At 41.3% G+C, this 72,089-nt stretch overlaps 1 protein-coding gene across 1 annotated transcript; it reads left to right on the top strand.

The window, feature by feature from the left end:
• Positions 1 to 26,570: 26,570 nt before the first annotated feature.
• ZNF286A (zinc finger protein 286A) lies at positions 26,571 to 50,450 on the top strand. Its single transcript, XM_036268865.1, has 6 exons — positions 26,571 to 26,606; positions 26,979 to 27,192; positions 28,092 to 28,180; positions 32,905 to 33,019; positions 35,581 to 35,673; positions 48,868 to 50,450. The coding sequence occupies exons 2-6, from the start codon at positions 27,156 to 27,158 to the stop codon at positions 50,097 to 50,099; spliced, it is 1,566 nt and encodes a 521-aa protein (XP_036124758.1). The 5' UTR covers positions 26,571 to 26,606; positions 26,979 to 27,155; the 3' UTR covers positions 50,100 to 50,450.
• Positions 50,451 to 72,089: the final 21,639 nt, after the last annotated feature.

Genomic DNA, 72,089 nt, shown 5'->3' with positions numbered 1-72,089 from the left:
CTGTGCCCTGTGTGACGACCGGCAGCTCACTCTTCCCTGCACCTGGGTCTGGCTGGGGCGTGTGCTCGAGAGACAGCTAGCGAGCTCTCTCCGGGGGTGGTCTGTGGCCCAGGCCCAGGGGAATGCCCGATACTATGGCCTGGGCTCACCCTACAGGGGCGCCTTCCCTAGTGGTCAGAATACACTGGTTGGTGAGTCCAATAAGACGTCCCCAGAGGAACTGCAGCATGTCCGCATGGTTATGGAGGAGGCCTGGGTGCAGAGCAGGGCCTGCCTCCCCTTGGTGACCCTTGGTGACCCTCGGTGACGCTCACATCAAGCAACAGTCACTGAGCCCCGCCCTGACTAGGCCGAGGCCAGGCCCCAGGGAAGCACGTGGACCCAGCCCATCGTGGCTCCTCTCCACAGGCTCCCAGCCACACGTCCACATCTCCCAGGCCAGGCAGAGCTACGGGGACAGACAAGGGGCTGCTCCCAGGAGTGTCCCACAGAGGCCTGCGAACAGGAAGCCATGGTGGTTTCTCCTACCGGCCTGGTGGGTGCGCCCCTGCCACGGGTCACTTTGGGACCCATCTCCAGCGGTGTTGAAGGCGGAGATGCTGACCAGGTAGCAAGTGTGGCTGGTCATGTTCTTCAGCTTCACCGTGGTCTCTGGCAGGAACAGCACCTTCATCTTCGTTTTGTTCTGGTTGGCTGCCCCCAGTAGTAAATCTGTGGGGAAGAGTGAGGGATTGGGAAGGAGTGCCACCCACTTCCAGCTGTGGGGAGAGATGAGCCCATGGGCGGGGGCTGAGCAGGCTCCAGGGTGCAGCGATGCTGAGGGCGAGGGCGGGGGGGCCGTCTGCTGCAGAATCGGGGGCACTGAGGTCAGTGCCAGGGTGGACGGATATCCTTGGCTGCCCATGTCGTCTGAGGAGCTGGTGACCAGCGTTTCTGAGTAGTCCATCTAGAGTCCCAGCACTGCCTCGGTGACCCCAGTGCTGTCTGGGTCGGAGTCTGAGGACGGAAGGGGCATTGTTCTTTGGACCAGGAGTGGCCCTTTCTTCTTGCAGAGCCAAGGCTGCTGGTGCCCTTGTTCATGTTGGCCCTGCCCCAGGGCTCCTGCAGAGAAGGGACACCCACCCTTTCCCTGCTGCAGCCTGTAGACAGACCCCCAGCGTCCACCCCGAGCTCCCAGGTCTCATTCACGGCTGACCTAAGCCTTCGATCAGTGTGGCCCCACACTGGATATTAAATGAAGAAATGACATGGCCAAGAACCGGGTTGGGCTCAGCATTTCTCCTGGACCTCATTCCCTGTCATTGAGTTTTATGTGCCTGTGGGTGAACCGATGTCCAGGACGGAGGTTTGCGGAGCCTGCCAGCCCGGCTCCCCTAGACGGCTGGCCAGGAACCACCCCTCGGGCAGCGCTGGCCTGTGCATTGCTCACGCCTGTGCCGCTCAGTTCAGTTCTGCGCTCTGACCTGCCCAGAGGAGGTCCTCTGCCGGGACAGGCCGTCCTCATGAGATCAATATTCCGGTCCAATGTCTTCATCATTAAGGACATTATAGAAAACATGTTTTGGACACACACAAATGGCATCTTGACTCCAAGCTCACGGGACTCACCATCATCTCATTAATCATAAGAACAGCCCTGCCATGAAGGAGGGTATTTATTTTCATGAAACACCTACAAAAATATTTTTAAATGAACATTCAATTGGTTCAGTGGGCATCAGGGCAGGTGAGCCCATAGAATCGGATGACGGAGCAGCTCGGGCTCCAACAGCCCAGACCGGGCCATGCACCCGGAGGAGGGTGGGACGGTCACGGACCCGCACCAGCTGTCTGCGCCGGGAGCTTCAGGGCTCTCGCGGGCTCTGGGCTCCACACAGAGATGGACCGAGGCAAGGAGCTCCTGCCCCCGGATAGCCCAGCTCTGCAATTATTCATCCCCGAGCTCGTCTCCATCTGGCCTGTTGCCTTTCTTCTACCCCATCTCTGGACTCTTTTAGCTAATGTGGAATTCTAACAGTTTAGCATGGTGGTTCTCAAAGTGGGGTTCCTAGAAACCACACCCCCTGGAGGACTTGTTAGGATTGGAAATTCTCGGGTCCCACCCTGGACTTATTGAATCAAGAGGTTCATGCACTGTCCTTTAGAGACCCAGGATCAGAGCTGGGATGGGGTGGCTGTTCTCTTCAGAGCTCTGTCTCATTGTTGCAAAGGCACCAGACTCCTGAGTGGGTGTGGGAGGGAGAGGCCTGGGAGCAGAAGCCAGCCAAGAGGCAAGGTTGGCCTGGCCCGCCCCTGGCAGTCAGTGGCCACAGCTCTGCGGGCTGACGGCTGGCTGTGGGTCTGCCCCAGCAGCCAGGGAGCAAAGCTGAGCAGGACAGCATGGGGTGGGGTCACGATCCCATCCAGGGGTCTAAGCTGCTCACCCTGGCCCACAGTGACCTGGAGGAAGGAGCCAAACCAAGTGAGAGAGCCTTGCCTTGGAGCCCTGGACGTTCCCGTTCTGGCTCTCGGATGGCAACTGCTCCCAGGTGACCTCCAGCTGGCTGTCCGTAAGCGGGTTCACCTGGACGTTCTGCGGGGCCATGGCTGGGGCTGGAGAGAAATTAGGACAGGAGGGCAGCTAAGATGCTGTACCCAGATCTTTGGCTTTGATGCCAGGAACACCACACACCATGCCTGGTCACATCTTCAAGGGATTAAATAACACTGAGAGAACCACAGAGAAAAGCGATAACACTGAGACCCGGTGAGCCAAGTGTTACGACAGAATCCACGTGCTCTGGGACTGAGACACAGAGGTGGGTGGAGGACCGGGTCCAGTGACTGCTGCCATATGAGGTGGGGACCAGAAGAAAGCATCCTGGGAGATGGGAAGTTTCAGGTGGAACGTGGGGAGACAAAGGTGTCTGTACCCATCAGGAGCCCAGGGGTCCGGGTTCTGGGTGGAGTTTGTCTGCAGACACAGGTCTACCGCTCCAGGAGGGACAGGGACACAGTTCATCTCAACATGCTCCTCTGGGAGGCTTCTGCTCCTTCCCCCGAACCAGGGCGGCCCCACAGGTGAAAGATGACAGACTAGGACATGATCGTTACCCCCAGGTGGCCCTTGGGAAGCTGGGAATAACACAGAGGACACAGGTGTGTGGGTCAGGACATTTCTCACTGGGCATGCCGGTGGGCCTCTGCCCTGTTCTCCCTCCCTGGCACCCCCTGTGAAACCCATGCTAAAACCAGCGTGTCCTAGGTGCAGGGGATGCCAGCAGACCCTCACCTCCTGCAGCGTGGCCTGGGGCCCAGGAGAGCAGCCTCTGGACTCGAGTTTGTTTATAGGCCATTCACAGAGACCATAACACAGTCACTAAGGAGGGAGACAGCCCAGGGCACCAGCTCCCTGGGAGGCCTTCTCAGGAGAGAATGACCTTCATGAGTCACCCCTCCCCCTCGGCTCTCCTGCCCCAACATGGAATAAAACAGTAATTAACACCCACCCAGCCTGACACCAACATCCAGTTTGTTCTAACGTGGGCTCCCACTCCCGGCTGCCCACCCTGCACTGATGGAAATGTTAATAGCCCACCAAGTTGTCGTGGTAGATGTTCAGCCTCATTATCAGGGTTCTTATTTACTGCTCCATTAAACAACAGAATCACACACACAAAAAAACAATCCAATCAAAACTAACCGGGAGATTTTAACAGCCACATTAATAATCCAAAACATAAATAAAGTTAATGTCTTCTGCGTGTTTGTTATCGGCAACTCTATTGCAAAATTATATTTGTACAATTAAAACCTGAGGCAGAACCAAGCGCCTCTACTACCCTGCTCATTGGGGAGAGGGTAATTACCCATGGGTAGCTTCCTGCCCACCCCCAAGTTTCCTTTTCAAGGGCACCGCTGAGGCCAGCCTGAGAGGGCGCAGGGGTAGGGCACACGCTTGATGTAAAATCCACGGGGAGCTGCATCAGGTGCCCAGAAGTCGGGGGCCTCAGTCCCTGGACTGTGGTCGTCATGTGCTGGACAGAGGCCCTGGGTCACCTGGCAGCGGAGCCCCCCCACTGCTGCTCCCACACTGAGGCCCCTGATGTACCCACATCCACCCGGTGGCACAGGCTTCTGCACCTAAAACACGCCGGGAACAAGAACCTCATTGACGATGACACAAGCAGGGAAGAGAGAAACCTGTGTAAGCACAGAGCAGAGCATGCTGGGGGTGAGACCTGGTGTCCACCTCCTGAAAGGGGCGGTCCCCGCCCTGGCAGGTGATGGACTGCCAGGGAGGTGCTGCTGGGTGGGACATGGCACGAATCCTCACCAGCGCCCACCTCTGTGTGCAGATGGACTGGCAGGGATGGTCACCTGTGTCCCAGCCTGGCGTCTGGTGTCAGGAGGACATTGGGATCGAGTCAGAGTGCTTTCTGAGCACGCATGAGGCTGTCTTCCCAAAGCATTGAGCCCCGCAGTCCCTGGCGCCTGCTGACACAGACGGCCTCCGTCAGCACGGGTTCAGGTGCAGGGCTTTCTCCAGCCATCTCCCCTCCTAGTGCCTCACTGCTGCGCCAGAACGAAAACAGCTTCCAGGAAGCTTAACAAGAAAAATCAGGAAACTGGTCACAAAAAACATTTCCAAAAAAAAAAAAATCAATGCTTTGTGCTGCGGGCTATAGAAACCGTAAATGGGAGGTCTCGGGAGAGGCCCTGGAGGGCGCGTTTTAAGATCTGGGTTCAGCTGGTGGGAATTGGGACTCAGGACTCAGTTTAATCTGTCTGGGCCTGTTTTATCATTTGTAAAAGAGGAGGAAATACCAATCTGGGGGGTTTGTGAGATGAAGTGAGTCATGGCACAGAGCAGGCGTTTGACACGGCGAGTCCAGCAGCCAGGCCGCACCATCCTATCGGGCTCCCTCAGTCCCAGGAGAGACTGTAAGGAGCTGTGTCCCTGCGCCCTGGCAGGTTTTTTGTTTGTTTTTTTTTTTTTTTGGTACGTGCCCCAAGCTGGAACCAAACCCTGGACTCTCCGGTCTGCAGGCCAACGCTCCAACCACTGAGCCAAACCGGCCAGGGCATGCTGGCAGGTTTACATGCCTGTCTCCCTGTGGTGTCCCCATGAGCTAAGAGCAGCAGAGGTGGGCTTGGGTTCTGCCTCCATAGCCTTGGACATGGGCATCAGGGGTCATGGAGGCGGCTCCAGCATCCTGCCTTCTGGGGCTCATGGCCTTGTGCTAGCCCCTCCTTCAAGTGGGGCTTCTGACCTGTGGAGTGTGCTGGTGAGAGCACTGTGTCCAGGTCACAGGAGACAGAGCCATCTCTCCAGTGCCTGTCCTGCTGGCACCTGCTCGCCCTCTCACTAACACGGAGGAGGCTGGCCGCCTGTGTGATGATCTCTATGGAGAGGCTCCCAGGGCAAGGAACTCGGGGAGGCTCCATCCAACAGCCAGGAAACCCATCCCGCCCACAAGCATGCTGGTGAGGTTAGGAATGACCTTTCCTGGCCCCTCTTCCAGGGTACACAGCAATGCTCGCTGAGCCCTGGGGGCAGACCCAAGGCAGAGGCCTGACTGAGCTTTGCCAGGTCCTGGTTTCTATGGAAACCATGAGGTCACAGTGTGCTGTTTTGGACAGCTATGCTGGGCTGGCTGGTTGTGCAGCCTTAGGCACCTCATGTACCCAGGCATGAGCTCCCCTGGGGGAGGTACCAGCCTGGACCCAAACCCTGAGCTCTCAGAGAAAGGCTTGAATTAAGGTCACCCCTGACAAAAGTGCTGAATCTCATGGTGCTCACGCACCAGGCCACTGATAACTCGACTCGTGTTCACCACTGGCCAGGCCGTGTGCCGAGGGATCTAGGGTGCACTGCTGCCCTTCTTCCTGGGATGACCAGCAGCAAAGACTTTGGAGGCAGCATGGGGTTCGAGTGGTTCTGATGAAAGGAGCCAGCCGAGCATGAACAAGGCAGAGCCAGTGAGGACTGAGTCCCTCGGAGTGTGTGTACTGTGTGGAGAACAGGGGTGCTCAGGTGCAGGACGCTCAGATGCAGGGCACTCAGTGAGGGGATGCTCAGGTGAGGGATGCTCAGGTGAGAGACACTCCCACACAGGTCACACAGATGCAAGGACCAGGAGCAGTGTGGGTGCAGCGGCATTCTATGTACACTGTATACATGAAGTACTTTTAGAGACACACACTGAAGACATTCCTGGAGGTGATGTGACATTTACAGAAAGGACACGGGGTCTGAGAAGCACTAAGGGAGGAGGTGGGCAGTGGGCCGCCAGCCTTGTGCTGGAGCTGGGGCAGAGGCACAAGCCTGGACCTGTACCCACACCTCCCTCAGAGGGGTAAACACAGACACAAACACCAGGAGAGGGTCCCTGGGGGAGAGCGAGCTGGGAAAGAGGCACAGGCAGGCCTAGGGGCAGGGAACCAACGCAGGGGCCTGGGTGCCTGCGGCTTCGCCAACTCACGGGGGACCACCCAGGCCAGCGGCCTCCTTGGGGAGGGTGGGAAGGGGGCACCTGGAGCCCCACGCAGCCCGCAGACCCTGGCCTCGCCCGCCCGCGGGGCTCAACTGGCAGTGTGCCTCGGAAGACCACAGGGAAGGCCCATGTACCAGAAGGTCCCTCCTGCTGTGCTTGCAGTCGCCCACCACCTCATGGCCGCACCCCCAGGGCGTCCTGCGGGGCCAGCGGGCAGTGCAGCTCGGAGCTGGGATTAGCATCACGGGCTGCCAGGCTGGGGCAGCCGAGCCCCAAGAGGCCCGAGTGAAAACGCCCGAGTGAAAATGGGAGAGGCCTCCGCACGAGGCCGGGGTCAGCGAGGTCAGGCCCGGACCAGGCTCCTCATGGACCGGCTGCCGAGGGCGGGCTCCCTGGCTAATGGTCTTGCCGCAGCCCAGCCAGAGGCGCAGCCACCATCCCTGGGCGCCCCGGAGCCGGAGCCGCACGCATCTGGAAGAGGTGCGAGGTCCCTTCCTCCCCCCTCCCCACGCCCGCTCCTCTGGCCTCTGCTCGCCTCTCCGCCAGGGCAGTGCTCCTGCCTCTGCTCCAGCCCTAGGACCAAGCCAGCCGCGTCCCCTCAGGCCTCCTGGCCTCATGGCGGAGCCCCACGCTCGTGCCTGTTGCTCTGGAACGGACTGCCCGCCCTCACCCTCCGTGAAGTCTGCAATCCTCCACCTCAAAGGTGCCCAGTCCTGGCCGCCCAGAGAGGGATCAAAATCAAAGGTCTGTCCACACTGCGCTCTAAGCTGTGCAGGGGACCCTGCAGTCCTTCAGAATTCTGTCAAGTGCAGGTGAAAAGCTTCTCCAGGCCTCCAAAGGGGAGCGTCCCTCTGAGCCCTCCTTACCAGGCACTGGGGCCAGGAATGGAAACTGAGGCCCGGCAGCTTAGTGGTAGGTGGAGCGCAGCCTACACCTTCAGCCCCAAACAATCCTCCCTGACCAAAACCAATAACACCACACCCACACCGACAGCCTGCACAATGGCAGCACTGTCACTGGCAGGCGAGGGGCGGAGAACCAATGCAGGGGCCTGGAGGCCCTGGGCTTCGCCAACTTGCAGGACCACCAAGGCCAGTGGCAGCCATGCAGATGGGAGAAAGGACGCGCCTGGAGCCCCACGTGGACCGCAGACCCTGGCCTCGCCTGCCCGCGGGGCTCACCTGGCGGTGTCGCCCCCGGAAGACCACAGCGAAGGCCCCTGTCCCAGGAGGTCCCTCCTGCTGTGCTCGCAGTTGCCCACCAACTCCATGGCCGCACCCCGGGGCTCCTGCGGGGCCAGGGGGCGGTGCAGGGCTGCAGCAGGATTAGCACATTGGGCTGCTGGGCTGGGGCAGCGGCACCCACGTCCTGGCGGATGCTCATGCCCAGAGGCCCAAGCAAAAACGGGAGAGGCCAGGGCACGGGGCCTGGGTCAGCGAGGCCAGGCCCAGACCTGCCGGCCCTCATGGCCCGGCTGCCAGAGCTGCGGGCTCCCTGGCAAATGGCCTCACAGCAACCCAGCCAGAGGCGCCGCCCCCTTGGGCGCCCTGGAGCCTCATGGGCATCCGGAAAAGGTGCGGGGTCCTGTCCTCCCCATCCCAGCTCCTTTGGCCCCTGCGCCCCTCTATGCTCAGGGCGGTGCTCCAGCCCCAGCCACCTCCTTAGGACCAACACAGCCCCAACCCCTCACGCCTCCAGGCCTCAAGACGGCGCCCCACGCACGCGTGCCCCTGGCTCCCTCACCTACTGCCCTCCCTCCCCTCCATCCATCCATCCAAGGCCCCCAAGACTTGGCCAGTGCCCAGTGAGGCATGCTCCCTCCAGCAGGAGAATTGAGTGCGTGCAGCCTTGGGGGCTGCACCCTGGGTCAGGGTGGTTCCTGGTCCATCTCTGAGTCAGGGAAGGTGGGAACTCGCCCCCATGGCCACTCTACTTACCCCCTGCAGCCCGCCTGGGCCTGGGAACAGAGTGGAGACTGCCAGGCCGGGTTGCATCCGATAGGAGGCCCATTCAAAGCAGTGGGTCTTGGACTCCAGCTGTCAGGAGGAGCAGAAAATAGCTTGTGCCCTGCAGAGCCCAGAGGTCACCTCCTAGCCTTGATCACTGTACCCTGTAAATCTTTTAGGAGTTGGTGGGTCATAAGACAGTTCCATTTTTATTTTGGGGGGGTAATTCCACACTGCTTTCCACAGTTGTGTAGGGGTGGTGGTGGAGGGATTGAGCATAAAGGAAAAAAGCAGAAAAACTCATGGACACGGAAAGCTATGGGGGTTGAGGGGAGGCAGGGGAGTATAGGAGGGAAAATGATGATGGAGGAAGACTTGACTTGGAGTGGTAAAACACAATACAGAGTACAGTGTGTTGTAGGATTGTGCACTTGAAAACTGTATAATTTTGTTAACCAGTGTCACACCAAGAAATTCAATAAAAAGAAAAAAATAAAGGAAATAGAACACACACACAAAATAAAGCTGTTAGAACAAGAGTCTCATGGTCTGGGTCTTTCTTACTAAATGCTATCCTTGCTTAGTGTAAAATGTAGCATTTTGCAGACTAGCTATAAACAGGATAAGCTTGACAGGAACCCAACCTGATAAATGTAGCCAATTGCAAAGAAGAAATCTACATGTAATTGACCAAATAGTCTATAGAAGCAATGGCTAAGCCTCCCTTTAGAGAGGCAGGGCTATGAATCTGACTCCTGTCTCCTTTACTTGCTCCAAGTAAATAAAAGTAAATAAAACTACATTGTGACAACTACACCCCCTTTTTAAAATTTTTTTTTCTTTTATTGATTTTAGATGGAGGAAAGAGAGGGCAAAAGAGATAGAAATGTGGATGAGAGAGAACATTGATCGGTCACCTTCTGCATGCCCCTCATTGGGGATCAGGCCCACAGCCTGGGCATGTGCCCTGACTGGAAATCATGGGTCGAGGCTCAACCACGGAGCCACACCGGCTGGGCCACATCTCATTTTTTTACATAGAAGCATTCCCAAGTGGCACACCTCTCGAGTTCAGTAACAAAACCAGAAGTCATGCTGCCAAACTGCTGGTTTTCTCCCACCCTCCTGTGTTTACTGCTCAGGGTCCTGCAGAGGTGGTAGAGAGCAGGGATCATGTACCTTTTAGGTGCTTTGGCTTCTGTGAGAAGCTGATGCCAGCTCAGAACGCTCTTCCCAGAGAAATGCTTGTGCACACAGATGGTATTGTTTACCTTTACAAGAGCGCTAACGAGAATCTCTGTTTCCCAGCCTCCTGGTGTCTTTTTAGTTTGACCTCAGGCTTACCTTGAATGGGTTAAGGGAGTTTCTTTTCTACCTTATTAAGTTTCAAATGACAAGAAACTCACTTGTCAACTACCCTCAAGGAAATGTCTTATGAAACCATTTAATAAAGAATAGCTTCAAAATGTCATAGAAAACTCAGGCTCCATACCATACTGAATGTTCAGTTTAGCACATTTGCTCTCAGGCTATCCCTTACCTCCAGAATTACTCTTCCCACCCTAGAGCCATCCTGGAAAACTGACATCTGAAGGCAGGTGAAGGGCCCTATCCACCCTTGAAGCAGTCAGCCCTAAAATTCTAAAAGGAAACCCCTCCTTTTTTCAAATCTTTGAAATGTAGGGTGTTGGATTTTGCTCCCATTACTGTGCAAACCCACACAATTAAAAATCTGGCCCGAGTAAGTGTTAGACACTGGACAATCTGAAGGCTTTGAAACTAAAAGCAAGTGAATCAAGTTTGCACACACACAGAGAAGGTTATTTGGAGATAATTTGTTAACCTCTTTTCTATAGTATATCTTAAAATAGGATAAATAGGATATAGGATTTAATGTACCAAAATTTACTAAAAATAGCTCTTTAGGAATATGTATCTTATGAATGTAGGACTCTGAACAAGTTGCTTCAACTCCCGTACCTCAGTTTCCTCATCTGTAAAATGAAGATAACAGCCACTACCTCATGCAGTTGTTAGAAAGATTAGATGAGTTAATTGTGAAAAGAGCCTAGAACAGTGCCTGGCTTGTACAAAGTACTGTTATACATTTGTTAGGTAAGTAAAGTGAGACCAAAGCTGGCCGTATGCAACACCCCCCCGGCCCTAGACCAGTGCCACAGGTTCTTCCCTCCTTCCCGCCTCTGTCCGCTCCCCAGGTGTTCTTAGGTGAACAGAAGCCAAGATTTCTAGTTCTAGGGATGAACCATCTACACCCATAAAGAGTGGTTTATCTAGCAGATGTCTGGAGAATTCACTTCTGTTAAAATGTTTCAATTGAGTCCATTTTAAAATTCTTATTGGTTTTATTTAATGATGCGTCAATCAGGCAGCCTCCCATCTAGCAGATGGGAAGGAGCTCTGAGAAGCTGTACAAAATGAAATGTTTGCAGGCAGGAAGGGCAGGAGATTATACTTGCAAAACATGTAACTGGTTATTGCAAGGTCGCTTTCCTTTAGGGGACGGAGGAGTCTATCAGGCTGATTTCCTCACTAGTGCTGACCATGTGACCCCTGATTGACTAGCTTGAGATTCCACTTCTGGGAGAGCCAATGCGGTCATTACATCTGTTTGGTGACATAAAGCTTAAGCCTAGCTACACCATTTGGGGCCTCTTGTCTTATTTTAAACACTTCCTGTAAACTTTCTCTGAAGAAGCAATGAGCAAAATTTGTTGGATAGCAGGGAAGCAAGGGGGAGTGGGCTGATACAGATGAACCAGGTCTGGGACCTGTGTCACTCAGTACCTGTTTGCAGCCAACATCCCAGGGAGCACCGGGAGAACCCTCCCAAGCTGCTCAGAGGCAGCGGAAGCTGCTGGCTCCGTGGTCTGTCCAGTGAGGTACTTCCGTGGGTCTCAGTCCTTTTAGGGAACAGCACTGCAACCTTCCTGCTGGTCCTCAGCATCCAAAAGAGGACAGGTGCACCTTTGGTCAGCTGAGCCAATGTATCATTTATGCACATCTGTGTCTCTGAGCTTTTGTTGTGGAACATAATTCATAATCTGGCCCTGTTCACAAAATCATATCTGGCCAAGTGAAGCTAGTAATTAATATACAATTTGAACTGTTTATATTTAATGTCATCAACATGGCAACCCCACACTAGGACATTTGGATATCTTTTAAGACACCACAGAGGCTCTTAACTCAGACCTATGTCACATCCCGCGTGCACAGACCAAGCATGGGTCCCATGAACACACCGCGGCTTTAACAAGTGGAACAGGCACCTTGCACACATACGGATTTCTGAGTTTGTAGCTCATGGTTGAAAAGCAGTGGTGGGTAGGACCCAATAAATCAATTCTGAAATGAAAGAAGTGAAGTAATAACTGACACCACAAAAATACAAAGATTGTTAGAAAAAATTACAAACTACTGTATGCCAACAAATCAGAAAACCTAGGTGAAATGGACAAATTCCTAGAATCATACAATCTTTTAAAATTGAATTAGTGAGAATCAGAAAAGCATAATAGACCAATAACATCTAATGAAATAATAATAAAATAATGCTTCTCAAACAAAAGTCTTAGACTGGACAGCTTCACAGGGGAGAATTGTCATACATTCAAGGAAGAGTGAACACCTCTCCTCTCAAACTATTCTAAAATATTCCAAAGAAAAAAAGACTTCCAAGATTTTTATGAGGCCAGCCATATTTTAATTCCAAAGCCACATGAAGATAATACAAAGAATAAAAGTTACAGGGAGTAATTCCTGATGAACATAGATGCCAAAATCCTCAACAAAATTAGCAAATTGAATCCAATTATATATTAACAAGATGATATACCATGAACAACTAGAATTTATTCTAGAGATGCAAGGCTGATACAGTATTCAATCATCGATAAACATGATACATCAGATAAATAAAAAGTAAAATCATATGATCATATAAATAGACACAGAAAAAACATTTGTCAAAATCCAGCATCCATTACTGATAAAAACTTTCAACAATGTGGGAAGAAAGGGATCGTACCTAAACAGAACATATGTGACAAAACCATAGCCAACATCATACTCACTAGGCAAAACTAAATCATTTCTATTAAGAACAGGAACAAGACAGGATGTCCAGCTTTACCACTCTTATTCAAGTAGTACTAGAAATTTTAGCCACAGTGATCTGACAAGAAGAAAAAATAAAAGGCATCCAAATTGAAAGGAACATGTGAAACTGTCATTAGTTGCAGATGACATAATATTGTACATAGAGAACCCTAAAGATGCAACCAAAAAGCTACTAGATTTAAAATTTGAATTCGACATAACAGCAGGATACACAATTAGCATCCAGAAATCAGTGGAATTTTTACACACCTATAATGAACTCTCAGAAAAATACACTAAAAAAATAAAAAACAATCTCATTTACCATTGCAATTTAAAAAAAATTAAGATACCTAAGAATAAACTTAACCAAGAAGGTAAAAGACCTGTTCTCTGAAAATTACATGACATTGACAAAAGAAATGGAGAAAGAAACAAACAAGTGGAAGCATATTACATGCTCATTAATAGGAAAAATTATCATTACAATGTCCATACTATGCATCACAATCTATACATTAAATGCAATTCCTATTAAAATAGCATTGACATATTTTACAGACCTAGGACAAATACTCCCCCCCCCTTTTTTTTCTGTTTTATCCTCACCCGAGGACACTTTTCTATTTTTTGATCAGCTAGAGCAGGAGGGAAAGGAAGAGAGAGAGAGAAACATCGACGTGAAAGGGACACATCGAGTAGCTGCCACCCACACAACCCAAACAGGGCCGGGAACAAACTGCAACTGAGATACATGCCCTTAGCGGGAAGCAAACTTGGGTCTCTCTGAACCACAGGCCGATGTTCTAACTGCTGAGCAAAACCGGCCAGCAAATACCCCCCAAATTCATATGGAACTTGAAAAGACCCAGAACAGGTGCAGCAAGTATCAGAAAGAAAAAACAAAGTAGGAGGGATCACAGTATGGGGTTTCAAGTTATACCACAAAGTCATTGTAATTGAAACAGCCTGGTACTGGCACAAGAACAGACCTGTAGATCAAGGGAACAGAACAGAGACCCAGAAATCAACACAAGGCATTATGCTCAATTAATATTTGACAAAGGAGGGAAGAGCACACAATAAAGTAAAAACAATCTCTTCAATAAATTCTGTCCTGAAAATAGGACAGGTACATGCAAAAAATAAAAACAAAAAAAAACTAGACCACCAACTGACACCATAAACAAGAATAAACTCAAAATGCATAAAACACTTAAATGTAAGTTATGAAACCATAACAATCCTAGAAGAAACCATTGGCTGTGAAACCTCAGACATCTCACATAGCAGAGTTTTTACTGATAAATTGCCAAAGCAAGAGAAACAAAAGAAAAACTAAGGGGAACTACATTTAAATTAAACGCTTCTGCACAGCAAAGGAAACTGTCAACAATGTGAAAAGGGAGCACACTGTATAGGAGTACATATTTGCCAATGGCAGCTCTGATAAAGGGTTAATTTTCAAAATATATCAAGAACTCATACAACCTAACAAAAGAAAGACAAAAATTCAATTAAAAATGGGTAAAGGACTTCAATTAAACAGTTCTCCAAAGAGGACTTAGGAATGGTCAAGACACACATGAATAAATGATCAGAGGCACTAATTAGAGAGAAGCTAATTAAAATGACACATTCCAGAATGGGTACCATCAACAAATCTACAAACAAGAGGTGCTGGCAAGTATGTGGAGAAAAGGAACCCTAGAACACTGCTGGTGCGAATGCAGACTGGTGCAGCCACTGTGGGAAACATTATGGAGTTTCCTCAAAAAATTAAAAGTGGAACTGCCATTTGCCCACTGATCCCACTTCTAGAGGATATATCCTAAGAATGTGGAAACATCCATCAGAAGGAATATATGCACCCCTATGTTCATAGCAGTGATATGTACCATAGCTTAGATCTGAAACAGCCCAAGTGTCCATCAGTAGATGAGTGAATGAAAAAGCTCTGATGCATTTGCACCATTGAATACCATGCAGCTCTAAAAAGAAAGGATCTCTCATCACATTTTGAGACAGAGTAAAGGGACCTGGAGAGTATTATGCTAAGCACAATAAGTCAGTCAGAGAAAGTCCCATATCACATGACCTCACTTCTAGGTGGAATCTAATAAATAAAATAAACTGATGAACAAAATAGATGCAGAGTCATGGAAGCTTGGAATAGACTGATGATGAATCTCAGAGGGAAGGAGGTAGGTGGGAAGACATTACCAAGCACTCTTATACACACATGGATAACCCGTGGACACAGGCAATAGTGTGGGGAAGGTCGGGGGGTGGGAGGCGGAAGCAGGGTGAAAGCAGACAAATGGGAAATAGTGGGATCATCTGTAATGTCATCAACAATAATGATAATTTTTTAAAAAAGGATTGAATTAATAGAACAAATAAATTTAAAAAGTCTAAAAAAATGCAAACATATTCTTGAGTGAACATGAAGTGCAATGATACAAGAGTCTCTTTTCTGATATTCCTAATATTTTGTGGACAGTGACATTGTATCAGGTCTAAAAGGGTCTGTGCAGTGAGAGTGGGTGGGAGGGAGGTGATGGGGACCCAGATTCCTTTGGGAATTGGACTCTAGAAGGGATCTCAGGGGAGAAGCAGGGCAGCATCTGGAACCCATGTCCCCTTTGACAGCATGGGGTCCTGGGGTTTGGTCACCTTGTCACCTACACTCACCCTGAGTTGGTCATGCTGCAGCGTTGCAGGTGTGATGGATACCTGTGCCTCCTGAGGGGGGATGGAGTTGAGGACCCCATCTGACAGCTCCTGTCCTTTCTCCTGGGCGGAGCTCTGTAAAGACAGTTCCCAGTCACCAGACAGAAAGCCTCAGAGCTCGGTTTGTGCTGGTTCTCTGACCCCTGTGACCCTCCATTTCAGACCCACACACTCCATGACCTGCTTCAAACATCCACTAGGAAAAACAAACATGTGACATCCTGAGGGCCTAGGATTCCCACTGGAAGAGGACAGAGGCCTCTTGGGAAGCCCCTCACCACCTGTCCTCTCCTGTCCTGGGATATGGACATGACAGGACCTCTAGGTTATTCACCAGCCAGTAACCTGTTCCTGCCCCTGGGGATCCTCCCTTCATGGCCCTCTTCTCCCACATGAAGAGGAGGGTGTGTGGGCTGCACAGGGATGGCTCACAGAGCTCGCGTGGCCTCGACTGGTCCCACCCAAGCTGCCCTGTGTTACCTCAGGCGATCTTGTCGTAAACGGGTAAAGACGTCGGAGATGAGGGTTGAACCAACGTCTGGACAAACTCTCACTGCGGGGTCTCTGGAAACAGAAGCCCCGATGAGTGGGAACACAGCAGGAGAACATCTTGCACTGTCAAGTGTCTCTTACCAAATGAGCTGGTGGTTGGGCAGTTGGTAGGAGTTGGGTGCCTGGTTACAAGGGTTCTAAGTTCTCTCAAGGCATGACCTCACTTCCTGATGGCCTTTCCTGAGTCCCCTCATCTAATAGCAGTTATACAGCCAGTCCTGTGGCCCACTGACTGCTCACCACCCTTCTCCATGAAATACCTTTTCTGTGCACAGTGACACCAACACACCACTTGACACAGCCCCCTTGAAGATCTGAGTGCAAACAGGTCTTAGATCTAAGGAGACAGACCTGGGTTCACATCTAACCCTTTTTCTCACGTCTTCTTTTTTTTATATATATAATTTTTTATAATTTATTTTTGTTACAGATGTTTCTCCTTTTTTTCCTCATTGACACCCTCCTCCCCATCCTCCACCACCACATACCCTGCTTTGTTGTTTGTATCCATTGGTTAAGCACACATGCATATAAGTTCTGTGGTTTATCTCTTCCCTCCCCCTACCACCCCCTTTTCTGAGTGTTGTCAGTCTGTACCCTAGTTCCACATCTCTGGGTCTACCCAATTCCTCAGACTGTTATGTTCATTATATTCCATAAATAAGTGAGAATATGTGATATTTGTCTTTCTCTGCTTGGCTTGTTTCACTTAGGATAATACTCTCTATGTCCCTCCATGTCATCTCAAAGGGTAACAGATTTTCCTTTCTTACAGCTGCATAGTGTTCCAGGGTGTATATTTACCATAGCTTTTTTATCCATTCATCTAATGATGGACTCTTGGGTTGTTCCGGATCTTAGCTATTGTAAATAGTGCTGCTATGAACATGAGGGTACATATATTCTTTCTAATTGGTGTTTCAGGCTTCTTAAGGTATATTCTTAGAAGTGGGATCACTGAGTCAAATGGCAATTCAATGTTTATTTTTTTGAGGTGACACCATACTGTTTTCCATAGTGGCTGCACCAGTCTGCTTTACCACCAGCAGTGTAATAAAGTCCCCTTTTCTCCACACCTTCTCCAACACTTGTTGTTTGATGATTTGTTGATGGTGGCCATCCTGACAGGTGTGAGGTGATACCTCATGGTTGTATTAATTTGCATCTCTCTGATGATTAGTGATGTTGAGCATTTCTTCATATGTCTCTTAGTGATTTGTATGTCCTGTCTGAAGAAGTGTCTATTTAGTTCCTCTGCCCATTTTTTAATTGGGTTCTTTGTCTTCCTTTTGTTGAGTTGTATGAGCACTCTATATATTTTAGAAATTTACCCCTTATCTGATGTATCATTGGCAAATATGCTCTCCCATACAGTGGGTTCCCTTTCCATTTTGATGATTGTTTTTTTTGCTGTGCAGAAGATTTTTAGTTTGATGTAGTCCCATATGTTCATTTTTTCCTTTGTTTCTGGTACCTTAGGTGATGTATCAGTGAAAATTCTGCTGCGTATGATGTCCAAAAGTTTTTTATGAATTAATTAATTTTTGATATAGATGTTTCTCCTTTTTTTCCCACTGACATCCCCCTCTCGTCCCTCCTCACCCTGTCACCAACTTTGTTGTTCTTGTTCATTGTTCATGCATACATGCATATAAGTTCTGTGGTTTATCTCTCCCCCACCACCCCTTCTTCTGGGGATTGTGAGTCTGTACCCCATTTCCATGTCTCTGGGACTACCTCATTCCTCAGACTGTTATGTTTATTATATTCCACAAATAAGTGAGATCATCTGATAATTGTCTTCCTCTGTTTGCCTTATTTGGCTTAGGATAATACTTTCCAGATCTCTCCATGTCATCTCAAAAAATAGGAGATGTTCCTTTCTTACATCTGCATAGTACTCCATTGTGTATATATACCACAGCTTTTTTATCCGTTCTTCTACTGATGGACATTTGTGCTGTTTCCAGATCTTTGCTATTGTGTTGCTACAAACATGGGGTACATGTATTCCTTATGGTTGGTGTTTCAGGCTTCTTAGGGTATATTCCTAGTAGTGGGATCACTGGGTCAAATGGAAGTTCAATTTTTAATTTAAAAACACCATATTGTTTTTAATAGTGGCTGCACCAGTCTGCATTCCCACCAGCAGTGTACTAGAGTCCCCTTTTCTCCACACCCTCGCCAACACTTGTTTGATAATTTGTTGATGGCAGCCATTATGACAGGTGTGAAGTGATACCTCATTGTTGTTTTAATTTGTATCTCTCTAATGATTAATGATGTTGAGTATTTATTCATATGTCTCTTAGCCATTTGTATGTCCTGTTTGGAGAGGTGTCTATTTAGTTTCTCTGCCCACTTTTTAATTGGGCTCTTTGTCTTCCTTTTGTTGAGTTGTATGAGCATTCTATATATATTGGAAATTAACTCCTTCTCTGATATATCATTGGCAATTTTGCTCTCCCATACAATGGGTTGCCTTTCCATTTTGATGATTGTATCTTTTGCTGTACAGAAGCTTTTGAATTTGATGTAGTCCCATATATTCATTTTCTCCTTTGTTTCTGTTGCCTTCAGAGATGTATCAGTGAAAATTCTGCTGCATATGATGTCTGAAATTTTGTTGCCTACCTTTCCTTCTAGGATTTTTATGGATTCATGATTCACATTTAAGTCTTATATATATATATATATATATATATATATATATATGCTCCTATATTGGGTGCATATATGTTTATCAAGGTTATATCTTCCTGTTGGATAGATCCTTTCAATATTATGTAGTGGCCTTCTTTTTCTCTAGTATGGCCTTCATTTTGAAATCTACTTTATCAGATATGATCATTGCTACCCCAGCTTATTTTTGCTTTTCATTTGCTTGAAAGATTTTTTTTTTCATCCCTTCACTTTCAACCTATGTGAGTCTTTTGTTGTGAGGTAGGTTTCTTATAAACAACATATATGTGAGTCATGCTTTATTATCCAGTCAGCTACTCTGTGTCTTTTTATCGGAGCATTCAAACCATTCACATTTAAGATGATAATTGATATCTCATTATTTATTGCCATTTTTGTTTAGTGTGGTTCTATTTTTCTTCCTATTTCTTCTACTAATTACAGCAGTCCTTTTAGCATATCTTATAGTGCTGGTTTGGTGTGAATATATTCCATTAGCCTTTTTTTGTGTGTGTCTGGAAAGCTCTTTATTTGACCTTCTATTTTGAGTGATAGCCTTGCTGCATAGAGTAGTCTTGGATTCAGATCCTTGTTTTTCATGATCTTGATTACTTCATGCCACTCCCTTCTGGCCCGTAGTGTTTCTGTTGAGAAGTCAGCTGAGAGCCTTATCGGGTTTCCTCTGTAGTAACCTATTGCTTATCTCTTGCTGCCTTTAGGATTTTCTCTTTCTCTTTAATTTTTGGCATTTTAATTTCTTTTTTTCTTAGTGAGGGCTAGTTTGGGTTCTTCTTACTTGGGGCTCTCTGTGCTTCTTGAACTTCAATGCCTTCTTTCTTTACCATGTTAGGAAAGTTTTCTGTCACTATTTCTTCAAATATATTCTCTAACCCTTCCTCATTTTATTCCTCTTTGGGGACTCCTGTGATGCAAATGTTATTACATTTCCAGTTGTCCCACACTTCTCTTAAGCTGTCTTTTTGTTTTTTAATTGTTTTTTCCTTTTGTTTTTCTGATTGGTTCATTTTTTCCTCCGTATTTTCTAAGTTGCTGATCTGGTCTTCATCTTCCTCTAGTCTACTGTTTAGTCCTTCCAATGTGTTCTTTATTTCTGCTATGTCATTCTCATTTCTTCTTGGTAGGTTTTCATTTCCAATTGGTTGATTTTTAATGTTTCTATGTCTTTACTTATGGTCTTGATGTCCTCACTCAGGCTGTTAAACTTTCTCAAGATCATGGCTCTAAATTCTATCTCTGATAACTTACTTAACTGCATTTCATTTATCTCATCTTCAGTAGAGGTCTCTTGTTCTTTCATTTAGTATTTGTTTCTTTGTTTCACCATTTTGGCTATCTCAGTGGGTTTTGAAGTCTGCCAAATTTTCCCTGTGCGTGTTGGTGTTCTGTTTGTGGCTCCCTCTACTGGGTTTGGATGAGCATGGGAGGACCCACGTTAAACACCACTGTCAAGTCTTACTTTTCTGGGTAGATTTGCAAGCTTAGGAAAGGTTCAGTTTTCCTCTAGCTTTTTGCCTGGAGGCTATTAGTCGGGTTTACTTGAAAAGCCTTGGTTTCTCAGTCAAATGAAAAACTTTTGAGGTGTTCCACATAAGAGGATTCCCCGAGGGTGGGGCAGATGCTGGTTATTAATGAACCTCTATTTGCTTTTCAATGGCCCACCTGGTGGGGTTCAATCTCTGAGGGAGGTGCTGCCACCTCTCCCCAGAGCCCTGGGTAGGTATAAGATGGCCACCATCCTGTGTCTGCAACTTAGCAAAAGCTCTGAGTGCCCTCTAAATCCCATGTCCCCACACTGTTCCAGTCTTGTCCTCCCTCCCTCTGCTGGAGCCCAAGTTGAGTAGCTGTGGCTATTTTAGCACTGTGTCCTGGCTGGCCCTCTGTGCTGTGGAGCGGGCTTTGGATTTTAACCCTAAGGGTGCTGCTGACAGCTAAGACTGCTGTCCGTGGGCTCCCAGCTTCTCTCTCATGCCTCTGCAATTTTACCAGGATCAATTCAGTGTCCCTAATTATATGGTCCTCGCAAGCTGCTTTTCTGTTTTGTTTTTGTTTGTTGTTGTTGTTTTCCCAATGATTTGCCTTTCTTTGTAATTGCCTTTCGTTGTAATTCCAGTTCATTCCTGGGAGATGGTCTGTGTAGCTTCCATTCACTCCGCTGCCATTTTGGAATCCCGGTGTGTCTCTTTCACGTCAACTTTTTCTCTCTCTCACTTCCTCCCTCTTTCCCTCTTGCTGTATCTGAAGATAAATGGAGATATGTCCTCTGATGAGGATTAAAAAATAATAAGCTACTTTAGCAATTAAAGAGTCTGAAAATTATATATAAATTTTAATATAAAAATTTCTTTAAATTTTTAATCTAGTAACTAATTTAATCATTTTCATGGAAAATATATTAATTAATGGAATACAACTTGGGAATGCTGGTGTAAACATGTAGAGAGGAGGGGTAGTATATTAAGATTTACAACAATTCTTAGGATTAATTTTTTAGTTATTTCAATTATGTCATTGAAACAAATTTGTAGCCAGAGGCGGGGGCCTTTTATTTTGCATAATTTTGGGACTTTTCATAAAATAGAAACAACAAAACTCTGTCTCTCAGATAAAATTGTATAATTAATCTAATATGCAAAAATCTAATGTACAAAAAAATATACAGATGTATAAGAATATATAGGTTAACTGTTATAAATTAATCATGAAAAGGCTAAGTAACAAATCTTCATTTCCAAGAGTTTATCAAATTCATGATTGTTCTACATGACACCTGAGTTCTAAGATTTACTGGGATGTGACTTATATACTCTCCATCACAGAAGATGGAAAAGGGGTGCCTGGTCTGTTTTCACTCACAGAGATCAGAATTCTCTCAGGCCACAGGGATAGGAATAAAAGACCAATACTGAATAAAACTCTTATAAGTAGTTCAATTTGTTGACCTGTATCTGGGGATTTTGTTCAAATTGGTTTGGTTCATTTGTATGCAGGTCATTCAAATAAAGATTCTCAACTGCCTGGAGTGGCTCAGTGGTTGAGTGTCAACCCATGCACTGATTCAATTCTCAGTCAGGGCACATGCCCAGGTTGTGGGCCAAATCCCCAGTAGGGGGCATGCAGGAGACAGCCAATTGATGTTCTCTCTCATTAATGTTTCTCTCTCTCTCTCTCTCTTTCTCCCTCTTCTCTCTCTAAAACCAATAAAGAAAAATATTTAAAAAATAAATAGAAATTCTGACTTTTTATGAGTATCTCTGACATTTATTGTGATAATTGATATAACAGGTCTTATTCTGTGTTTTCCCTTTACCATATTTTCTTGTTTTCCATTGAATGATCAATTTGGTTCTTTTGGTTTGAATGTTATACACCCTACTTTTATTCTCATGGTACTTGTACCTAACTTATTAAAGTACACATCTATGCTTTCTCCCTTCCCTCTTCCATCCATTTATTAAACCCATGAATATGTATATCCTTCCTCTAATAAGAAGTACCTTCACCACTCTCACTTTCTCCTTTCTACTTCCTACCTCACCCACAATGGTATTGTAAGTTATTAATATTGAATATTATACAAATGGAACTGGTTCCACTCTGTCTATCTCTGCTCCTTCATTATTAAGAAGATAATCAACTCTTTACTGGAGTATTGCTTGTTCTTGCTTTATATCTTGAGGCATCATCCTAATTTTTTCTTTTTGCTGAAATAATTCCTCCAAGAATATTTTCAAAGTCTTAAATGCATAAGAGTATCTATATTTTGCCTCATTTATAGACTATTTAAATAAGATATAAGGTATCCACAAAAATGTATACAACAGGGTGTCTGTAGGTTCTATTACATTTTGAAAATAAAATGCATTTTAATAAACATTTGCTTTATACTTATTCAAGGCTGTGTGTATATTTTTGGGGGGACACGCTATATAAAATTCTAGATTCAAAGTTTTATGTTCTACAATTTGAAAATATCATTACATTTTCTTCTTGCACTCAGTACTACTATTTACAAATTAGATTTATTTATTCAATTATTATTTATTGAGGGGCCATAAAATGCCAGGCAATGTTTTTGAGACTGCTGATTTCATTTTGAATGTCTTTTGTCTGAAAGGTATCAGAATTTCTTCTTTGTTATTTACTTTTGAAGGAAGTCATCAAGAGATGTGAGTGTTGGTTGACCTGTGAGCTAGACCCAGCAGTTGGAGGCTCTTCACTCCCTCCCATTGCCTTGGACTGTATGTTCTGCCCATCATTCCCACAGTAGGAGCTGTTTCAATGATGCAGCCTTGAGAGGATAATGATTTACTGAGGCTATCTTAACTGAACATGTGACTGAACCCAGATAAAGCCTCTATATAAACTGTTAAGACTCTGGTAGACATGTGCAGAGATTTACTCATCTCTCAGCAGCCCAACATGAGCCATGTATATAAGTTCCCTTACTAACTGAAATTGCCACCTACCAATCTGGAGTGGTTTGCCTCTTTCTCCAGTCTCTCCCTGCCCTCCATACAGGGGAGTCAGGTCAAAGTTCACCAGGGAACTCTCCAGGGTGTCAACCATTTATATTGTTTGATTTTATTATATGGTGTCTTTTCATATATTTTCTGTGAGCATTTTTAATCTAAGTTCTTAAACTTTATTTCTTCACAATTTTTGGTTATTATTTTTAAAAATAGTTTCTTCTTTGTTTATTCTTTCCTTCCTTCTAGGACTCTCATGTAAATATCTAGTCAGTCTCCATATTGCTTAACATTTCTTCTATATTTGTCATCTTTTTTATCCCTTCCTGATAGCTGATTGAAGAGTCGTGTTCTTTGACCTGGTAGTCCAACTTTCATTTTTTATTTTACTATTTTTTTTTATCCTCACCCAAGGACTTTTTTTTTTTTTTTTTTTGCATTTATCTTCAGACAAAGCGGGAGGAAGAGAGGGATGAAGAGAAAGAGGCAGAAACATCAATGTGAGAGAGATGCATCGACTGGTTGCCACCTGCACAACCCCAACCAGGGCCGGGAATGAACCACCACTGAAGTATGTGCCCTTAGTGGGAACTGAACCTGGGACTCTCTGGTCTGTGGGCTGACACTCTAACCACTGAGCCAAACCAGCCAGGACAGTCCAGCTTTCAAATTCACTCTTCAATTTTACACATTATGCTATTCAATAAAGTATTGAATACCTTATTTCACCATTATATTTTTCACAGTTTATTTTTATGACAATTATTGCCGAATGTTTCTTATATCTCCTTTATCTTTTTAAAGATAGCTTTAAAAAATACATATATTTTATTCTAAGTGGTTCACTAATTCTGCCTCATCTGTGTAGATTTTTCAGTTTATCGTTTTTATAAATCAATATCAACAGACTTCTTCAGATAGTTTCTTTTTCCTTGTGAGCTCAAATTCCCCAGGCCCAGGTTATAAGCTGGTGATGTAGGGAGGGAGAGAACCAAAAACCTGGGGTGTTTCCTATTCCTCTTTCAACTCACCAGGAAGGGTATAAGCTACAGATCAATTGTATGTATGTATGTGGGAGAGGTGCAGAGATCAGGAGGATTTTAGTTGTTTTCAAAGCAGAGAATCTATAATGTTATAATTTGGCATGACCACTCCCCATACCACCCTCTTTCTACTAGGTAATTTTATCCTTCAGGGAACATCTCCAATGATACCTCTTTTTGGCAGTGATCATCTGATTTGCTGTGTGTGTGCAGATGTGTGTGTATCAGGGTGGGAGAAAGGTTAATAAAACCCTTTGAAGTAGACCTGTTTTTATCTATTAGTATCTACTCCTCTCCCAGCCCAGGTCCAAGGCTACACTGCAATGGTGCAAGAGTGGGCAAGATTCACCTAGGGCAACGAGGTGAACAGAAAGGAGTATACAAAACACTAAAAACCAACCCACTCCCTACAGCACCTCCCCACAGCCCCTTTGTGGCCTCTAGGAGTTTTCCATTACTTCCATCATTCTCTTATAATCTACACACACATACACACACATATCATAGGACCCTCTGTCTTCCAGAGAGTTTCCAATCAATTTTTCAATAGTTTCTCAATCCAAAAACTTCCACCTTTGCAGAAGATCTCCAGGTTGGGTTTGGGGGAAGAAGCTGGCCATTTAAGTTAGAATACTGTGTTAATTATCTTTTTTTACATAACAATATTACTATATATTTAGTGGCTCAAAATAGCCCACATTTGTTTCTCATAGTATCCGTGGGTGAAGGTCTGGGTCCTCTGCAGCTGGCTCTCAAGTTGTTAACCAGGACTAGGTTCTCAGGAACACACTACCTGTGGGTTGTTGACAGGGTTCAGGCTCTTGCTGGCTGTTGGCTGAAGGCCACCCACAGTTCCTTGTCATGTGGGCCTCGCCAACACCACTGCTTCCTTCATCAAAGCCAGCAAGAAGTCTCCTAGCAAGACAAGCATTAGATTATGTCACCTTTGTTGTGTTACATTTTTACAAGTATGTCACAGACCCTACCCACACACTGGGATGGAGGCGGATTAAACAAAGGTGTGAATACCAGGGGGCACAGATAATGGGAGCTGGATAAGGGGTGCCATCTGTGGAAACTAAAAGTCATCTTTCTCCAAAGTTTTTGAAAATCATTGACAAATTTTAAGCAGTAATGTAACATTATATTCTTGCTTTAGAGTGATCCCTGGCCATAAAGTGTGGTAATAGATTGATGGGAAAGAAAACTTGAATTAGAGAAATCAGTTAAGAAGCTAATTGTAACAAAAAAATAAATTAATTTTTAAAAAGTGAGATATAATACACACACACACATAATGAAACCTTGCTATTTGGGACAACATTGATAGATGTGAAATGCATTATGCTAAGTGAAATAAGTCAAAGAGAAAAAGACAAATATTTGTGAACAAATGAACAACAAAAACAAACAAACTCATAGATACAAACAACAAACCAATGGTTATTAGAAAGGATGAGGTCGGGGGATTGGGTGAAAAAGTTGAAGGGGATTAAGCAGTACAAATTGCAGGTTATAAAATAAGTCACAGGGATGTAATGTACAGCAAAGGGAATATAGTCAATAATATTGTAATAACCATGTGATGTGACAGACAGATAATAGGCTTATAGTGGTGATCACTTTGTAAGGTATATAAAGGTCTCATCACTATGTTGTATATCTGAAACAAATACAATATTGTATGTCAACTGTAATTAAAAAATACATTTTGAAAAAACATTAAAATAAAAGAGAAAGATGGACAAATAGGAGAATTACTTAGGAAACAATAAATAGGACTTAGTGGTAGGCAGTGAGAGAAGCGTTGGGGATATTCTCATTCTTGCTTTTGCAAATGAATTTGTGAAGAGGAGGGTAGTTTCAACATGTTGAGTTGGAGGTGCTGGTTAGTCCACCAGGATAAGAGACTAACCAAGCTCCTTTGAGAGAACCTCTCTTTGATTAAATTAATGTTTATTCCTGCTTAAAAGAACCTGTTGCTCACATTTGCTGGACATAGTTGAATATTTTCAACTTATCTATCTCGCATGTGTATTTTCAGTATTACAAGTAGTCTATGGATGGACGCAAGAAGGTTGATTTGCATACACAACCTGCTGTTTCTAAAACTACACCTTTTACATGAAGGCTAAGGAGTGGGGGGGGCGGTAAAATATATGAAAGAGCACAACCTCCTCCCATACATCTTACATTAGATTAATTTGGGTCGAACTCTTCAGCAGGCCTAAGCAGTGGGCTGTGGTCCTACGTGCCCACAAGCAGGCTGCCCTCACTGACCCCCGCTCACAGTCCCTGACGTCAACACTCTCTGGCGCTGTGACCCTGGCACCGGTGATGCAGGCCCAACTCTCGCGAGAAGGAAGGAGCCAGCTTCTCCTTCGCATCCTCAGATAGCACGAGGGTGCGCCCACCTGCTGGGCAATGGAGTTAGGCAACGCCTAGAGGCTTCTGGGAATCGTAGTTCTGAGGCCCGGTGAGGCTCCCAGCCTTGCCCCCTCCTTCTTACGCATGCGCGGCTCCGAGCTGGCCCAAGAAGTTCGCAGTCTTTGTTAAGCCGGATGGGAGGTGAGTTGACGACTGCGAGGCCGCTTTTCTCCGCTTGGCTTCAGTAGTGGACCTGGGGGCATCCGTGTGTGGCGAGTCCGGCCGGAGTGCGCGTGGACGGGGCCCGGAGGGCAGACATGAGCCCCATCCCTTCACGCTTGGGCGGAATCGCTCCCGCGGCTGCCGCCACCCGGGGACGCGGGTGCGAGAGCGGGGCGGCGGGCGGGGCGCGGGGTAGCGCGGGGCTCTGGAGAGAGCCCTCAACCCGGCGCCGGTACCTGGGCGGCAGCCCCGCACCGGCTCCCCCAGCTGCTGGGTCCGCAGGTCCCGCTCCCAGCGGCAGGAACAGGCATCCGCGGATCCATCTCAGGGACCCTGTCCCCGGGCTTCCAGGTGCCGGCGTCCTAGGGCTGAGGAAGAACGGACCCACCTGAGTGAAGCCTGGCCGCGGAGCCCCAGAGGGAAGGCAGGAAGGAGCACGGGGCTTCTCGCTGTCCCCTGCACAGAGGTCCAAATTGAGGGGCAGGGAGGGGAGAGCGCAGAATCTTCAGAACCGGAGAATTGGTGATAATGGAGAGAAATTTGGCCGAAATGGCTGAGAAGAGAGGTGAGAGATACTGAAGTGTCTTGTGCTGTGGAAGGTGCAGTTCTTCGTCCTAAAGAGAAGTCGCGGGGGTGGGGTGGGGGGCGTGGCCCTTGGCAGACAGCCTGCCATCCCCTTTGTCTGGGCCGTGGCTGGGCTCCGGGGGTGGGAAGCGAGGGCCGGGTGTGGGAGCACGCACCCCTTCCAGTCTGGCTGGTGCACAGTGGATCCTTCAGAGCCACCCACCATGCCAGCCCGATGTTAGCTCTCAGGCCTGAGCACAGCCTCCGTTTCTTTTTCTCCCACATGCTTTTGACCAAACTCAGTGAGTCTGAATTAAGCTTTATGGCGGGCAAAAAGTATTTCGCACATCTGTAATTTCATTGCACAATAAGCTTATGGTTTCAGTAGTGGAAATATTTTTGTTCTGTGTGGTATAAAACAGGCATAGAGGTAGGTAAGTGACTAGCCCAGTCTTTCTTGAAGTTTGGTTGTGATCTGGTCAGAAGTACCCGTGGGTGCTTATCAGATTGCAAGATTGCACCTCAGACTTGACTAATAATTATTTAGAGGTGGGATCCAGCTTTAAATAAGCATGCAGGGTGATATTTTTGAGAGCTGAGCCTACTTTTCTTATATTATTGTAATCTGCATTAATCTTAGAAATAAACGGATTATCCTAATTTCTAGATTAGGGAGTTCCACCTACCAGTAGGTGTTACTATTATAGCAACAATGAATTTAAGCTCCCAAGTAACAACATTCCTGGACATTCTCCATGACCCTGGGCTCCTGAGTTGTGTGGGCTGCCTCAGGGGCAGTTTGTAGGGAGCATCATTAGTATGGTGGAGAGGTTTTTAATCTTGTAGATCTGAGTCACAAGATGTATTTAGATCCCGTAGTGACCACTGTCTTGCCCTTAGCTATGTCTTCCCAGGATTTTTTGTATTCCCAAGAGAAGAGCACAGAAAAGGGAGAAGTGGCAGCCCTGCGCCTCACAGCCAGATCCCAGGTGAGAGTCTCTGCTGATTACTGACATTCCACTTATTTCTCAGTGCAGATGCACACCCTTCTTTTTGATGTGGAGTTTTTTTGTCCACTGGAGCCCATCTGGAGAGCTAAGTTCTAATTGTACGACTACTCAGGTGGCCAATAGGCTCAGTAGAAAATGTTTTCTACTGACCCATGGTGTCTCCTCCATCTGGTATTTATTATCATTCAACTGGTGTGTGAGGAGCATTACCCTTCTTTAGCCTATTATGTTAATTTCCAAGCTTGGTAACTTTGGAAAGGATTTTCAAAGAAAACATGGGCATATCTTAAAATGTGTGTTTCCGTAGGGGAAACAACATACACATGATTGTTGAGTAAGAATTTAAGAAAGCACCTTAAGTGCTGAAGGGAATTAGGAAAACAGTAAGTACTCAAAAGATCAAAGGAGTGCTTGGAAAGGAAAGCCTATGGAACGCTTCATTTAAGAGTTAAAATCCAGCCCTGCAAGATGATGCATTTGCAAGTTTAGAAGTGAAGCAACTTACTTTTCAATCTGGCCTACAAGTGCAAATATTAAGAATTGTTGGAACTTAAGTGGTGGTTGTACTATATGGGTGATTAGTGTGTTAGTCTTTCAACTTTCTGTATGTTTGAAATTTTTATTAAAGTAAGTTGGATAAGCCCTGGCAGGTATCACTCAACAGTTAGAGTGTCAACCCTTGGACGGAAGGGTCTCTCTCTGGTTTGATTCCAGTCAAGGGCATATACCTGAGTTTCATGTTTGATCCCCGGCCCTAGTCAGGAGCCAACCAATTGATGTATCTCTCTCGCATTGAAGTTTTTTCTCTCCCTCCCCGCCTCCACTCTCTCTAAAATTAATGGAAAAATATATTTGGGTGAAGATTAACAAAAAAAGTTGAGTAAGAGAAAAGAGCTCTCCATGATGTGTGTGGCATGCCACAAACCCAAGCTTCCTGAATTGGACTTTTTATTCTCTACAATTGTAAAAAGTCCATGTTGCACGTTGGTACTGTTTGTCAAAGTGACTTCTCAGGATCCTTATATACTTGCCTGTCTTCATTGGTTTCTCAGCTGCTCTACATTAGTATTGAAGAGTTTATTAGTCAAGAAGGTTTAAGTTGCAGCTGATAAAAGCTCAACTCAAACTGATGTAAGCAAAAAGGTATTTATTGATTAACATACTTGAAAAATCCAGGTCTGACTAGACTTAGAGCTCAAATAGTAACATTAGAACTTATTTCCTTCATTTCACTAATCTTTTCTATTCTCTCTATGGGTTTTCCTCTCAAGCAGATTTTTCTCCAAATGCTGGTCCCTATCAAATCTAGGCTTACATATTGAAGATCAGAGATAAAAGGCAGCTTCCTGCCTAGTCATTCCAGCAGAAATCCAGGGATTAACAGTTTTTTTTAAAATCCTCTCTCAAGGACATTTTTGCACTTATCTTCAGGTAGAGTGGGAGGGAGAGAGGGATGAAGAGAGAGAGAGAGAGAGAGAGAAACATTGACTGGAGAGAGACACATGGAATGGTTGCCACCCACATGACCCCAATGCGGCCCGGGACAAACTGCAGCCAAGGTACATGCATGCCCTTAGCAGGAACCAAACCTGGGTCTCTCTGGTCCGCAGGCCAATGCTCTAACTGCTGAGCCAAACCAGCCAGGGTCAGGGATTAACTCTTTAATGGGTATTAGGCTAACCCTCGGACCAGTTATTGTCCAGATCTAAGTATAATTTCTCAAATTGGGCAGACCTATGGAATATACCTGCAGACACATGGAAATACACATACCACCCATGAATCAGAGATGGAATGAATACTGCCAGGCATAGCAGCCAGAGGAACATCTGTCTACAGGTGCCAGAGAAACACTTTGATATTAGATTCTAGACTGTTACAGCCTGGGGGTAGATTCAACCTTTTGTGGAAATTTAAAAAATCTTTGTCCGTTTTGCATTGTATTAGATTTGGTTTGATGCTAATATTACAACTATCTAATTAGAATTTTCCTGGAGTATTTTTTGTCGTGTTATATTTTTTAAAAATATTAACGTTTTAATTCTTGGTTATTGTAACTAGGTGAACAGCACAGACATATATAAGTATAAAAGCAATATTACTTCCCTTCCCAAATTCAGTCCGCTACTTCTCCCTACTGAGGATAACAGTTTGATGTATATTTTCCATATGCCTTTGTTGAACTTGCACTACTATAGTGAGATGTGATATTTCCTTCGATTTCTCCAATCCCAAGTCCCCAACTTTGGAGTCTTTTTAGGAGTGTCTTTGTGTATAGAGGATTTGGCTTTTAAAAAAAAAAAAATTTTTTTAAAGAAATTAACTCATTCACACTAATATGATTATTTGTGTGTTTACATTTTTTTTTTGCAATGTGATTTTTATAATTCTATTTACTATGCTTTCTTTGTTTCTTTTGTATTTTTTTTTCTGCCTTTTGTACAGTGGTTTACATTTCTATCCTGATTTATTTTCTTCTAATGGTCTGGAATTTAATTTGCATTGAGTGTCAGTTTAGCTGTGGATATGCAGATTATAAAATCATGGTCATGTATCCTCAAAATATCTTGTCTACTTAGTGACTTCTTAGTGATTTACGTTTTATTTTATTTTCCAAGGATGATTCTTGTATTTTTTTTATGTCTCAGATTATTTTCATTTTTGAAAACTCTTGAAATAACTTAAGACGTAAACAAATGTTGCAAATGGTAGGAACATTTTTTACATAATCTCCATTCATATTCCCTGAAAGTTAACATTTTACCTCGCTTTATTCCTATTTTCCAAAATCAGGAAATTAGCATTGATATAGTACTGTAACCTACTGACCTTACTTAGATTTCCAAGCTATCCTGTTTTTCTTGTCCCCCCTCCTTAATTTCTGCTTTTATCCTATAAATCTTTCTATGTTTCTTAGTTTGTTGTTCTTTCCTTAAATTAACCTATATGTTTTGTTCACTTATTTACATTATCTTTTAATGAAATGAAAGTGTCTAAAGCTATGAAATTACCTCTGAGTACAGTTTTACTGATTTGGCTTTGGTTTTGCATTTTATTTTATTATTTTGAAACTTTTTTTTTTTTCCATTTTTTTGTTCAGATAGAGTGGGAGGGGGAGAGAGAGAGAAACTTCGACGTGAAAGGGACACATCGAGTGGCTGCCACCCGCACGACCCAACCAGGGCCGGGGACAAACTGCAACCGAGGTACTCGCCCTTAATGGGAACTGAACCTGAATCTCTGGACCGCAGGCCGACGCTCTAACTGCTGAGCCAAATGGGCCAGGGCTGTTTTGAAACTTTGATGTTTTTTCAATGATCTGTTCTATTTATGTTTTGGAATTAATTTAAATTTATTTTGTTACTTTTGCAAATGCTTCATGAATGTTTAAATAGAAGGTGTTTTCTATCCAGTTATAGCATTTGATATATACTTATTTCAACAACCTTGGATTATTATTCCCATGCTCAGTGGTTTTATTTTAAAAGGCATGTAATGCCCTGGCTGGTATGGCTGAGTTGGTTGGAGTGTCATCCCATGCACTGGAATGTCCCGGGTTTGATTCCTAGTCAGGGTACATACCTAGGTTGTTGGTTTGATCCCCAGGGGGGGCACGTCCTGAAGGCAGCCGATTGATGTATCTCTCGTATATCAATGTTTTTCTCTCTCAATCTCTCTCCCTTCCTCCCTCTGTAAAATCAATAAAAAATAAAAATAAACTACCTCATATTCTTTTACAAAGTAAGTAAATAAATATACCAGTGATACCTCGGTTCTCGAACACCTCGGTTTTCGACCAAATGGAGATTCGAGAAACTTTTGTCTCGGAATCCAAACAAATATTTGGAACTCGAACTTCCAAGATGAGCTGAGTTGAGCCGAATGGCGTTCATTCGGCCCAGCGCGCCTTGCTCGCGTCATCAGTGTGAGTGCAGAGAGAGAGTCACGCTTTGTGGAGTCACACTTTCCTATTGGTTTCATTGCTTCGGTTCTCGAACAATTCGGTTCTCAACCGTCCTCCTGGAACGAATTATGTTCGAGAACCGAGGTATCACTGTAAAGGCATGTAATACTTATATGTTGACCTCCTTACAGTTTTGTATTTTTTGTCTTATAGAAACTTAATTCTATGATATTTGCATATAAATATATATGAGTTATATCTATACCCTTAATCAATTTGTTGCCATCATTTTTCAGGTAATGCTTTTTGCCTTGAATTAATTCCTTGCTTATTTTGGATTTGGTGCTCACTGACAGTCTTTTCACTCCGTGACTTCTCCATTCATAAAACCTAGCTTCTCATTGGCTAGATTGATTCAAGTTTTTATTGAAGACTCACAAGGAGAGTTATTCAGATATGCCTTTTTTTTTTTTTAATCTTCTGCCTATATTTTGTTTACTTTGCCAAACTACATTATTGACTCATTGTTTAAATTCTTTATTCCCCAGAAAACTGCTAGTCTCTCAATGGAGAAACCATAGTTGTATTTCTTTTGGTTTTCATATTGAACCTAACACAGCATGCCTGGCACATAAGTGATACTGACTACTACTAGAACACTTGTCTTTTATCACTGTCATTTTCCCTTTTGAATGTATTCAGTCCCTCTGCTCCAGGGCCACCAACAATGGGGGGGGGGGGGGTAAAAGGGATGCTCTCAAGTGAAAGATGGTGAACGAAAGTATGTTTTATGTCCTAGGCATCTGTGACATTCAAGGATGTGGCCATGGACTTTACCCCAGAGGAATGGGGGAAGCTGGATCCTTCGCAAAGGGATGTGATGCTGGAGAACTATAGGAACCTGGTCTCACTTTGTAAGGATGGCTTCTCATTGTGACTCTGCAGCCTGCTTGTGGGACATCATTACTTTATTGAAAGTTAAATAGCTTAACAAATGAATCCCTTTGGACCCAGAAAAAATCTCTTTCTGTTCTAGGTTCTTGGTGAACTACGCTTGTTTTCTATTCTTTGGATTCAAGTTCACACTAGCTTCAATGGGGGAAAAACTTTTTTTAAAATGACTAAAAAAACATTTATTGTAAGTTAAATAAGTTTATCTATTTTTTTAAAGAGGTAGATAATCATTTCCTGACTGTCTTCTGGAATTGAGTAACAAGTGATCACCTTGATTCTGCCTGATTGTTTTTCAGATGGTTCTGTTTTAGTTTTCCCTTTATTTCTAAGGTGCAGGGCTTACCCCTAGGGAGGGGAAATTGCTTTTAAGGTATTTCTTTTTGTAGTTTGTGGCCTTATAGATTTTCAACTAAAAGTCCACACTAACAGCTTGTCCATATTGATGTGGGATAAAGTACAACCTCACTTTCTAGAAATCTGTAGTTTCTAAAATCTCTCTTCAGCATTTTATCCCCCATCTGTTGTGGTCTACTGGGTAACTTATGTTTGTGTTTTCATATATACAGCTCAGGACTCAAAAAGATTGAATGGTGTTTGTCCATAGATTTTGTTGCTCATTCTCTATAGTTTCTTTCTCTATTGGTCGTGTTTCTTAAATAACAGTAATTTGATAGAACTAAATTGCAGTAAAGACTCTATCAGCAGCAGTAAGACTTTTGCTTTTTACTAGTACTTTACTGCCCCACACCATGATTTGGAAATACCATCAAGGTGAATATGGATACTACATCACGCTTGCTTCTGTCAAGTACTGTAGCCCAAGTGTTATTGCTTATCTTTGCCTTCAAAATATGGTATTATGAAATTAATTTAGGTTATTTACTTGTATAACTTGCAAGAGTTAATCTATTAGCCTGCTGGTGGGAGATGGGAAAAGATGGGGTGTTTTTGATCTGATTAAGCTCACTCTTTACTGGGCACTGTGAACCTGGATTAGAAGGTGTGGACTTTATAAATATTTCTGTCTTCCTTCATTCATAATGCTGGGCCCAATATATATCTCCCTACCCTTCTTCCATGGTAAAAATTTCTTTTATTTTCCATTCCCTTCTCCCATCTGCATTGAGTTTCCATCAGTGCCCTCGGGTAACAGTATTGCACCCCATCCCCTGAAGATGAAGACTTCTGTTAACTAAGAGTAGTGGGTCTAGGGAGAGTTGAGGTGTTAGATTCCGTTCCCTGGAAGGAAAATCTTGATTAAGGGAATCAAATATATTATCAGGAATTTGTTTTTTGTTTTTTAATCACATGGCTTGGCTTTGCTCTCTATTGGTTTTATTCTTAGGATCTCTCCATGTGGCAAAGAAGGCCATTGGCAGCTCTAGGATTATATTATTCTTCCAGTTAGAGAGCTAAGGAATAAAAGGTAGTGCTTCTATCCTGGGAGTGTGAGCAAATAGGGTCACATGCTGATCATTGAAACAACTACTAGAGCCACTGAGATAGGGTACTCTGGGCAGCAGGGATCCTGTGCCCGCCTGTGTGGATGCATGTACACATGCAAATGTGTTTGTATGGGTGTGGGAAGAACTATGTTAGCCCCTCCCAAACCTCATGTAATAAATTTCCTAAGAAAATGGGTTCTAGTAACTAAATAAGGAAGAAAGGAAAACAGAAGACAAAAATTTAGTTTCCACAGTAACAACGTTGTGATGCTACCACTGAGGTTCCATTTGCTTCAACTTCTCCCCCAAGTGAAGGATTGATCTATAGCAGTGGTTCTCAACCTTCCTAATGCCGTGGCCCTTTAATACAGTTCCTCATGTTGTGGTGACCCCCAACCATAAAATTATTTTTGTTGCTAATTCATAACTGTAATATTGCTACTGTTATGTCTTAGGCGACCCCTGTGAAAGGGTCATTCGACCCCCAAAGGGGTCGCGACCCACAGGTTGAGAACCGCTGATCTATAGTGTCTTTCCGGAACTTCCTCAGTGAAGAAAGAAGTTCTCTTTTTTTATGACAGGCAAAAATGTGTGTGGAGCCCTGGCCGGTTTGGCTCAGCTGTTAGAGCATTGGCCTGCGGTCTGGAGAGACCCGGGTTCGGGTCCCGCTAAGGGCACATACCTCGGTTGCAGTTTGTCCCCGGCCCTGGTTGGGTTGTGCGGGTGGCACCCACTTGATGTGTCCCTTTCACGTCGTTGTTTCTCTCTCTCTCTCTCCCTCCCACTCTATCTGAACAAAATATCAAAAAATGATCCTCATCCTTGGGTGAGGATCAAAACAAAACAAAACAAAAATGTGTGTGTTTTCAAGTGCATATAAACTTACCAGCCCCAGACTCCTGCTGCAAATATTTTAAGTTTTATGTAGGGGTCCATCTTCTTTCACTCAGATCTTCCTGTAATTCCTGTCCTCTTTGTAGATCAGGGGGTAGGCACACTGCTTCAGGATAGATGTTTGTGCCCATCACAAATAGCTAAGTCCATATCTTTCTTTCTTTCTAATTTTTAATGAGCAGGGCTTCCGGTTTCCAAGCCTGAGAACTACAATTTGGAGAATGGAAAGGAACCATTGATGTTACAGGCAAAAGTCCCCAAAAGCAGCTATTCAGGTGAGTCAGATAGAAGGGAGTCTTCAGAAATAATAGCCCCTTAGGGCAGTGAAGAATTGGCATTTTTAAGTGCTTAAGAAAGACTATTAGGAGTGCCTACGTGCTTTTATTTTTAAAATATTTTAAATTATATAGCAATTTAAATATATATATATAAATCAAGAAAAATTAATATTTTTCTAACATGCTAATATTTTACTTTATTTGCCTCTTTTTCTTCCTTTATTCAATATAAAATAAATAAAAATATAACTATACAGGTCTATGCATTTTTACAAATTGAACACATTTATGTAACTAGCTCCCAAATCAAGAAACAACCTGACCAGCACCCCTAGAAGCACCTTTGTGCCCTCTTTAAGTCACCTCCCTCCTTCCTAGAGTCATTTGATCCTAATTTCTAGTACCACAGATTAGTTTTGGCTATTCTTGAACTTTATATAAACAGAATCATACTGTATGTACTGTTGTGCCTGGCTTCCTTCACTGATTACTATGAGATACATTCACATTGTAACATTTAGTTGTAGTTCGTTCATTCTCACTGTCTCATATTCATTGTGTCATGATACCAGTTTATCCGTTCTCCTGAGATGGGCATTTGGGTAGTTCCATTTTTAGCTATATGTGTAGTGTTGCTCTGTACATTCTGTCTTTTGATGAACACATATGTGTTTCTGTTAGATATATACATTAAGTTGAATTGGTGGGTCTGAGGGTAGGTCAACGTTCACTTTTGGTAGATATTGTCAAAAGGTTTCTAAAGTGACTGGCTGGTGTGGCTCAGTTTGTTAGAGCATTGTCCTGAGCAGCCTAGAGTCTCGGGTTCAATTTCTAGCCAAGGCACATACCCAGATTGCGGGTGAATTCCCAGTTGGGGTGAGTACAGAAGGGTGAGTACAGTGTTTCTCTGTCACATCAAAGTTTCTCTCCCTTTCCCTTTCTCTCTCTCTAGAGTCAATGAAAAGCATATCCTCAGACTTTGGCTGATTTTCAGCAATTAGAGCATTGGCCCGTGGACCAGAGGGTCATGGGTTCAATTCCTGGTCAAGAGCACATACCTGAGTTGCCAGTCAGGGTTGTGCAGGAGGCAACTGATCAATGTTTCTCTCTGATATCAATGTTTTTCTCTCTCTCTCTCTCCTTCCCTCCCTTCTACTCTATCAAAAAATTAATAGGAAAATATCCTCAGGTAAGGATTTAAAAAATAAGATTTTCCAACTAATTGAACCAGTTACATTCCCACCAGCAGAGTATGTGAATTCTAGTTGCTCTGCATCCTTATCAATACTTAATATTGTCTGTCTTCTTAATTTGAGCCATTATAAGTGTGTGGTATCTTTTACTTTATAAGAAATAAAAAATATTACAGGTTTGATTAAAGTCCTTTTATTCTTTTTTCCCTAGAAATAACCAATTTCTGCAATTGATGTGAAACAGTCTAATGTTTGTGTGTGTATATGTATATATATATGTATATATACATATACATATGTATAAAAATGTATATAGTATTATGTTATACTTTCATAATTCATTTTTTTAAACTTCACATTGTATTTTGATGTTAATCTATGTTAAAACATATGAATTGTGTTTATTCACTTAACTACTATGGAGTAAGTCTATTGTGTGAATAAACTGACTAGTTTATTTTTATTTCTTTGGTGTTAATGAGAATTGTAGTGATCATCCTTTTATAGACTATGTTCACCTTTTTTTAAATAATTTTTTATATGTTTTTATTGAGTTTTTAGAGAGAGAGGAAGGGAGAAACAGATAGAAATATCAATGTAAGAGAGAAACACTGATCAGCTGCCTTCTGCACACCCCCTTCAACTCCCCCACTGGGGATCAAGCCCCACAACCAGGGCATGTACCCTGACTGGGAATCAAACTGGGACCTCTCAGTCTATGGGACAATGCTCAATCCATTTAGCCACACTGGCTGGGCTCCTTATGTTTATCTTGAGAGTTGGTTTAGGGTAAATAAGCAGAATAAGAATTACTAGGTCTTAATTTATCACGTTTAGCTTTATTAGGAATTGCCAGGATCTCACCACTATCCTGGTCAACAGTTGATACCATTAGATTTACTAATTTCTGTCAATTTAATGAGTATAAAATGATATTTTATATTTTTAAACATACATTTCTCTGGTAATGAGTGAGTTTGAGTATTTTATATAGGTATTAGCTATTTAGTTTTCTTTTGTAAATTACCTGTTGATATCCTTTGCCCATTTTTTTAAAATTGGGCCATTCACATCTTTTTGATTTTCTTAGGTTTCTTTAAATATTTTATGTACTAATATATGGCAGAAGTACCATTATAAATCAGTGAGAAAAAAAATAGTTCTTTAGTCTGTGGCTTGTTTTATTTTATCGTGTCTTATGCATACAAAACATTAAATTTTTTTTTTTTTTATCCTCACCCGAGGATATTTTTCCATTTTTTGTACAGATAGAGTGGGAGGGAGAGAGAGGAAGGGAGAGAGAGAGAGAGAAACATTGATGTGAAGGGACACATCGAGTGGCTGCCACCTGCACGACCAACCAGGGCCGGGGACAAACTGCAACCGAAGTACGTGCCCTTAGCGGGAACTGAACCCGGGTATCTCCAGACCACAGGCCGACGCTCTAACCGCTGAGCCAAACTGGCCAGGGCAGAACATTAAATTTTTAATGTTACCAAATTTATCATTTTTTTGTACTTTGTTCTTTCTGTGAATTATCTTACTCCAGTGTCAAAGATAATCTATACTCTATTCCAAAATGATCGTTTTGTTTTATAGGTTTTTTTTTTTACATGGTGTAAAATAGGGGGCGAATTTTATCTTTTTTTATGCTTAAAGCCAATAGTTCAGCATCATTCATTGCAAAATCTTATTTTTTGTCGCTGATTTGTAATGCTAACTTTGTGGTAAACCCAGGTCCCATATGTACATGTGTCTGTTTCTAGGCTCTCTGATTTACTTGTCTATCTGTGTTCCAATAACACTGTTTTAATTACTGTACTTTATAGTGTATATGTATACACACACACACACACACACATATATATATATATCATAAAGAAAGTCTTTCCTTAATATTCTTTTATTGACTGTCGAGTTTTCAGATATTCCCTTGTGATATGGACATGTCTGTCTCCTGTTGTAGGTCTATTCTACTTTGTGATTTGCCTGTTCACCATTCTCCTTTTCTTTGTGGGAGATACTGCCATTTTCTTAGTGATCTATAAGAACTCTTCATATATAAGGTATTTATTCTTTGTTGTAGTACAGATATTTTTCAAGTTTTTGCTCTAGTTTTTTTTTTTAATCCTCACCCGAGGACGTTTTTGCATTTATCTTCAGATAGAGCAGGAGGGAGAGAGGGAGGTTGAGGTAGAGAGAAACAACGATGTGAGAGAGAGAGACATCAATCAATTGGTTGTCACCCACATGACCCCAACTGGGGTTGGGGACGAATTGCAACCAAGGTACATAATTGAACCTAAGACTCTCTGGTCCGTGGGCCGAAGCTCTTAACTACTGAGCCAAAACAGCCAGGGCTATATATATATATTTTTAATTAACTTATTTATCTTACAGATGGTTCTCCTTTCCCCCACCAGACACCCTCCTCCCTATCACACCCCCAAACCCACAACATTGTTGTTTATATCTATTGGTTGTGCATATATGCATATAAGTTCTTTGGTTTATCACATGCCTCCTCCCCTCCTCTGAGGTTAGTCAATCTGAACCATACTCCTTTCTATGTCTCTGGGTCCATTTTGTTCATCAGCTTGTTATGTTTATTATATTCCACAAATAAGTGAAATTATGTAGTATTTGTCTTTCTCTGACTGGCTTATTTCACTTAGCATACTACTCTCTAGGTCCCTCCATGTTGTCTCAAAGGATAAGATATCTTTTTTTTTTTTTTTTTTTTTGGTACATGCACCTAACGGGAACTGAACCCGAGACTCTCTGGTTCTCAGGCGGACACTCCAACCGCTGAGCCAAACCGGCCAGGGCAAGATATCTTTCTTTCTTACAGCTGCATGGTGTATATGTACTACTGATTTTTTATTCACTCATCTATTGGATACTTGGGCTATTACCATATCTTAGCAATTGTAAATAGTGCTGCTATGAACATAGGGGTACATATATTCCTTCTGTTGATTGTTTCAGGCTTCTTAGGATATATTCCTAGAAGTGGGATCACTGGGTCAAATGGCAGTCCCATTTTTAATTGTTTGAGGAAACATACTGTTTTTCACAGTGGATGCACCAGTCTGCATTCCCATCAGCAGTGTACCAGAGTCCCCTCTTCTCCACACCCTCGCCAGCTCTTGTTGTTTGATGATTTGTTGATGGCAGCCATTCTGGCAGGTGTGAGGTGATACTCTTCCATATAATGGGTTCCCTTTCCATTTTGATGCACGTTTTTTTTTTTTGCTGTGCAGAAGTTTTTAGTTTGATGCAGTCCCATGTATTAATGTTTTCCTTTGTTTCTCTTGCCTTAGGTGTTGTATCAGCGAAAATTTTGCTGCATGTGATGTCTGAAATTTTGTTGCCTACATATTCTCCTATGATTTTTGTGGATTCACGAGTTGCATTTAAGTCTTTTATCCATTTTGAGATTATACTTGTGTATTATTTAAGTTGGTGGTCTAATTTTATTTCTTGGCATATAGCTGTACAATTTTCCCAACACCATTTATTAAAGAAGCTGTTTTTACTCTGTTGCATGCTCTTCCCATCTTTGTCAAATGTTAATTGAGCATTATGTCTTAGGTCAGTTTCTAGGTTCTTTGTTCTGTTCTACTGATCTATATGCCTGTTCTTGTGCCAGGACCAGGCTGTTTTGATTACAGTAGCGTTGTACTATAACCTGATATCTGGTATTGTGATCCTTCCTACTTTGTTCTTTTTCTTTTTCAGCATTGCTGTGGCTATTCAGGGTCTTTTTTGGTTCCATATAGACTTTTGGAGTATTTGTTTTAGTTCTGTGAAATATGTCGTTGGTATTTTAATGGGGATTGCATTAAATCTATAGATTGCTTTGGGTAGTATGGACATTTTAATGATATTAATTATTCCAATCTATGAACAAGGTATATGCTTTCACTTTTTTATATCTTCCTTTATTTCTTTTCAATGTCCTGTAGTTTTCTGTGAACAGGTCTTTTACTACTTTGGTTAATTTTATTCCTAGGTATCTTAATTTTTTTGCTGCAATGGTAAATGGGAATGTTTTCTTAGTTTCTCTTTCTGTGAGTTCATTATTAGTGTATAAGAATGCTGTTGATTTCTTTTATGTTAATTTTGTATCCTGCCACTTTGCCAATTCATTTATGAGCTGTAGTAGATTTTTGATTAAATGTTTAGGGTTTTCTATGTACAATATCTTGTCATCTATAAATAATGACAGTTTCACTTCCTCCATTCCAATTTGTATCCCTTTTATTTTTCCTTCATGTCTATTTGCTGTGGCTAAGACTTCCAGTACTATGTTAAATAAGAGTGGTGAAAGTGTGCATCCCTATCTTGTTCCTGTTCATAAGAGAAATGCTTTTAGTTTTTACCCGTTGAGTATGATGTTGGCTGTAGGTTTTTTATATATGGCCTTTATTATGTCGAGGTATGACCTTTGTATTCCCACACTGTTGAGCGTTTTTATCAGAAATGGGTACTGGATTTTGTCAAATACTTTTTCAGCATCTATAGATATAATCATACGGTTTTCATCTTTCACTTTGTTTATGTGGTGTATCACATTTATTGATTTGCAAATATTGTACCAGCCTTGCATCCCTGGGATGAATCCCACTTGGGCATGGTGAATAATTTGTTTGAGGTATTGTATGCGATTTGCTAGTATTTTGTTCAGGATTTTGGCATCTATGTTCATCAGGGATATTGGCCTGCAGTTTTCTTTCTTTGTAGTGTCTTTTTCTGGTTTTGGAATTAGAATTATGCTGGCCTCATAAAACAAGTTTGGAAGTCTTTCTCTTGAATTTTTTGAAATAGTTTGAGGAGAATGGGTATTAGTTCTTCTTTGAATGTTTGGTAAAACTCCCCCGTGAAGCCATCCGGGCCTGGGCTTTTGTTTGCTGGGAGAGTCTTGATTACATCTTCAATTTGTTTTGTTGTTATTGGTCTGTTCAAGTTTTCTATCTCTTCCTGGTTCAGTTTTGGGAGACTATGTGTTTCTAGAAATTTGTCCATTTCGCTTAGATTGTCAAATTTGTTCCCGTATAATAGTTCATAATATTTGTTAACAATCCTTTGTATTTCTGTGGTGTCAGTTGTTACTTCTCTTTCATTTCTGACTTTGTGTATTTGGGTTCTCTCTTTTTCTTGGTGAGTCTAGCTAAGGGTCCATCAATCTTGTTTATCTTTTCAAAGAACCAGCTCTTTGTTTAATTAATCCTTCAAATTGTCGTTTTGTTTTGTTTTGTTTTGTCTCCATGTCATTTATTTCTACTCTGATCTTTACTATTTCCTTCCTTCTACTTGCTCTGGGGTTTTCTTTTTGTTTCCTTTCTAGTTCTTTAAATTGTGAGGTTAGATAGCCTATTAGAAATTTTTCTTGTTTGTTGAGGTAGGCTGTAACACTATGAACTTCCCTCTCAGAACTGCTTTCGCTGCATCCCATAGATTTTGTGTTGTGTGTTCATTTTCATTGGTTTCCAGGAAGTTTTTAATTTCTTCCTTGATCTACATGGTAACCTATCTATTGTTCAATAACATGCTATTTAGCCTCCTTGTTTTCAAATGTATTTGCATGTTCTTATTGCAATTGATTTCTAGTTGTATGCCATTGTGATCTGAGTAGATGCTTGATATGATTTTCATCTTCTTGAACTTGTAGAGACTTAGTTTGTGCCCTAATATGTGGTCTATCTTTGAGAATGTCCCATGTGCACTAGAGAAGAATGTGAATTCTGTATCTTTGAGGTGTAATTCTCTGTAGATATCCATTAAATCCATTTGGTCTAGTGCTTCATTTAGAGTCTGTGTTTCCTTGTTAATTTTTTGTCTAGATGATCTATCCAGTGATGTCAGCGGGGTATTGAAGTCCCCTGCTATGATTGTATTGCTGTTGATTTCTGTTTTGAAGTCCTCCAAAAGATTTTTAATATATGTTGGTGCTCCTAAATGGGGTGCATATATGTTTACCAAGGTTATATCTTCCTGTTGGATAGATTCTTTCAATATTATATAGTGGCCTTCTTTGTCTCTATTTATGGCCTTCATTTTGAAATCTACTTTATCACATATGAGTATTGCTACCCCAGCTTATTTTTGCTTTCCATTTGCTTGAAAGATATTTTTTTCATCCCTTCAGTTTCAACCTATGTGAGTCTTTTGTTGTGAGGTTGGTATCTTGTATACAACATACATGTGAATCATGCTTTCTTATTCAGTCAGCTACTCTGTGTCTTTTTATCAGAGCATTCAAACCATTCACATTTAAGGTGATTATTGATATGTACTTATTCATTGCCATTTTTGTTTAGTGTGGTTCTATTTTTCTTCCTATTCTAATTGCAGCAGTCCTTTTAGCATATCTTGCAGTGCTGGTTTAGTGTGAATATATTTTCTTAGCCTTTTTTTGTCTGGAAAGCTCTTTATTTGACCTTCTATTTTGAATGATAGCCTTGCTGGATCGAGTAGTCTTGGATTCAGATCCTTGTTTTTCATGATCTTGATTACTTCATGCCACTCCCTTCTGACCTGTAGTGTTTCTGTTGAGAAGTCAGCCGAGAGCCTTATGGGGTTTCCTCTGTTGGTAAGCTGTTGCTTATCTCTTGCTGCCTTTAGGGTTCTCTCTTTGTCTTTAATTTTTGGCATTTTAATTACTATGTGTCTTGGTGTGGGCCTGTTTGGGTTCTTCTTACTTGGGGCTCTCTGTGCTTCTTTAACTTGAATGCCTTTTTCCTTCACCAGAAAGTTTTCTGTCACTATTTCTTTGAATATATTCTCTAACCCTTGCCTATTTTTATCCTCTTTGGGGATTCCTATGATGCGAATTTTATACATTTCCACTTGTCCCACAGTTTTCTTAAGCTGTCTTCCTGGTTTTTAGTTGAATTTTCCTTTTGGTTTTCTTATTGGTTGATTTTTTCTCTACCCTATCTTCTAATTCACTGATCCGGTCCTCACCTTCCTCTACTCTGCTGGTTAGTCCTTCCAATGTGTTCTTAATTTCTGCTATGTCATTCTTCATTTCCACTTGGTTGGTTTTCGTTGTTTCTGTATGTTTACTCATGGTGCTGATTCCCTATTCATGCTGTTGAGCTTCCTGAAGATCATGGCTCTGAACTCTACCTCTGATAATTTACTTAGCGCATTTCATTGATCTCATTCTTGATAGAGTTCTCTTGTTCTTTCAATTGGGATTTGTTTCTTTGTTTCACCATTTTGGCTATCTCAGTGGGTTTTGGAGCCTACCTAATTTTCCCTGTGGGTGTTGGTGTTCTCCTGTTTGTGGCTCCCTCTACTGGGTTTGGATGAGCCTGAGTTGGCCCACGTTAAACAGCACCGTCAAGTCTTACTTTCCTGGGTAGATTTGCAAGCCCAGGAAAGGTTCGGTTATCTTTTAGCTTTTTCCTGGTAGCTAGTAGTCTCAGTTTCTCAGTGCCTTGGAATGTAGCCCTGGTGTTCTGCATAAGAGGATTTCCATAGGGCGGGATAGATGCTGGTTGTTAATGAGCCTCAGTTTGCATTTCTTGGCCTCACTTGGGAAAGTCTGAATGGGGGGGGGGGTGTTTTTCCCTACAGCTCTGGTAAGTAGCACATTGGCCACAGTCTTTTGTGTCCGCAACTCAGCAAAAACTCTGAGTGCCCTCCAGATCCTGGGTGTCCCCACAGAGTTCCAGCCCAGTCTGCCCTCCCTGTGTCGTAGCCACCAGGTGAGTGGCTTTGGCTATTTTAGCACTCTTTTCTGGCTCTCTGGCCTGTGGAGCTGGCTTGGTCTTTATTCCCCAAGGGCACTGCTCACAGCTATGAGTTATGCTGTCCGTGGGCTCCCAGCCCACCACCCTCTCGCCTATCCACAGATCCTACCAGTATCCCTGGTTATATCGTCCTGTCCTGCTGCTTTTCTGTTGCTTTTTTCTGAGGATTTGTCCTTATTTTAGTTGCACTTCCCATTTGGTCCTGGGAGATCGTCACGTAGCTTCTATTCATTCTGCCTTCATTTTCATATCCTCTATGCCTATCTTGTGCGCAGCTGGGTCACACAGGCCTTCCCAGTGTCACAGCACCCTGCAGTTCCCACAGGTAACTGGATCGCACTGTCCTTTTGGGGACCCGGCTCTATGCCTATGTTATGGGCTACTTGGTCACATAGGCTTGTTTGGTGCTTCAGCACCCCACAGTCCTGCGGGTAACTAGATTGTGAAGTCTGTGCTGAGTCACAAGGGCCTCTCTGATGCTTCAGCACCCTGCAGGTCCCTTGGGTAACTGGATGGCACAGTTCGTGCTGGGTCACATAGGCCTCTCTGATGTTTCAGCACCCTGCAGGTCCTAGGGGTAACTAGATCGCACAGTCTCTGGTGGGTTGCCCAGGCCTCTCTGGTGCTTCAGCACACCACAGGTCCTGTGGGTGCTTTATATGATTTTAATCTTCTTGATTTTTTAGAGACTTAGTTTGTGTCCTTACATGTGGTCTGTCTTTGAGAATGTCCCATGTGCACTTGAGAAGAATGTGATTTCTGCAGTTTTGTGGTGTACTTCTCTGTAGATATCTATTAAATTCATTTGATCAAGTGCATCATTTAGAGTCTCTATTTCCTTGTTATTTTTTGTCTAGAGGATCTATCCAGTGATGCCAGCAGGGCATTGAAGTCCCCTGCTATGATTGTATTGCTGTTGATTTCTCCTCTGAAATTCTTCAGAAGTTTTTAAATGTATTTTGATGTTCCTATATTGGGTGCATATATGTTTACCAAGGTTAAATCTTCCTCTTGGCTAGGTCCTTTCAATATTTTGTAATGATCTTCTTTGTCTTTAGTTATGGCCTACATTTTGAAGTTTATTTTATCAGATATGATTATGGCTACTCCAGGCCTTTTTTCCTTTCCATTTTCTTGGAAGATTTTTTTCTCCCTTCACTTTCAATGTATGTGAGTCTTTTGTTGTGAGGTGGGTTTCTTGTAAACAACATATAGATGAGTCATGCTTTCTTATCCAATCAGCTACTCTGTCTTTTTATAGGAGCATTCCATCCATTTACATTTAAGGTTATTATCATATGTATTTATTTATTGCCATTTTTGGTCATTATGGTTATGTTTCTCTTCCTAGTTCTTCTGCTTATTACAACAGTCCTTTTAACAATTCTCGCAGTGCTGGTTTGGTGCTGACGTATTCCCTTTGCCTTTTTTTGTCTGGGAAGCACTTTATTTCACCTTCATTTTTAATAATAATAGCCTTGCTTGATAGAGTAGTCTTGGATTTAGATCCTTGTTTTTTATTACCTTAATTACTTCATGCCATTCCCTTCTGATCTGTATTGTTGTTTTTGAGAAGTCAGCTGATAGCGTTATGGCGGATTCCTTTGTAGGTAACCTGTTGCTTACTCTTGCTGCCTTTAGGATTCTCTCTTTGTGTTTAATTTTTGGCATTTTAATTATTATGTGTCTTGGTTTGGCCCTGATTGGGTTCTTCTGACTTGGGGTTCTCTGTACTTGAACTTCATATGCCTTTTTTCTTCACCAAATTAGGGAAGTTTTCTGTCACTATTTCTTCAAATATATTCTCTAACCCTTGCTTATTTTCTTTTTCATTTTCTGGACCTCCTATGATGTAGATGTTGTTACTTTTTATGTTGTCCCACAGTTCTCTTAAGCTGTCTTTCTCTTTTTTAATTGTTTCTTTCTTTTTGATTCACTGATTGGGTGATTTTCTCTCTTCTAATTAACTGATCCAATCCTCAGCTTTCTCTACTCTACTGGTTATTCCTTCCAATGTCTTTATTTTTTCCATGTCATTCTTCATATCTGCTTGATGCTTTTACATTTCTAGTTGGTTGATTTTCAGTGTTTCTATATTTTTACTCATGTTGTTGAGCTCTTTACTCATGCTATTGAGGTTCCTCGTTATCATTACTCTGAACTCTACCTCCGATAACTTGCTTAACTGCCTTTCATTTATCTCATCTTCTGTTGAATTCTCTTTTTCTTTCATTTGGGATTTGTTTTTTTGTTTTACCATTTTGGCTATATCGTTTGGTTTTGGAGACTGAAATTTTTTCTGTGGATGCTGATATTCTTCTGATTGTGGCTCCCTCTACTGGGTTTGGTTGATTGTTGGGGGACCCGTGTTAATACCGCTGGTAAGTCTTACTATCCTGGGTAGATTTTCATGCCAATCAAAGTTCAGTTTTTCTCTTGCTTTTGGTCTCTTGCTAGCTATCAGTCTCAGTTACTTGATGAGCCTTGGGTTGCAGTCCTCAGCTGAAGGAAAAAATCCCTCAGGTGCTCAGGGTAAGTGGATTTTCAGTGGGTAGGCAGATGCTTGTTGGCTGTCTCTAGTGGTTCATCAGCCTCAGTTTACATTTCTGTGGCCTGGTTGGATGTTGTTAAATTTCTAAGTGAGGGGCTGTTGCTTCTCCCAGGCACTCTGGGAAGGGGCTCTTTGAGTAATATGGCTTCTGTCCTATGAGGGAGTGATCAGAAGTTCAGTACAGAACTCCTAGTGCCCTCCCAGCTCTCAAAACTCCTGAGTCTCTCCACATGGTTCCAGTCCAGTCTGCACTCCCTCTGCCACAGCTCAAGGTGAAGTGGCTGTAGCTAATTTAGTGATCTGTCCCAGCTCTCTGCGCTGTGGAGCCAGTTTGGGATTTTAACCCCGAGGGAACTGCTTTCAGCTAAAATAGCTGTTGTCCTTGGGCTCCTAGCCCACCCTCTTTACCTCCACAGTTTCTGCCAGGCTTGATTTGGTGTCCTCTTTCAGTTCCTGGTTATATGGGTTCTCTCCAGCTGTTTCTCTGTTGTTTTTCCTGATGGTTTGTCTTTATTCTAGTTGTAATTCCAGTTGGTCCTGGGAGATAGTCTGTGTAGCTTCCATTCACTCCACCGCCTTTTTAGAATCTCAGCTTCTCTCTCTTAAACTTGATTGAAAATGTCCTGGTCACACTCTTTTCTGAGTTGTACAATGCCTTTATATTTTCTTGATTCCTATACATAGAATTTATTTCTGAATTTGCTGTTCTGTTTTATCAATCTAGATATTCCTTTAACCCACTCTCCTTAGTTGTTTTAGCTTTATAGTTTTATATTGGTTCTAAACATTCTAGTATCTTTATATTAGCTATATTTAGAGAAGTCTAGCTTCCATCCTTGCCCTCCTCTGTTACTGTCCATATAGGTAAACATTTTTATTGGTATTTTATTTATCTGTCCTTGGTTTTGGAAAATATAACCAAATATGTCTATATATTTGTTATCCCACCTTTTTTCTCTGCACAAAAGTAGCAGACTATACACACCAATTTTCAATTGCTGGGATTTTTTAATTTAATATATCCTGAAGATTACTTTTTGGCAATATGTAGAGATCTTATTTTTTTAAAGTTGCATAGTGCTCCATTGTATGTATACACCATCATTTATTTAATCAGTTCTCTATAGTAGGATATTTGGTATGTTACCAGTTTTTCTACTTTAATTAATGTGGTAATGAATAGTCTTGTGCATATATAATTTCATATAGTTGCCATTATATCTTTGGGAGCTCATAAGAGATTTTTGATCAGGGGTCTGTTATGAAAGTATTGTAGGGAATAGTAAACTGGAAGTGGGATGCATATTTGCATGTGAGTAGGATTGGATGACTGAAAATTTAGAAGTTGTAACACTAAAGTGATAACTGCTTGGGTATTTATTACAGTAGTAGTATTTTAGGATGCTCATTTCCTGCTTACACAGTGATAGATTGCTTCATCTGCACACCTCCTTCTTTATTTCTGGTCTTTTCCTCATTGACTCTTCTGGATATGGCCTATTCATTTTCTCTGTATACAGTCTGCATCTCCCTCCATATTCCTCTCTTTGCAAATCATCTCATGAGTCAAATACATTTATTAAAGCATGCTTTTTGCCTTCGTTAATTCTTACCTATTACAAAACTTCCTTTTTGTTGAGCACAGAAAATGAAGTAAATTTGCTTTTCCAATTTTTTTTTTTAGACTTGGAGAGTAGACTTGAGAGCAAAGATTCAACTTCAGTACAAGATTTTTCCAAAGAAGAATCATGCCAGGTTGCAATAATAGACAGACTGACAGGGACTAGTGCCTATGATACCAACTTGGAAACAACTGTTGAATGTGAAAATTTGTTAGAGAACCATCATGGAAATCAAGGGAGACACTTGAGAGAAATGTTCACCTACAGGAATTCACTCCCTGAAGAAAGAGCTCATGAGCATGATGTATGTTGGAAAAACTTAAGTCAGAAGTCTGTCCTTCTCACTCAAGACAGAGTTCCAAAAGGATACTATGCCTTTCATACACTTGAAAAAAGATTGAAACAGAAATCAAACTTAAGGAAAAAGCAGAGAACTTATAAAGAGAAAAAACCTCACAAATGTAACGATTGTGGTGAACTCTTCACTTACCATTCAGTGCTTATTCGACACCAGAGAGTCCATACTGGAGAGAAACCCTATAGCTGCAATGAATGTGGGAAATCTTTTAGCCACAGAGCTAATTTAACTAAACATCAGAGAACTCATACTAGAATTCTCTTTGAGTGCAGTGAATGCAAGAAAGCCTTTACAGAAAGCTCATCCCTTGCAATACATCAGAGAATTCACATTGGAGAGAGACCTTATGAGTGTAGTGAATGTGGGAAAGGATTTAATCGAAGTACACATCTTGTACAGCATCAGTTGATTCATACTGGAGTGAAGCCTTATGAATGTAATGAATGTGATAAAGCTTTCATTCATTCTTCAGCACTCATCAAACATCAAAGAACTCACACTGGAGAGAAACCCTATAAATGTCAGGAATGTGGGAAAGCTTTTAGCCATTGTTCATCCCTTACTAAACATCAGCGAGTTCATACTGGAGAAAAGCCATATGAATGTAGTGAGTGTGGAAAAACCTTTAGTCAGAGCACACATCTTGTTCAGCATCAAAGAATTCATACTGGAGAAAAACCCTATGAGTGTAATGAATGTGGAAAAACCTTCAGCCGGAGTTCAAATTTTGCTAAACATCAAAGAATTCATATTGGAAAAAAACCATATAAATGTAATGAATGTGGGAAAGCCTTTATTCATTCATCAGCTCTTATTCAACACCAGAGAACTCATACTGGAGAGAAACCCTATAGATGCAGCGAATGTGGGAAAAGCTTTAAGTGCAGTTCATCCCTCATCAGACATCAAAGAATTCATACAGAAGAGCAACCCTGAAAAATTACTAAATGTGAAGAAATGTAACTTGGGTTTGTCACTGTGTTAAATACAAGAGTGTTTAAGTGGAAGACCCTTAAAATGCTGCTTAAGGACCAATTTTGTATACATCTGATTTTACTTGCATAGTACATTTTTGAGCCATAAACAAAATGTTCCATATGTCCATTGTTTTGATAATTATGAAAGCTACTAGCCAGAGATCTCAGATTTTGATCCTTAACCCCTCCCAATATCCTTTTGTGGATATTCAATAAATCTTTACAAATGGGTAGCAATATAATCATTGTAGAGTCCAGTTTCTCCCTCTTTTTCACATCATATCCCTGTTACAGCTTTTTACTTTATTTTATTTTTTTATTATTATTTTTAATCCTCACACAAGGACATTCCTCTATTTCTTGTTCAGATAGAGTGGGAAGGAGAGAGAGGGAGAGGGGGAGAGAGAGAGAAACATTAATGTGAAAGGAACACATCGAGTGGCTGCCACCCACATGACCCATCCAGGGCCAGGGGCACCCAAGGTACATGTCCCTAGTGGGAACCAAACCTGGGTCTCTCTGGACCACAGGCCAGTCCTCCAACTGCTGAGCCAAACCAGCCAGGACATAGCTTTTCACTTTATAAGGAAGTTTTTTTTAGGTTAGACAGAGAGTTCCTTATCATCAGAAAGACATAGAATTGTTCCTCTTTGAATCCAAAATAGAGATCCAGATTTATAGAGAGTATCATTTCTACAATGTCATTTTTTTGTATTAGTAATAAAAAGTTAAAAGTTGAGTTGAAATACGCTTTCAACTTCCCCCCAAAGACTACTCTCAGATTTTATGATCATAGATATGATGTATTTCCAGCAGGTTCTAAGTTATGCTCACATGGATTATGCTGGTGGTAGATTTAGATAATTGTGATCCTTCTGCTGTGTGGAACTGAATTTTCTACTTTCTTGGAAATTACCCTTAAGTGTATTATGGGTAAAAATCTTAACTCGAGTCTTTGATCAAGTTTCTCTTTTTTTATCCTTGGCAGTCATTGAACGATTCCTCAGTTTTCTATAATTACAGTATTAGGGAGATTTCATTTCTTTACGTTATTCTGCTTTCTCACTTTAGAAAAAGCCACTGTGATGTTCAGGATCTGAAAAGTTGATGGATTCAATGTGTTATCATATTTAGGATTCCAGTCAGAAAAACAACTGAAGCAACAATGAGACACAAGGACATACCTTCCTGTCAGATATGGAAAATAGCTCACAAGACAGTGACTCATTTGAGGATAAACAGCTTCCCTCTAGAAGAAGTTGCCATTTCTCTGACCTTCATGTTTACTCACATTTTTTGTTTTTGTTCTCTCTATATGTTGGTTAGTCTTTGCTATATTGCAGAGCCCTAAAGAAGGTTGAAAGGCATGAGACCACATGATATATTGACATACTTACATGGGTGACCAAAGACAAGTAATGGGATTAGGAACACAAAAGTGAACATTTAAATAAATATTTAGCAAAACACACAAATGTCAGGTTTTTTGGTTATTACATATTATATAGAAAGGTTATAGAAAAAGTAGAGGAAAAGGTAGTTTAGATTTCTTCTCTTGTAAATTCTTTTATGAACTTTTAGCACCAGTCCATGTTTTGCCCCTTCCAAATTATACCTGTGACTTATAATTTCCTCTCTGTAGACTTTATTTCTATTATTAAAGAAAAGTTAGAAGAATAAAGTTTTATTTTAAAAAAGTATTTTGTCTTTATTGATTTCAGAGAGAGAGAGAAACATCAATGAGCAAGAACATTGATTGGCCACCTCCTGCAGGCCCCCACTGGGGATCAGGCCCACATCCTGGGTATGTGCCCTGACCAGGAATCGAACCAGTGACCACTTGGTGCATGAGTTGGTGCTCAACCACTGAACCACACCAGCCGGGCAGAAGAATAAAGTTTTAAAAAGTGGTAGTTAAGAGCAAGATCATGAATGATGGATTGATTTGAATTTTTTAAAACATTGAAAGGGGTCAAGGTGGTTGGAAGGCTCCGGACCGCAAGCCGACGCTCTAACCGCTGAGCCAAACTGGCCAGGGCAAGGGAAGGCTCAAGGTCTCAGAGGTCAGGGTAGGAGAAAGGCTGACAAACAAAGGAAAGGGAGTTCAACACTTTCATCACCTTAATATTCAACATTGGTGTAAAGCAGCGATCAACAAACTGTAACCAGGACCCCTAGACCAAGTACTACTATTTCTGTAAGTAATGTTTAATTGGAATTCAGCCACACTCTTTTTTTGTTGCATTTGGCTGTTTTATATTATAATGGCAGAGTTGAGTAGTTGCAGCAGAGTGTATGTCCTGAAAAGCCTGAAATACTTGCTATTTCTCAATATGCCAAATGCTTGAATGAAAAATAAATGCATCATTTGGGGGCCAAAATTTGACTAATAAAATAACATTAACATGGACTTCTCAAAGCTGGGTTTTAATTCTTCCATCTTCACTTAGCAATTATGTGACCTTGAAAAGCTACTTACTCTCTTAGTCTTTTTTTTTTTTAATCAGCAAACGAGATCAATCATCCCTCTCTCATAAGGTTGTTGTGAGGATTAAATATGACAATGTAAGTAAAGGTCCTGGAACAATAAATTATGTAGAGTCTCATTATATAGAATCTAAGTCTTCCATTCTCTCTTTCTCTCCTCTCTTTCTGTTTCTCTCCCCCTCACTTCCTCTCCATGTGTGTATACACATATACATTTTAATGAAGTGGTATTTTAGTCCATTTTAGCTGCTATAACTATCATAGACCTGAGTGGCTTATATACCACATTCAACATTATCACAGTTCTGGAGACTAGAAAGTCCAAGATCAAGGCCCCAGCAGATTCGGTGCCTGATGTGAAAGGGCAAGGGTGCTCAGGGACCTCTTTTATAAGGTTACTGACCTCATTGTGAGAGTTCTGCCATCATGACCTAATCACCTTTTAAGGGCCCCACCTCCTAATACCATCACATTAAGTTTAGGTTTCAACTTGAATTTGCAGGGGACACAAACATTCAATCTATAGCAAATAGCTAAGAATTCATCAGTACAAATTAAGAATGAGTGTATCTTTCACCCCTTTTATTTACTGGTTAAGAACTATGAGCATTTGACTATCAGCTCATGAAAGAGAAGGGGCTTCACTTTCTACTCGTGTTTCTCTCTGCTGCTATATCCACACTCTCCTTTAGGCCTTGAGGAATCTGCTATCTGATATTTCCAGAGACTCAAGTTTGTAATCTAATTGCAGTTTAAGTGGTGTTAAAGGATCTGTTAGTTTTACTGAGAACTCCAGCCCTTTACGTTTTGGTATTTGTTCTTTTTATACCTGGTGTTCATTCTGACTGTGTTTATACCTTGACATGACCTTGGAAGTTTTAGCAGTCTGATTTTCGAATGTTTTTGTTACTTATAAACTAAATTTGACTGCCCTTATTGGCCCACTGTCAATAAAGATGTTTATATATTTATTGTCAGAAATTTTTGTAAATTGTTTTTAGAGTCTCCTAATTTAAGCATGTTTTAAGAAATAAAGAAAGATCAACCACAAAATGTACTCATATCATTGGGAAAACCAATCACATTTCTAATTGTTCACCTGGGCTTTATAACTTCTGGGGACATAGATTGGAGAGTGCCCTCCACAGCCCACATATGCAAGAAGGTTGAGGAGTGGAGGAAGCATGTTTCTGTTAAAGAGTTCTTAGGCCAAGTACTGGCACCACTCACTTAGGGGGCATGATGGGGGGAAAAGGAGGAATGAATGAATTGCATGTAAAACGTACAGCTAAAGCTAGGCAAGATAGGGTAAAATAATGACTTCGTGTAAATTTTAAATTACATGTAGCTTTTAAGAGGACAATGTAATACTGTCCCAAAAGTATAAAAGTGTAAGAATACCAAACATTATTCAAGTTGTTGGTAATTAACTAGTTCAATTATCTAGTAAAATTCTCAAAATTGTTTTATCTCAGAGGAGTTTTCACTTAAAAACAAACAAAACAACAGGACTCAGGTTGGAAACTGTCTCTGCTTTCTCCCTTTCTGTGCCTCTTCTCTAGTCCCCAACTGAGCAGTCTTGGGGTCCAGAGCTAAATGAGCTGTCCCTCACCATAAGTACTATTGGTGAGATGAAAGGGTGTTCTGTGTATAATGTGACATCTATGGATTACCTTATAGTTCCAATTAATGTCCTCAAAAAACAGATTTTTTTCCCATTGAATTGTTCTTTACATTTTCCACAGTGTAACCTCTGTTATTTTAAAACCTCTATTCATCCATAAATCAGATAATCTGCCCTTTCATTGAGTTGACTGTACATAAAATGTGCATACCTCACTCCCACCAGTTCACATAACACATTATCATTATGTCAGAAAAGTTCACATATCTGAGGAACCTAAGGGCTGAGACCAGACACTCAGGCATTGCTAGATCAAGGACTGTTCACCTCCATCTCTGCTCTGGTTTCCTCCATATTAGCTATACTTTCATCACTTTGCTCCAGTGATGATAAATCTATTTACTGGCAATAGCAGGTTAGTATGGTTCTTAGCATTTGCAATATCAAGGAGAATACCTCTTTATAAGTAGTTCTAGCAAAACCACCAAGGCTACTTCTCAGCTTTGCTTGAGTCATGCTGATCACTGAACCATTTGCTGCCTTGAATTAGTGTTCTTTCAGTGACCAAGCGTGACTCCATGGAAAACCCTGGAGTAGGGGAGGGTGAAGTCCATCCCACTCAAACAATTTACACTGCAGTGAGGAAGGGCTGCTTCCCTAAAAGAAATCGAGGGATGCTGGGCTGGTAAAACAAATGTGTTATAATTATAATTGAATAGCAAACTTCAGCATAAAGAAATGTATCCAATCTCCTCCTCCCCATCTTCCTCAATTATTTGTTTTCCAAGTATCACTGAGAGAAGGCCAAAACCTAAGAAAACACCCACAACATAGACACAACAGGGTTTCTGTGGGGATTACATGAGAGGACTTGGAAAGGCTTTGTAGAGCCTGTTGCAGTTATATTATGATGATTATAATTTTCTACTCTTCAATGTCATGCTGTGGTATGTGTACAAAAAGTATATACCTCTCACCTAAGTGCCACTTCTTAATGCTAACTTGTGCTACCTGTCCACTGTGGGTTGACAAGTTGTCTTATCAATAGTTATGTCCCCAAGGTGATACAGAATAGCCACTATCTTAAATGTCATTTTTGCCATGCCAAAAACATGATTATTTGATGTATAAGTTGACTCAATTCCCAGTCTTATGATCTATGCATGTCATGTTGTAGTGGCTTAAACTTCCTGGATTATTCAGGACTTTGAATTTGTGAAGACCTATTTTGGGCAAGTTTAAACAAAAAGGGTTACCATGATTAAAAGTGTTAAGTGTTAGATGTGGCTTAAGATATGACTGCATTCAGGTATTCAGAAGATACCACAAAATCATTTTCTTGCTATCTTAGCTCTTTTCCTTCATATTTCATTCTCAGGTAATCATAATGGCAGAGATTTTCACTGGCAGCTTTTGACTTGACTTATCCTGACAGTTGTTGATTTCCAGAGAAAAGAGTATTTCATTGCCCATATAGTGCCATTAAAAGTTTCAAGGTGGATTCTGGTTGAATGAGTTGGATCCTATTACCCATCCTTAAACCGATTTCTATGGCCAAGGGAATTGAGTGCTCTGAGAAGGGTAGAGAAGAAGGGAAGAAGAGAAAATATGCTGAGCAGGAAAAAACAAACAAACAAAAACTAAGACTCTATGACTCAAGGGATAGAGTACATACTTACTAAAATACTACAGAATGAGGGCATTCTGCCTTCTGTAGACCTGGAAAGCAGTAGGATGAGAAAATAAATAGTGTGAACATGATTTACTCTACTTACTTGTCCCTTCAGGAGTTGTAGTTTTCCTCAGATCTATGCCCAAAAGGGTTGCAGAACTTGGCTCTTTATTTTCAGGGATTGTATTTCAAAGAGCTTCAGGTGCACATGAACATAAACATTGAAACAAAGGTCCATCATGCCCTCCAGAAAAGGACAACTTTGAGTGGGTTTTAGCCCCTCTATTAGTTTCTCGGTCCTTAATCTCATCTCCTTTGCACTTAGAGTCGTGTGTGTATGTGTGTGTGTGTGTGTAGTGACTCAGTTTTAGTACTGTTCTGTCGTCTATAATAGACATAATAAAGGAGGAGAGGGAAGTCCTCTGAGGTTTACTTGATGGAAGGGACACATTTGGCCACATCAATGCCCAGATACCCTAAAGTAGTAGGAGTCCTAAAAGGAGGTGAACATGTGAGAAAGAGAAGGTGGTATGTGATCGTTTTCCCTTGCAGTATGATTAGAGAAAGTGCCCTAGCCAGTAGCTCGATAGGCCAAGGTTGTGGGTTCTATCCCAGGTCAGGTCACATACAAGATTCAATCAATGAATGCTTAAATAAGTGAAACAACAAATTGATCTCTTTCTTTCTCTCTCAAAATCAATCAATAAAATAAATAATAAGACATTTAAAAAATGATTAAAGAAAGATCTCCCAGATTTTTTCCATCACTTAACTACATTATAAAATTAGCAAACCACTGCAAACCACTGCAATATTGCCTGTTTTAGCCTTCTCCCTGGAACAATTTCTTGTTTGTGTGACCTATTTATTGGAGATTGGCACAAAGATTCTCATCATCATAGTCACTCAGGGACCCAAGCTGATGAAGCAGCCACCATCTCAAATATTGTTTCCCCATGCTGGCAGGAAAGGAAAGATCTAGAGCAGCGGTTTTCAACCTGTGGGTCACAACCCCTTTGGCGGTCGAATGACCCTTTCATAGGGGCTGCCTAAGACTGTCAGAAAACAAAATTACAGTTATGAAGTAGCAACAAAAATAATTTTATGGTTGGGGATCACCACAACATTAGGAACTATATTAAAGGATCACGGAATTAGAAAGGTTGAGAACCACTGATAGAGGATCTTGCACTAAACATGATTCACTTCACAATTTTATGCAACAAAATGGATCATATGTGCTCACCCATTTTTTTATTGGGTGTTGGTCACATAGGCACCTTCTCTCTAACATGTACCTAAACCCCAGAATTCCAGAAGGAAAGCATAAACCACCTTGTACAAACAATTTAGGCACAATAACCACTCTTTTTAGTTCTGGGAATGTAAAGAACCATCCAGAGTCAAAGTTCTCAGATAACAACCTTGTCAATATGCCTTTCTAGAGATAGCAATCTCAGGCTTGCTTTGTTAACATTTCTGCAGTTTTGTTGCCATTATTTTTCCAAAATAGTCTTTAAACCACTCATATTAATCATATTTTCCAAAATAGTCTTTAAACCACTTTGCTAACCAAAGTAATTAACTGGGACACATGTGATCAAGAACTCTGTTACATGCAAGCAACTTAGCAGAAGAGCAAAGACCACAAGCACATAATATGACCTCAGCCATAGACATCTTTTTTACACTTAACTTGGCAAAAATGAACACATATATTTGTATGTATAGATGTATATACATACTATATTTCCTAGCTCTGTCCACTGAAGGAGGGTAGAAGCAAACACCCAGATACAATGAGCTCAGATCTTGATTTCTGATACTATTCTCCACTAAAAAGAGCCAGAGTTCCTCAGAGAAATGGCTGATTCCAGGTCTGAGTGAAGGCAGTCACAATAAGAGCCTGACCCATCTTGTTCCAGAAAATAAAGTAGTATTAAAAAAAAAAGGATGAAAGTAGGCCACAAACACAAAGGAGCCAATTAGAACTAGCCTCACTAAACATATATGGGCAATCTGAGCACCAAAGCAATTAAGGCAGTAATGAATTATTAAAACATTGGAAAATAAAAGTGCATGAGTTGACATTGGTAATTAGAAGTTAAAACAAGGGAGAACAGAGGGCCCTTGCTTACTGCAGAATGTCAGGTGCAAACTGGTAAAAATGATGCTGGAAAATTACTATTTTGCAGTCAATCACAATAAAGATTCTGGCAAGAATCGTCGATAGATGATAAATCTAAGAAAATTTTGATGAAGAGCAGGATATTTGCATAGTATCTTCTCCATAGATTGCTTGTTATAATTGGCAATTGCAAGGAAAAAGTAATTATGTAGTAGTACTTTAAAAATTATTATATAATAGCCCTGGCCAGTGTGGTTAAATTGGTTGGAGTGTCATCCTGTACACCAGAAGGTGGAAGGTTTGATTCCCAGTTAGGGCACATACCTAGGTTGTGGGTTTGATCCCCAAAGCATATATGGAAGGCAACCAATTAATGTTTCTTTCTCACATTGATGTTTCTCTCTCTTTACCTCTCTCTCTCAAACCAGTAAAAACATATCATTGGGTGAGAATTAAAAAATAATAAAATAATTATATAATAATATTTTAAGGGAAACACCTTGATCGCATGATCAAAATTAACATAATGAACAAGGGGTAGATGGCCATTGAGTCCCTCAAATTTGCTCTCATGAGGACACAACATAACTTATGTGACATTAGGGAGGAAATAACTGAAATTTAAACACTAGGAAATGTTCAAGAAACCTCAAAATGAAGACTATTAAAAACAAAAGGACTGTATTCTCAAAAAATTGTTAATGTCCTAAAAGACAAAGAAACACTGAATACCTGTTCCACAATAAAGGGGACTAAAGAGACATGGGAACTAAATACAACATATGATCCTTGACTGGATCCAATATGAGAGGGAAAAATACTATAAAGATCACTATTGTTCAGTTTTTCAAAACTTTAATACAAGTAATAAAGTAGATAAATGTATTGTATCAATGTTAAATTTACTGAAGTTTATAACTATGCCATGGTTATGTAAAATAATATCCTTATTGAGAAATGCACATTGATTGAGAAAATATGTGTATATATAGAGAAAAATGGTAAGACAGAATAAAATGTTAACAACAAGTAAATCTGACTAAAGGGAACATGGATATCTACTTCCAATACACCTTTTTTTCTAATTTTCAGGTTATTTTTAAATAAAAAACTTTTAAGTAAACAGATACATTAACATGACCCCAAGTTACACCTAATCTATAACATATAAAAATAAGAAAAAGATGGTGGCGGGCAGGACTGAAGAAACGGTGACTGTGTGAGAGAGTGAGCTAGTGTGTGAGAGAAAGTGAGTGGACTTGAAAGCGGACGACCAAACTTGTGCAGTGCAGAAACGTGGAGCAGAAGGTTCCTGTGCTGTGGACAGGAGAAGCTGTCTACTGTGGTAAGTGGCTCTTCAGGGCACTTCTACCTGCACTGTGGGGAGGTCCCACCATTTTAGAAGATCCTGGGTCTTTCCTGGAGGAGGCAGTGGGACTGGCTAGGGCCCAGCAACCTGAGCCCACCAGTGCACTTGGCACCATTGGACCAGTGGATACCCTGTGCCAACACAGACAAGTACACAGTAGAGAAGCTGTCAAGGTGCCAGTTGTGGAAACCGCAAATGGCTGGGAGCCCAGCACTATCCCCCACAGTAGCAGCCCGATCAGAGTTGAAACATACCCCCAGCAACAGAGGCTGGGAAGCAGACATCCATACCCAGGCAACAGAAGCACAGAGCAGCAGCAGAGAACCATCCCCCAAGACTGCAGGAAAGGCTGAGCAGGAGCTAAGCCCCACTGCGCAGCAGCACTCCCCAGCCACCAGCGGCAGGACATGGGGCTCCATCAGGGCCTGTGCAGCACAGCTGCTCACAAGGGCAATGGGGAGTGAGGGATTCATAGGGGCCTGTGTGACCCTTTGGCCCACAAGAGCGGTGCAGAGCTGGGTCCACAGAGGGGACTATGTGATCCAACTCCCCATTTGATCACTGGGAAGTGGGGGCTTCAATGAGGCCTGTACAACCCAGCTGCCCACAAGATCGGTTGGGAACCAGGGCTCCAGTAGGGCTTATGCAACACAGCTGCCCACAGGTTTAGCTGGGAGCTGGGTCTCAAGAGGGAACTCTGCAAACCAGCTGCCCGTGGTGTGGGCAGGGAGTGTGGCACCAGCAGGGCCTGAACAATACAACTACAGGTGGCACCAGCGACCAGCAGAGAAACCCAGCTTCACTGAGGCCCATACATTCCAGCAGCAGCACCTACCAGGATACACCAATACCAGCCCACATTAGTCAAACCTCCAGGATCTACAGCAGGCAACAGGCGATATGCAACAGATATACTGGGAGGCACAGTAGCCTTATTTGATATGCAGTGAGCTGCCTGCCCATCTGAACATTCCTCACCAGGTCTAGAGCTACCAGACAGCTAAAATGGGGAGACAAAGAAAGAATACCCAAAGGGGAAAAAAAAGAGGAATCACCAGAAAAGGAACTACAGGAAAGGGAAGAAAGCAACCTGTCAGATAAAGAATTCAAAGCAACAATTTTAAGGGTACTCAAACAATTTGGTGAGGACTATAAGCAACTTAATAAGAATTATGAAGAGCTCACTGGGAACTACTTCAGCTTAAAAAAGGGGTAGAAGCTATGCATAAAGTGGTAGAAGCTATGCATAAAAATCAAGAGGAAATGACATAGCTGTTATGAAAAACACCTTAGAAGGGTTCAATAGTAGATTAGAAGAAGCTGAAGACCAAATCAGCAACTTAGAATACAAGGTGGAGAAAAATACCCAAATAGAGCAGCAAAAAGAAAAAAAAGGTTAAAAACCAGGAGGATAGTTTAAGGGAGCTGTGGAACAATACAAAATGTAACAACATTCGCATTATAGGGGTACCAGAAAAAGAAGAATCAAAGGAATAGAGAACCTGTTTGAAGAAATAATGACAGAAAACTTTCCTAAACTGGTGAAAAAAAAATGTCTCACAAGTCCAGGAAACACAGAGAGTCCCAAGCAAGATGAACCCCAGAAGACCCACAGGTAGACACATCATAATAAAAGTGGCAAACATTAAAGACAAAGAAAGAATCTCAAAGGAAACATGAGAGAGACAGAAAGTTACCTACAAGGGAGCTCCCATTAGACTGTGAGCTGACTTCTCAATAGAAACAATGCAGGCAGAAGGGAGTGGTATGAAGTTTGCAAGGCAAGGTTCTGAATCTAAGACTACTCTATCCAGCAAGGCTATCATTTGAAATAGAAGAAGAAATAAAGAGCTTCTCTAATAGAAAAAAAGCTAAGGGGATTTATTACCACCAAACCAACACTGTAAGAAATGCTAAAGGGACTGTTGAAAGGAGACAACGAAAAAGAGAGAGAGAGAAAGAGGGTGTAGAAACACAGGCATAAAATTAAAATAGCAACTAATAACTATCAATAATTAACTTAAATGTAAATGGCCTAAATGCTCCAATCAAAAGACATAGGGTAGCTGATTGGATAAGAAAACATGACGCATATATATGCTGTCTACAAGAAATACACCGCACAATAAAAAAACTCACACAGGACAAAAGTGAAGAAATGAAAAAAAAATTTCCAAGCAAATGGAAATAAAAAAAAAGCTGGTGCAGCAATATTCATATCTGACAAGATGAACTTCAAAAGGAGGGCCCTAATAAGAGACAGAGAAGGTCACTACATAATATTAAAAGGAGCAATCCAACAAGAGGATATAACCCTGGTAAATATATACGCATCAAATACAGGAGCACCAAAATATATTTAAACACTTCAGGAGGACTTCAAGGGAGAGATCAATACCAACATGATCATAGTGGGTGACTTTAACATGCCACTGACACCACTGGATAGATACTCTAGACAAAAAATTAACAAGGACATAGAGTTTTTACAAGACAAACTAGATCAGTTGGACTTCATTGATATTTACAGAATATTTCACCCCAAAGCTGCAGAATATACATTCTTCTCAAGTGCACATGGGACATTCTCAAAGATAGACCACATGTTAGGACACAAAGCAAGTCTCTACAAATTCAAGAAGATTGAATCATATCAAGCATCTTCTCAGATCACAGTAACATGAAACTAGAACCCAGTTACAATAAAAGCACACAAAAACATTGAAACACTTGGATGCTAAATAGCATGTTATTAAACAACAAATGCGTTACTAACGAGATCAAGAAAGAAATGAAAAACTTCTTGGAAACCAATGAAAATGAACACAAAACAACACAGAATCTATGGGAGACAGCAAAAGCAGCCCTGAGAGGGAAGTTCATAGCACCACAGGCCTACCTCAAAAAAACAAGAAACATTTTAATTGACATTCTAACTTTACAACTTAAAGAACTAGAAAGTAAACAAACAAGCAAACAGACAAACAAACAAAGGAAAAAACCCAGAGCTAGGAGAAGAAAGAAAATAGTAAAGGTCAGAGCAGAAATAAATGACATAGAGACTAAAAAAAAATTCAAAAGATCAATGACACAAAAAGCTGGTTTTTTGAAAAGATAAAAAAGATTGATGGACCTTTAGCCAGACTCACCAAGAAACAAAAAGAGAAAAACCAAATAAACAGAATCAGAAACGAAAGAGGAGAAGTAACAATTGACACCACAGAAATACAAAGGATCATCAAAACATACTATGACCAATTATATGCCAGCAAGTTGGACAATCTAGGAGAAATGGACAAATTTCTAAAAACACACAGCCTCCCAAAACTGAATCAGGAAGAAATGGAAAACTTGAACAGACCAATAACAACAAAGGAAATTGAAGATGTGATTAAGAAGCTCCCAGCAAACAAAAGCCCAGGCCTGGATGGCTTCATGAAGGAGTTTAACTGAACATTAAAAGAAGATCTAATACCCATTCTTCTCAAACTATTCCAAAAAGTACAAAAAAAAAAAAAAAAAAGAACACTTCTGTCATTATTTCCAAACTCAGCATAATCCTAATTCCAAACTGGATAAAGACAATACTAAGAAAGAAAACTACAGGCCAATATCCCTGGGGAACACAAATGTCAATATCCTTAAGAAAATATTAGCAAATCAGATTCAGCAATACATAAAAAAATTATTCATCATGACCAAGTGGGATTAATCCCAGAAATGAAAGGATGGTACAATATATGCAAATCAATAAATGTGATACACCAAATAAACAAAAGGAAAGGAAAGATAAAAACCATATGATCATATCAATAGATGCTGAAAAAGCATTTGACAAAATCCAGCACCCATATCTGATAAAAGCATTCAGCAATGTGGGAATAGAGAAATCATATTTCAACATAATAAAAACCATATATGAAAAACCTACAGCCAGCATCAAACTCAATGGGCAAAACTAAAAGCATTCCCCTTAAGAATAAGAACAAGAGGAATGCCCACTTTCACAGCTCTCATTCAACATAGTACTGGAAGTCTTAGCCACAGCAATTAGACATGAAGAAAACATAAAAGAGATCCAAAATGGAAAGGAGGAAGTAAAACTGTCATTATTTGCAGATGACATGATATTGTACATAGAAAACCCTAAAGACTCCATCAAGTATCTACTAAATAAATGAATTTGGCAAAGTAGCAGGACACAAAATTAACATAAAGAAATCAATGGCATTCTTATACACCAACAATGAACTCCCAGAAAGAGAAACTAAGAAAAAATAATCCCATTTACTATCACAGCAAAAAAATTAAGATACCTAGGAATAAACTTAACCAAAGAAGTAAAGAACCTCTTCACAGAAAACTACCGGATACTGAAAAAAATAGAGGAAGATATAAAATAGTGGAAGCACATACCTTGTTCATGGATTGGAAGAATTAACATCATTAAAGTGTCCATATTACCCAAAGCAATCTATAGATTCAATGCAATCCCCATCAAAATACCAATGACATATTTCACAGAACTAGAACAAACACTCCAAAAGATTATATGGAACCAAAAAAGACCCCGAATAGCCACAGCAATTTTGAAGAAAAAAAAAAAGAACAAAGTAGGAGGAATCATATTACCAGATATCAGGTTATACTACAAAGTCACTGTAATCAAAACAGCCTTGTACTGGTACAAGAACAGATAGATCAATGGAACAGAACAGAGAACCCAGAAATTGACCCAAGACAATATGCTCAATTAATATTTAATAAGGGTGGCAAGAGCATACCAGTAGAGTCAAGACAGTCTCTTCAATAAATGGGGCTGGGAAAAAAATGGACAGCTACATGCAAAAACATGAATCTGGATTACCAATTTACACCATACACAAGAATAAACTCAAAATGGATAAAAACTTAAATGTAACTCATGAATGCATATAAATTCTAGAAGAAAATGTAGGCAACAAAATTTTAGACATCATACACAGCAGAAATTTCACTGATACAACACCTAAGGATAGAGAAACAAAGGGAAAAATGAACATATGAGACTACACCAAAGTAAAATGCTTCTGCACAACAAAAGAAACAATCATCAAAATGGACTGGGAACCCACCATATGGGAGACCATAATTGCCAATGATGCATCAAATAAAAGATTAATTTCCAACATATATAGAGTGCTCCCACAACTCAACAAAATGAAGAAAAATAACTCAATTTAAAAATGGGCAGAGGTCTGCCCTGACCATTTTGGCTCAGTGATTGAGCATTGGCCTATGGACCCCAGAGTCCCAGGTTTGGTTCCTGCTAGGGGCACATACCACAAAAAAAAAAAAAAAAAAAAAAAAAAGAAAGAAAGAAAGAAAGAAAGAAAGAAAGAAAGAAAGAAAGAAAGAAAGAAAGAAAGAAAGAAAGAAAAAGAAAAAAACACACAAACAAACAAAAAATACAAAAAAATAGGCAGAGGTTTTAAATAGACACCTTTCCAACAGGACATACAAATGACCAAGAGGCATATAAAAAAAAGACTTAACATCACTAATCATCAAAGAGATGAAAATTAAAACAACTATGAGGTATCACCTCACACCTGTCAGAATGGCAGCCATCAACAAATTATCAAACAACAAGTGTTGGAGAGGGTGTAGAGAAAAGGGGACTCTAGTACACTGCTGGTGGGAATGCAGACTGGTGCAGCCACTATGGAAAACACTATGGTGTTACCTTAATAAGTTAAAAATTGAACTGCCATTTGACACAGTGATCCTACTTCTAGGAATGTACCCTAAGAAGCTTGAGACACCAATCAGAAAGAATACATGTACCCCTATGTTCATAGGAGCACTATTTACAATAGCTAAGATCTGGAAACAACCCAAGTGTCCATCAGTAGATGAGTGGATAAAAAAGCTGTGGTACATGTACTATGCAGCTGTAAGAAAGAAAGATCTCTTGTCATTTGAGATGACATGAAGGGACCTTGAGAGTATTAAGCTAAGCAAAACAAGCCAAGCAGAGAAAGACAAATACCACATGATCTCATTTATTTGCATAATATAATGAACTAAACAAAGTGATTAACAAAATTGACCCAGAAACATAGAGGTAGGGTATAGACTGACAAACTCAAGAAGAGGGGGTCAATGGGGAGGAAACAGATTAACCACAGAACTTATATGCATGTATGAATAACCAATGGACATGGACAACAAAGCTGGGGATGCATCAGGGGGGAGATTGGGAGGAGGGTGTCATTGGCAGAAAAAGAAGAAACATCTGTAACAAAAGCAAATTAATAAAAATAATTAAAAGCAAAAACAAAGAAAAATAAGAGGCAAAAAGTACATATAATACAAATATGTTAAGTAATATATATATATTTTTTATTTTATTTTACTTAAAACTTAAGTATCCAAAGATTGTCCATTAAGAAACTTTTTTTTTTTTTTTTTTTTTTTTTTACCCTGTCCAGGTCACTCAATTGATTGGAGAATCATCCTGATACACCAAGGTTGCAGGTCTGATCCTCCATCAGGGCATCTACAAGAGTCAACCAATGGATGCATGGATAAGTAGAACAGCAAATCAATCTTTCTCTCTATTTCTTTCTTCCCCTTTCCTCTATCTCTAAAGTCAATCAATTAATAAAAAGAAACATTGTTTTAATGGGAGAACATAATTTCACATTTAACTAAAAAAAGTCACAAAAATTTATATCAAGAATTTTTAAAATTCTTCAAAATCATTTAGAAAGATTAACAGCATGGTAGAAAAATGCAAAATAAAATTCCCAACTCTTAAAAACAGTATATAAAAATGTTTAATAAACACATATAAAAATGTGCTCAGGCTTTTTAATAATTAAAATATCAAAATAAATAAAGATAAAATATCACCACCAACTAACCAGAATAGCTAAAATAAGAAAGTAATCTCATTTCAGTTTTAAGTCAGTCCCAGTATTGCATAGAGGAAAAAACGTATATGACTATCATGGTTTCTACTGGGACCATCACAAGAAGTGATGTAATAATTAGAACTCTCTCAAACTGGTGGTTGAAATGTATTGGTCAAACATTTTTGGAAAACTTTTTTCAGTGACACGTATTAAATTTGAACATATGCAGTCATTATGACCAAGATATTTTATTTGTAGGTCCATACTTAACTGAAATATCTATGCATGTGAACAACAACAAAAAAAAAACTAACAAGAATTGTCCTAATTACATTATGGTTACTAGCCCCAAACTGGAAGTAAACCAAATGTCCATCAACAGCAGAATTGATAAATGCAGCATATTCACATAAAGAATACCACATAAGAGTGAAAATGAATGAATTGTGCAATTCCCACATGGATAAATGACACAGATATAATGACAAAGAAAAAAAAGCCAGACATGAGTAATTCCTACTGTATAGTCCTAAAACACAAATTTATGTAACAGGCAATACTAATCTGTATTGTTAGAAACTAGATGATTGTTAACTTTGGTAAGATAGAATGTGTGGTGATTGGAGACTATCAGTAGCTGAGCTTCTGGGTTGCTAGTTTAGTTTAATTTTCTTTTTTTTTTTAAAAAAAATTTTATTTATTAATTTGTTTTTGTTTCAGATGTTTCTCATTTTTCCCTCATTGACACTCCCCCCCACCCAGTCCCATCCTCAGCCTTGTTGTTTATGTTCATTGGTCATGCATGCATGCATGTAAGTTCTGTGGTTTATCTCTTCCCCCACGACCCCCCACCCTCCTCTGAGGCTTGTCAGTCTGTACCCCACCTCTATATTTCTGGGTTAATTTTGTTCAGCAGTTTGTTTAGTTCATTATATTCCACAAATAAGTGAAATTATGTGATATGTGTCTTCCTCTGCTTGGTTTGTTTCACTTAGGCTAATACTCTCCAGGTCCTTCCATACCATCTCAAAGGATAATAGATCTTTTTTCTTATAACTGCATAGTATTCCATTGTGTACATGTACCACAGCTTTTTTATCTACTCATCTACTGATGGACACTTGGGCTGTTTCCAGATCTTAGCTATTGTATATAGTGCTACAATGAACATGGGGGTACATATATTCCTCTGTTTCTTTTTTCTATGTCCTGTGATTGTTTGCAAATAGGTCCTTTACTTCTTTGGTTAAGTTTATTCTTAGGTGTCTTAATTTTTCTTGCCCGATGGTAAATGGGATTTTTTTTTTTTTCATTTCTTTTTCTGTGAGTTCATCATTGGTGTACAATAATGCCATCGATTTCTTGACGTTAATTTTGTATCCTGCTACTTTGACAAATTCATTTATTAAGTCTAGTAGATTTTTTATGGAGTCTTTAGCTAGGATTTTTTATGTATAATATTATGTCATCTGCAAATAATGACAGTTTCACTTCCTCCTTTCCAATTTAGATCCCCTTTATTTTTTCTCCATGTCTAATTGCTGTGGCTAAGACTTCCAGTACTGTGTTAAATAAGAGTGGTGAAAGTGGGCATCCCTGTCTTGTTCTCATTCTTAAGGGGAATGCTTTTAGTTTTTTGCCCATTGAGTATGATGTTGGCTGTAGGTTTTTCATATATGGCCTTTATTATGTTTAGATATGATCCCTCCATTCCCACATTCCTGAAAGTTTTTTTCAAAAATGGGTGCTGGATTTTGTCAAATGCTTTTTCAGCATCTATTGATATGATCAAATGGTTTTTAACTTTCCTTTTGTTTATGTGGTGTATCACATTTGTTAATTTGAAAATATTGTACCATCCTTGCATGCCTGGGATGAAACCCACTTGGTCATGATGAATAATTTTTTTGATTTATTGCTGGATCAGATTTGCTAATATTTTGTTAAAAACTTTGGCATCCATGTTCATCAGAAATATTGGCCTGTAGTTTTTTTTCTTTGTAGTGTCTTTATCTGGTTTTGAAATTAGGATTATGCTGGCCTCATAAAATGAGTTTGGAAGTGTTCTGTCTTATTGAATTTTTTGAAATAGTTTGAGGAGAATGGGTATTAGATCTTCTTTGAATGTTCTGTAAAACTTCCCCTGTGAAGCCATCTGGGCCTGGGTTTTATTTGCTGGTAGTTTCTTGATTTCATCTTCAATTTCCTTTGTTGTTATCGGTTATTGGTCTGTTCAAATTTTCTATCTCTTCTTGGTTTATTTTTGGGAGGCTGTGTGTTTCTAAAAATTTGTCCATTTCTCTTAGATTGTCCAGTTTGTTGATGTATAAGTGTTCATGATATGTTTCATGATCCTTTGTATTTCTGTGGTGTCAGTGTTACTTCTCTTTCATTTCCAATTTTGTTTATTCAGTTTCTCTCTTTTTGTCTCTTGGTGAGTCTGGCTAAAGGTGCATCGATCTTGTTTATCTTTTCAAAGAAGCACCTTTTTGTGTCATTGATCTTCTGTTTTGTTTTTTGTTTTTTTTTAGTCTCTATGTCATTTATTTCTTCTCTGACCTTTACTAATCCCTTCCTCCTACTAGGTCTGGGTTTTTCTTTTTGTTTACTTTCTAGTTCTTTAAGTTGTAGGGTTAGAAAGTCAATTAAAATGTTTCCTGTTTCTTGAGGTAGGCTTGTAGTGCTATGAACTTCCCTCTCAGGACTGCTTTAGCTGTGTCCCATAGATTTTGTGTTGTTGTTTTCATTGGTTTTAGGAAGTTTTTAATTTCTTCCTTGATCTCATTAGTAACCCATTTGTTGTTTAATAACATGCTATTTAGCATCCAAGTATTTGAATGTTTTTGTGTGTTTTTATTGTAATTGGGTTCTAGTTTCAAGCCACTGTGATCTGAGAAGATGCTTGATATGATTTCAATTTTCTTGAATTTGTAGACTTGCTTTGTGTCCTAACATGTGGTCTATCTTTGAGAATGTCCCATGTGCACTTGAGATGAATGTATATTCTGTAGCTTTGGGGTGAAATGTTCTGTAAATATCAATGAAGTTCAACTGATCTAGTTTGTCTTGTAAAAACTCTATGTCCTTGTTAATTTTTTGTCTAGAGTATCTATCCAGTGGTGTCAGTGGCATGTTAAAGTCACCCACTATGATCGTGTTGCTATTGATCTCTTCCTTGAAGTCCTCCAAAGTTTTTAAATATATTTTGGTGCTCCTGTATTTGGTGCGTATATGTTTACCAGGGTTATATCCCCTTGTTGGATTGTTCCTTTTAATATTATGTAGTGACCTTCTCTGTCTCTTATTAGGGCCCTCCTTTTGAAGTCCATCTAGTCAGATATGAGTATTGCTACACCAGCCTTTTTTTCATTTCCATTCACATGGAAATTTTTTTTCCATCCCTTCACTTTCATCCTGTGAGAGTCTTTTGTTGTGCGGTGGATTTCTTGTAGACAGCATATATATGGGTCATGTTTTCTTATCCAATCAGCTACCCTATATCTTTTGATTGGAGCATTTAGGTCATTTACATTTAAGGTAATTATTGATAGATAATTATTAGTTGCTATTTTAATTTTATCCCTGTGTTCCTCTCTCTGTTTCTTCTTCTTCTTACAACAGTCCCTTCAGTATTCTTGCAGTGGTGGTTTGTTGGTGGTAAATTTTTTTAGTTTTTTTTTTTTTAAATCTGTGAAGCCCTTTATTTCTCCTTCAATTTTAAATGATAACCTTGCTGGATAAAGTAGTCTTGGATTCAGAACCTTGTCTTGCATTACTTTGTATACTTCATGCCACTCCCTTTTGGCCTGCATTGTTTCTATTGAGAAGTCAGCTCAAAGTCTAATGGGAGCTCCCTTGTAGGTAAGTTTCTGTCTCTCTCTTGCTTCCTTTAAGATTCTTTCTTTGTCTTTAATGTTTGCCATTTTTATTATGATGTGTCTAGCTGTGGGTCTTCTGGGGTTCATCTTGCTTGGAACTCTTTGTGTTTCCTGGACTTGTGTGACTTTTTCTTTCACCAGTTTAGGAAAATTTTTAGTCATTATTCCTTCAAACAGGTTCTTATTTCTTTCTCTGATTCTTCTCCTTCCAGTATCCCTATAATGCGAATGTTACATTTTGTATTGTCCCACAGCTTCCTTAAGCTTTCCTCCTGCTTTTTAATTTTTTTTTTATTTGCTGCTGTATTTGAGTGTTTTTCTCTACCTTGTCTTCAAAGTCACTGAGTTGGTTTTTAGCTTCTTCTAATGTACTATTAAACCCTTCTCAGGTATTTTTTATAACATCTGTGTCATTCTTTATTTCCTCTTGATTTTTATGCATAGTTTCTACCTTTTTTTTTATGTAGCTTGTACTTCTTTTTTTAAGCTGAAGTAGTTCCTATTGAGCTCTTCATAATTTTTATTAAGTTGCTTGTAGTTCTCACCAAATTATTTGAGCACCCTTAAAATCATTGCTTTGAATTCTTTATCTGAGAGGTTGCGTTCTTCCATTTCCTGTAGTTCCCTTTCTGGCGATTCCTCTTTTTCTTTCCTTTGAGTGTTGTTTCTTTGTCTTCCCAAAGACAAAGAACCATTTGGTAGCTCTAGACCCGCTGAGGGATGTTTGAATGTGTATGCAGCTCACTGTATATCAAATAAAGCTACTGCCTCCCAGACTGTTTTGTTGCGTGTTGCTTCTTGCCTGCTGTGGATCCTGGAGGATTGACTACTGGGGGCTGGTATTGGTGTGTCCTGGTAGGTGCTGCTGCAGGATCACATGGGCCCCTCTGGAGCTGTGTTCCCAGCTGGTCACTGGTGCCACCTGTAGCTGTATAGCTCAGGCCCTGTTAGAGCTGTGCTCCCTGCCTGTAAGGTAGGCAGCTGATTGCACAGTCCCTTTGGAGACCCAACTCCACACCTATATTGTGAATATCTGGGTCACACCGGCCTCACTGGTGCCCCAGTAGCCCACATGTCCCACAGGCAGCTGGATTGCTCAATCACTTTGGAGACCAGTCTCCATGCCTATCTTGTGGGCACAGGAATCTCTGGTGCCCCAGCACCCTGCAGGTCCCATGGGCAGCTGAATTACACAGTTTCTTTGGAGACTGGGCTTTAAGCCTATCTTGTGGGCAGCTGGGTGGCACAGGCCGCTCTGGTGCCCCAGCACCCTGCAGATGCTGCAGGCAGCTGGATCACACTTGTCCCTCTTAGGCTCTGGCTTTCCACTGCTCTTGTGGGCTGCTGGGTCCATTGGCCTCTGTGGAGCCCCAGGTCCTGATGCTGGTGGCTGGGGAGTACTGCTGCCCTGTGGGGCTCAACTCCTGCTCAGCCTTTGCTGTAGTTTTTGGGAGATGGGTCTCAACTGCTGGTCGGTGCTTCTGTTGCCTGGGGATGGATGTCTGCTCCCCAGCCTCTGTTGCTGGGGGTATATCTCAACTCTGATCGGGCTGCTACTATGGAGGATGGTGCTGGGCTCTCGGCTGTCTGCAGCTTCCGCAACCCGTACTGTGGCAGCTCCACTACTGTGCACTGGTCTGTGTTGACACAGGGTCCGATTGTGCCAAGTGCACTGGTGGGCTCAGGTAGCTGGGCCCTAGCCGCTCCCACTGCCTCCTCTCAGGGAAGACCAGGGATCTTCCAAATGGTGGGACCTCCCTGCAGTGCAGGGAGAAGCGCCTGAAGGGCTGCTTACCGTGGTGTCCAGCTGCTCCGTCCGCAGCACAGGAACCTTGTGCTCCGTGTCTCTGCACTGCAGGAGTTTGGTCCTCCACCTTCACGTCCACTCACAC

Source organism: Molossus molossus, unplaced genomic scaffold (genome assembly GCF_014108415.1).
Source record: "Molossus molossus isolate mMolMol1 unplaced genomic scaffold, mMolMol1.p scaffold_m16_p_19, whole genome shotgun sequence".
Classification (NCBI taxonomy): domain Eukaryota; kingdom Metazoa; phylum Chordata; class Mammalia; order Chiroptera; family Molossidae; genus Molossus; species Molossus molossus.
The sequence above is the reverse complement of the archived record's forward strand: the minus strand, read 5'-3'. Positions and strand labels throughout refer to the sequence as shown.

Bases quoted from the DNA above. Each gene is read 5' to 3' on its own strand.
- ZNF286A (XM_036268865.1), top strand. From the start codon at position 27,156: ATGGAGAGAAATTTGGCCGAAATGGCTGAGAAGAGAG. The intron at 27,193-28,091 runs GTGAGAGATACT...TCTTGCCCTTAG, and splicing joins CGAAATGGCTGAGAAGAGAG to CTATGTCTTCCCAGGATTTT. The intron at 35,674-48,867 runs GTGAGTCAGATA...TTTTTTTTTTAG, and splicing joins CCCCAAAAGCAGCTATTCAG to ACTTGGAGAGTAGACTTGAG.